Raw genomic sequence first — 72,089 nt, 5'->3', positions numbered from 1 at the left:
ATGATGATATTGATGATGATGATTAATGATAATCGTCTGGTATACTAATTAAATATAATTATTTGAATTACAGTCAATTTTATTACATTTATTATATATTACTCGTTATACGAGAAGTATTAATAAGAGCAATAGATGCAAAAATAATGATTTTTAGAAATATTGTCTGTTTATATATTTGTTCCAGTGTCTTGCGAAAACTTCAGCATCAAATTGGATGCGATTTTCAAAAATATATCTTTGAAGTCGCCGTGTGTTCCTGTAATACAATGGATCATCACTTCCTTTTCCGTAAGTGTCGTAAGAGAAATTTTATGCTCGAAGGATGGGTAGTAACGTCATCGTAAAACATTACCATAGCCCGCCTAACAAGCGTGGAAACCACTGGCAAACTCCTTCCTCTCTATGGAGGAGGGCTATGTTTAGCCTAGTATAGTATTATATTATCTGTGGTTTAGCAGTGGATAGTTAACGGCTGAAATAATGATGATTCTTGAATGTGAAACTTAAAATCTGATATGTTAATTAGAAACACTTTACTCCATTAATTTCCTACTTATGAAACCATGCGTACGAAATAACAAAAAGCTAGTGTATAATATAGCTAATTGATTATTCGCTGTGTGACTGACGCTGCGACATTCTGAAAAATGATTGCAGAAATTGCAGAAATGGTTCATAGATGGCTGCACAGTGAGGCGACGTTGTGACAAATAGTTCGCTGTCTTGTAGTGCTCGCGTTTTGTCTAGCATTTGAATACAGAGTCGCCGGGACAAAGCTAATATGAAAAGTTAAACGACTCTTGTTTTACGATTGTCAAAAAGTAAATTTTATTCTCGTCCCCTTGTTCCACGGTTTTGAGTACTTTATCGCCTCCAGAGATAAATTAATGTGAACTCCGCCAAAAAATTACGTTTTTGATACTCCCGTTATGCCAATTTTTGTTTGTTTAAAAGGTGCCTAAAACTTTTGTTATTATCCGTACTTTGAGCATGATGTTCATTGTTGTTTTAAAAGTACAGTAATAGAGACTGTATAATAAATACTGTTTAAAAGTTACTCATGAATTATTAAAAATGACAAAGTATCGTAATTGTTAGATATAACAAATAACTGAAGTAAATATTTATTAAAACTTTAAAAATAAATGATACAAATTGAGTGATACTGTAAAAAGTAAAGTCATTTATCCATTCGAGTTTAAATACATAAAATATGTATACTTCATACTTATTAGTTAATATATCTAAATATGGTAATAATACGAGATCAAAAAGTAACGCGTGATATCAATATTAAGGGACCATACGACAATTGCATTGTAAGTAATCTAATAATTGTATTAGATTACTTACAATGCAATTGTCGTATGGTCCCTGCATAGAATGGGTCACCCATTTCTTTCCCATGGATGTTGTAAGAGGCGGCTTAGGGAACTTAATTGTCGAGGAATGGGCATCAATCTCTCTCTTAAAACATCACCAAAGGCTAACTGCGGTTGCCAACTCGACTACGAAGCATGGCACCTATTGACAAAATCCCCTTTTGGAGAAGACTTATGTTCAACAGTAGATAATTAACGGCTGATACAATACGAATGCAATATTTTATACAAAAGTCGATTGCCTGGATACCTCTGTCCCATTCGTGTTTCAACCGTAAAGCACTTGTGTTTGCATGGCTGTTTCGGTTTGAAGGGTGGGAAATGGATTGAATTTACTGGATACCGATGAATAACACCTGAGTCCTCAGGAATGGCAACACACATGTGGGGTATCATGGGCGAAACAGTATACTCTGTTATGTCCATGGTACTGCTCATGTCTATAGGCGACGGTTACCACTTTCCATCAGGTGGGCCGTCAGCTTGTTTGCCATTTTAAGTTGTATAAAAAAATTGTAGTAATAAAAAATTTAGCATAGCAAAAACCCTTAATCAAAATAAAATACTAAATAATAAAAATGACTTCCTCTATGGTTTCTTTTCTTCATATCTCTTATGACATCTACGACGAGGTTATTTATGGATAGAGATTTGTTTCTGTGATGACCGCTCCATATAATAACATATTTAGGGAAAATTTATTTCCCTCCTAATATAAAGCCTCTAACATAAAAATTGTGTGTAGAAAAGGTATATAATATAACGGAAACCGCCGAAATAATTCGTTTAAAGCGGGTCACAATCAAATTTTGCGGTTAAATCGATACCTTACCTGGCTCGGCGTAGTAAAATTGTATTATTTTGCGCTGTAAATTGGATTCCCTGATCAGCGAGTACGTGACCGAAATAAGCACATATATGTTTTGTTGCGTATTTCTATCTATTCATATTTGTTCACATAACCAGGATAAGGCTTGTTAACATTATTAATTAATACGTGTATATATGTATATCTGTCTATACACATATATAAGCGTCATCTACCTGTACTGTATAATCAATGACATTACTAGCTTTTTCCTGTAACTTTCATCCAAATGACCGGGAAATGTTTACTGTTCGGGATAAAATAAAGTCTTTGTCTTTCTTTATACTATATAGTACGTGTATAGCAAATATTTATAATGATTTATTAAGCCGTTAACGCTTTAAGAGGCTTCAAACAAACTCACTTTCACATTTATAACATTATTAGTAACGATTATAAATTGTAGATTATTAGAAATTATTAGAAACGATTATAAACTTTGAGTTGCAAACGAGCTACCAATCCATACGAAAATGGTGACTGGTGCCTATAGATATGAAAAATACCATGTATATAATAGAGTATATTGTATCGCCCGTATAGACACATACATAAGTATGTACATATGTTTACGAATATAATGGTCATATGGTTCTTTATATTTAATAGTGTAATATATACTTTAAAATACAGTAAGTCCTGTAATCATAGACTACATTTAACGTTAATTCAAAGCAATAATAAATAATATTTTCTCCAATCCATACATTTCAAATGTGTTTTTGTTTGACTTGATACTGATGCAGGTCGCAGTGACTATTTTTATGTAAATTCAGATGTAATCTTAGAAATGGAATTAGGTAAGAATATTAAAAACTGATAGGTTTGTATTGGTAGTACCTAAACAGCAATAGGTATTAAATAAATATTATAAATAGATAGATAGACAGATATTTATTGCTTCTCTAAAAATAAATTTACATTAAATTGGAGCTCAACCTTAAAACATTCTATCATATGAATTTGTATTAATAAAAATGTTTTCATTTAATGAAAAACATATTTTAACATAAATTGTTTTATATTTAATATACAAATAATTTATTATTAATTTAGTATGTTATAATAGATGAAGTATAATTTAAAGTAAACTATAAAAAATAAAAAGGAATGAAAAGTTATATTTAACTACGGGTTCTTTTGTTCTAAGGAATTCACGCCTCTCCTAAATAGACATTTTGTAATAACTTTACTTTCTAACAATTTCTTAACTGTTACCATGTTACTTCGGGTGCAAAGGAGAATATTATATATAATCAATTATATATAGACATTGGAAAAGTTATACGCATACTGTTAACAATAAATGATGTAAGTTTAGAGTTTTACATTTGCTTAATGGATAAGAATCACATACTTTCGTAATAACGTTTATCATAAACAATCTAAGAAATTTAAATTTAATTTAATATTATGTTTATGTTAAAAACTCTCAGAACAATATAGGCAATTCTTCTATATTAATAAAGCAAGTTTGTTTGTTTTTCTCTTCTAATAAATTTTGGCCATTAATCTGCAATTATGTAGCCGGATTCGCAGATTTATTGCTAGGATAAAGAACACTCCTAAACAAATATTCAACAGCGTTAATTCTGTTTCAACTTATATGATTAGATCCCTCAAACTGTATGAATATGTTCAAATACTTTTGCGTATATTATGTTAATTTAGCACCTACATGTTTAAGATGGTTTCAGATTTAGACGTCTGTTTATAAGGAGAAATTTTCATTAATAACATTTTTAGTAAATTAAATGTATTAATTTTATTAATATTTTATTAAATTTATTTATTAATTAATTGAACATGTTGATACTACTATAGATACATACGAAAAAATGTTTAAAAAAATATTTACGTGTGTGTATAAATATAACTTACGAATTGTCGCGGTATACAGCACTGTAGACTTAGATACATTATATACTATGACTATAATAGTCTTATAATATGGAAATAGTTACAGTAAAATAAATTGACTTAATAATATCAAAATTCATTTACGAGCTGAATAATCTAAAAAAATTAATTTAATAAAATTTTGATTTTATAAAAGTTAAAATAGTTTCTTTGGATTCTAGAACATTTATCCAGACATAGCCGACTAACAAAGCTATTAAGAAAACGACCGTAAGAAACTCGGGTTCACTTTGGATCTAATTACAAGGACGGCGCGCAAGACGTTCTGAGTTCTACGAAAATTATTACTGTAATTTTTCATGGAAAACTTTATGAGTACAAGTTTTGAAGGATATGGAGAGTCATAGGAAACTTTACCGAAGGGGATTCACACTCAAATAAACAACATTATCAACGCCTAACCTTTCTCGTCACTGTTACTTTTCATTATAACAAACGGAATCGCTCTCGTTTTATGTACAGTAATACGGTTTACGATTCGTTTTATTGTTATTATTATGCCGCATAAAATTGAAAGACGACGTCTAATTCTTCGTTTTATTAAATAATACAGTAACGGTTCATACGGCTGTTATTGTATTTACTTGATTAATCGTTACTGACGTATTAAAAGTAAGCTTGTTTTTAACATTTTTTTTTAGATGAAAATGGCCGCCTTCGCCTTCGTTATTGATATACGCAAGATACCAATGAAAGATAACAAGTGATGATGAAGTTAGGTCAGTTAGCCCACGGTGACGAATTTATCGGAACTACCAGTGGTTTCCAGGGGACCACATGAGGTCTAGGTTGACTTTAGTAGATTAACATTGTTGTCTAGGTTGGTGGGGTATATCGCTGTCAAAAGAGCTATCAGACCCCATTATTAACAACCTTTTTCCCCCTACTCCCATCTACTGTTTGTTTCCGCTTGGTGTCTTAACAGCATAATGTATATGAAATTTAGTATGACTGTTATACTTCATACTAAAGACGACAAAGTTACGGGTACAGCCAGTTAACACGACTCATAAATAATTCACAACGTTTATCGGACAGATAAGATGAAACAACTTTTTTCTTTACTCATTTTTTTATTCCATTTGTCTGTTAACACTTTTATAAATTTTTTATTTACTAAATGGAACATTAAATTACAGCAAAAATTGCTTTTTCTACAAATAAAAATACTAGTAGATATAATGTTACCTATTATTTTTTGTAAAAATAATCATATTACCTACAGCTTTTAGGTATTTTCTGGTACAATATTAACGACGAATTCCAATTACACGACTTACTACTTTATTAATTCAATTAATTCTTTAGTTAGCTTTAATTATACAGTTAATTTTTAAGACTGTTGTATTTTGGCAGTTTGTAATCATATAAAATCGTAAAAAAAAGATTTTGTTTAAAAAAAGCGACAACTTAGTTTCCTGTGCATTTTTGTCAGCTAAAATTTTAATCTTAATTCAGATAAAAAAAATAGTAATGAAGAAATGTTATAAATAAACTTTACTTAAATAAAAATTCCTTCTATTTTACTATACTTCGGTATTAAATCTAATATTAAATAAAACACCTGGTATAAATACTTCCATTAAAATAAATAACAACATAAATATTATCATGACACCATAGGTGTCTACGAATTTTTATATCTCCGTCGGGATCAGGTTGGTAGGGGCATAGCGTGCGACGTTTTGATAAAACTCTATAACTCAGCACTGTGGTAAATTTTATTGTTATGGTCACACAATTCAAGAATTTCACTTAACTATTCACACAACAGATAGCGATGGTAGAAAGGAATGTTTATTGAGGCGCATTTTCATTTTGGGCTTCGTTAGATTTGGTAAATGGGCTTGACATTTATGTTGTGTTCATTTATTTATTTTTATGAAAAATTATTAATATAATTTGAGATTTTATTCTATAAAAAACATTAATACAAATAAGATTAAAGTATTTGTATTAATGTTTTTATAGAATAAAATCTCAAATTATATTAATAAAGTCGATCTTGACAAAATTTTTATAGACTACCATATTTATACAAATTTATTAAAATGATGGGAGCCTTTCGATTTAATAGAATTATCAAAATAAGTTCAGAATGCAGAAGGATATCATGTAATATATACAATTAATACCCATAACCTAGAAATGCATTAAATTAATTTTATTTTTAGGGTTCTGAATCAAAAAGAAACAACCCTTATATTGCCTTTCTCTCTCCGTCCGTCGGTCAATCAATGCGTTATACCTCAGCAAATACCTGTGCTATCGATTTGAAATTTGGAATAGTTTTACGTATTTCAGCTTGTATTTCAATTACAATATATAATGAAAATAATTGAAAAATATTATATTTTTATAATCTTTACTAAGGGGCCCAAAATAGTTTATATAGACTAAACATTTCAAAATTGCTAGTCCAAGTGTGATATCATATAAAAGGGCTTTATATTTTAAAAGTGACTTTTATTTATTTTTATCTTCTGTGGTTTTTTAGTTATAATCGAAAATGTAAGAAAAATATCATCCCCCGCCGCTCTTATCTCCGAAGTTTCTAAAGCGAAAAACCTAAATAATTACAGTATATAAATGTATATATTTATATTACAGTAAATAAAAAATATAGTTATTTACAAACATCATTTTTAATAGTTTATGCTATTTATAGCATTGTTATTTTGAAATTATAAAAAACCTCTAAAAAAAACTTTGTATACAAAAATCACAAATTGTAATATCAATAATAAAAACTGTTAAGTATCTTATGGCAATGCAATAAAGATCATCTTATTTTCATATATACTTATATTCTAAAGCCACGACGTGTAAGTTCAATTTGCACCTGACCAGTTTTTTAAATTGGTTAGAAATAAAATAAAATAGGTTCTCCGTTAGATGAAAATTGCATATTGCGAAAAACATGTACGTGAGTTTGTGCCATAGAGAGACGGGTAAAGCGATTTTTTATGCATACTTCAATGTAAATTACTTTTTCTAGCGTATGGCATGCTTGTGTATAGGCAAAATAGTTTGCGAAATTATTTATGTATCGTTCAAGAACAAAAATTTTCGATTATTTTTCATATAACTTGTAGTAAACTAACAACCCATTTAATGGAACGTCTAAAGACAGAAACAGTTGCATAAATATCCGATATTTTTATAAAGCAGTGAGCAAATGAGCATGCGAATCACCTATTGGTAAGTCACCTATGAGTACTGCAACACCAGAAGAATTGTAGGTGTGCTAATGGCCTTTTAAAAAAGAATATACTCTTTTCTTGAAGGCTACGCTGTATCGGTTTGAAAATATTGCTATTGGAAGTTGATTACAAAGCGTGGCATAATCTGAAGCTTATAATATATAGTACCACTCAGACCCATTTTTGGGGACTGTAGTGAAAAAAAAATATCTTAAAGTGTAAATATTAAGTATGTAAAGTAGTCTATAATAATAATAATAATAATAAAGTTTATTCTCTTCACAATACCAGTTGTACATCTAAATCATTAAAGATTATTTAGTAAATTACTTGTCTAAAAGCATGTGTAGGTACTTTAAAGTGTCCTTTATTCTACAAGATTAAAAGGAAAATATAAAACTGTATTTTAAATACAAGCAAATTAATTTCCTTTATATAAATGACTTAAGCGCGTAGATAAATGGAATACTCTATATAAATTAGGTAATGAAAATATTAAACAAATATGCTGAACACTTGGGTCCCGGCATCAGGCCGGTTCAATATTGGTAAATTAATAACACTGCCATCAAACAGCGCCGTGTAATTAATATAAAGATATTAATTAATCTCTGAGTTAATTTATGCCAAAGCAGCAGTGAAATAGCTAAGGATAAATTATATAAAATATATGCAATATTACATTGTTGTCCAAATTTTTTAATATTTCATTTATTACCTTATTTTTATGAACAAAAGAATCAGAATAATTTCCTTAAATATATTTTATTTTTTGGAGAAACACATGGATTAATAAATTAAGTCCATTATTTAAGTGGGTAAATTCTCTATTAAAATAAAATTAGTAGATACGTGTACATATTTCTATGAAAAAATTCCCAATTCCAAGTTCCAAATAATATTTCAGGTTATGTACCCAAAGGAGCAATTATTTACTGTTAGAGTAAGCTGTCACAGGCTTTAACTTCTAAACGAACGACACAGAAACTTGTTTAAACATAAGTAATTCAGGTGGGTACAAATCCTAAATGGTAATTAAATTTACTGTTTTATACATTATTTAGACGAGGAGGCCTATGTAGATAGGTTCATTATATTATATTTAACAATTTATATAAAATAAATTCATGACCAAACTATATTTTTAATATAATCTATATTATAGTTTTACTAGTTTTTACCGGCGACTTCGTCCGTGTAACTGGGTTAAATAGTAGTCTATGTCCTTCTCCATCCCATGCAGTACGTTATTATAAAATATCATAACAATTGGTTGAGCTGTTAATGTGCAGAGGTAACAAACAAACTCACTTTTACATTTATAATATTAGTGTAAGGGTTATCAGTTTTCGTGTTTCTTAAGTATTATTTTTGTTTAAGGGACCAGTGGTACATACTGATTCCGGTCAGTAGCTAGCACTTAATTTAAGGAGTAAAATTTAATACATTCTGTATTTTATTTCTTGGTCACTCTACCATATCTATCTATTATTTCTAAGCTAACATACAGTATCCTCCCATTAAGGTAGTATATATACATTAGTGACTCCAATGTGATATGAATATGCAATCTTCTGATCCGTAATCAGTAAGTAAATGATGATTTTATTTTTATATAAATGAAATAAAAATATATGCTAACGCCGTATTTTTTGAGGGCATAGTAACAGTAACGTTATAAAAAACGTAATATTCAATATCTAGTCATATTATTGGAATTTAACATTAAATGAAGTAAATCTACTAACGTCACTCGAATTAATTTAATTTGTTAACGTTATTTTTTATCAAGGGAAAATTCGTCGTAAATTTTAAATTGTTAAACAAGGCTTTTTGTATTAGATAGATATGAATTTACATCTTCTGGGATCTATAATTTGAATTAGATTACCACAATGTCTCGATGACTTTATAGGTAGGTATTAGATAGTAATAAGCTAGTTTACTGATAAAAGTTATATTTGCTATAAAATTCGTGACTTATTTGGGTAATTTTCGCAAAATCTAAAGCAAAATTTTGATAAGAAATATAAATAAGAATATAACATTATTTTTCCCCAACAAAGAAAGAATTAGAAGCGAGATAAAGAGGCAACAATGGGCGGGGCCTTATCTTTCAATCTTCTGTCCTTTATACAAATGTAATCTGAAAGAGATTACTGTGATTAACAGTGATGAACCGCATATTACATTTCCAATTATTTTTTACTAGTTGTATCCCGCGTCTTCGTCCATTTTAGTCAATAAATAATGTATTCTGTGTATTAAGATATAACCTATATTTGTACCAAACATTCAAATCCGTTTAACAATTTTTATGTAAAAGAGTAACAAACATTCATACATTCTCATACACTTTTACGTTTGTATGTAATAATAGCAAGTTTTATGATTTTTCTACTTTGATGCAGTAAATATAGTTATATATTTGATATGATTAAAAATAATCTATGTGGCTATATGATATTTTAAATATTATAATTTATAATGATTTTTAGATCGAATATCAAAAGAAATTTATGCATATGTATTCCTGACCTATTTTCTATTACGGGTTAATGAACAACCTAATTCCATTAACATCGTTCACCGCTTACCATCAAATGGGCATGTTAGCTTATTTTGTCCATCCAAGTTGTATAAAATATTTATTAATGTATAAAAGTCGATTGCTTGGGTACCTCTGTCCCATTCGTGTTTCAACCGTGAAGCAGTTGTGTTTGCATGGCTGTGTTTCGGTTTGAAGGGTGGGATATGGTGTGAATTTACAGGTTACAGAGGAATAACACCTGAGTCCTCAGGGATGGCAATGCATGGGGGGTATCATGGGCAAAACAGTATACTCTGTTATGTCCATGGTACTGCTCATGTTTATAGGCGACGATTACCACTTTCCATCAGGTGGGTCGTCAGCTTGTTTGCCATTTTAAGTTGTATAAAAAAATATTAATATTTTATATAGAGGAATATATATAGAATGTAAATAACTTATTTTACTAGTATACCCAAGCAAACGACTTTTACGGTTATGTTTTAAGGCGAATCATTTGTTTTTTACCTTGGGCGTATGGGCGTGGCTTTACCTTTTTTGCCCCGCTACCCGCTAAGAATTATCGTGATGACAAAGAGTACTTCATTCTATAAAAATAAGACGTCAAACGAAAGTGCTCAGAAATGAATTATTGAAACAAAACTTTTCATGCTATAGGGACATTCCTGCTCATCCTTCGACCATTGAACCCCCTTAGTTGTCTCTTACGACACCCACGGGAAAAGATGGGGTGATCCATTCTATGCTGGCACCACACGCCAGATATAATAGAGTGATAGCGCAATAGAAAGGACTACTGGTGATAGACTGTAAAAAGTCATCTCTTTGGATACCTCTGTGCTACAGTGTTTCTACTATGATTTGTACTACATGGATGTACTTCGGTTTTCAAAGTTTAAAATGTATAATTATGGATTATGGAGGTTAGATATCATACTCTTAAGGAATTAAAAAGAAATTAGTACAAGTGTCATACTATTATGGGTGTCACAGTACGTTTTGCTATGCTATTTGTGCTGCTTGTCGTTATAGGCGGCGATTATCATTTTTCATCAAGAAAGACATTTGATTATTTTTTATTATTATAATAATTAAAAATAGCTATAAGCTAAGCTTTTAATTTGCGAAAATAGATTTAATGTAAAATGCATTGCAGATAGCAAGAGGTATATTGGTAGTGTGTTAATAATTCACAACCATAATTTACTCTGAAGCGTTTTATTTGGTAATTAATAATTCGTAAACTTTTAATGAACAATTAAATGGATAAGTGACTTTGTTTGTTTTGCATTCCGTCTCTAAAACTTGGTATAATGAATCTAAAATGTAATTCGCCTGTGATAATTTTATTTAATTATTTTTTATTAAGAATTTTAATCTTTGTAATAGAAGTTTTAATTTTATGCAATAAATTATTAAACTGCTAAAATTGTTTAATGAATTCGAATGTATAAATAAAGTATAACTTTTGCAAAATTTAATTTATCTTAAATGTGGTGAAAATATGTAAATTGATTATGAATTTGTAAAAATTACGTCATAGAAAGTATAATATGCAAATACCCAGTTAGATGTTTATTTTTCTTACATCAGTAGAGTTTTTTTTATACTACTTAGAATGGCAAACAAGCTAACGGCCCACTTAATGGAAAGTGGTAGCCGTCGCCTATAGACATGAGCAGTGCTATGGACATAACAGAGTATACTGTTTCGCCCATGCGTTGCCATTCCTGAGGGCTCAGGTGTTATTCCTCTGTACCCTGTAAATTCCACACTTCAAACCGAAACACAGGCATGCAAACAACTGCTTTACGGTTGAAACACGAATGGGACAGAGGTACCCAAGCAATCGACTTTTGTACAAAGTCTCTCTCTGGTAAATCAATATTTCATTTATTTGCGCAAAAGTAATTTATTAACAGTATTCCAATATACATTTTACTAACTTTTAAATACTTTTAATAACTTGGTGCTAAATTTAGAATTGTATCTGCAAAACAATAAAAGACACACTGAGACTAACGAGGGCATCCAAAAAGCTCTCTGAAACCGTGAAGTGAGTGGAAACGTTATAATTTTAAATCGTCTCTCTGAAATCATATCATATTACAGAGCACTAAGGTATATTTCTCTTCATTTAACATTTGTAACACTTGTTTACGTGTACGAAGTCCAAAAAGTTGGAGCACGCTTCGTTAAACTAGACGCGCGGGATTAAATATCCCGAGACACTGCTTTGATTGTGTGGGAAACATTGTCATTTCCTATTTAAATACCTACTGGTTGGAAGAATTACAAAGATTTGTATTTTATAATAGTACTTATATGACTATATGCCTTTCCCTTCAGCTTCGTGTCCTCATTTTATATTTTATATATTTGGGGGTCACCCGAACATGCGTTTTTCAAGGCATTTTCTTCCACGCACAACCACTCTTTGGAATTAACTTCCAGCAGCAGTATTTCCGAACCGATACGACATCATAACCTTCAAGGAAAGAGCATATTCATTTTAAAAAGGCTAGCAACACACCTGCATTGCCGTTGATGTTATGGGTGATCATGGGCGGCAGTAGTGACTTAACATCAGGTGAGCCGCATGCTTGTTAGCTCCTTGTGTTTAAAAAAAAATATACCATTAGTCTCTATTTACAGTTAACGCAGTATCCTCCCATCCATTTATCATTCACATAGTTGATACACCTCTTTTTAGGTCTACACTTAATATCAACGTTATTTTCATCCTTGGATGTATTAAATATCTATATCAAAATATGTGATGCTAGTAAACTAATATTATTATTTTACAGAAAGAAATCCTCATCTGGCAGTAATATATACTGTTATATTCTTTTATTTAAGAAATTGAATAAACATAACTTGAACCTGAAGTATTCACCTGTTTCTTTGTTAATCTCGTATTTGATAATCAAACAATTATAATGCAGAAGTAATAAAGCAGTTTAAATTAAAATTTAATAAATATCCAACGATGCGTTAAATAGTATGGTGTAATCCCCCAAAGGACGGTAGCAGAGTTGCTAATCCCACCTAAATCTAAATAAAACATCTGCATAACAGAGGGACTTGGGTAAATATGAATTGATGTCGTTTTTGAGCGCTCTATGGGTATGCTCTTTGTAAATAAATAAATAGTCGTATAATTGAGTGGCAAACATTGTAACATCAAAATATTGTATGAACGCTATATAGATGTAACGCAACGCAACATGATTTTTGAATTTGAATCTATTGTTGCCAGTCACGTCTTAATTTTAGTAGTACGTTTTAGTTAGAACGTACCTACTACTAAAGTCAATACGCGACATTAGTACTACTACGTTTGATATAAAAATGTTTGCAATCAACTGCTGCCATACGTTATCAGCACATAGAGAAATAATAACTAACTTTTCCAATAACACTTCTGGTACGGTAAAATATTTGTCTCAAGGAGTAATAATTTTCGATTTATTCTGAATTATAGGTTGTTATGCATTAATTCTATGTAATAATTTAAGCATATGTCATTTCTATTTAAAAATTTCCGTTCCATCTTAGTAATATAATAAAATTGTAACTAGATAATGTCAGTACAAGTGAGATATTTAAGAAAAATTAAATGAGGAATTTTAATATGGTCAATATAAAAATATCAAATCATCAATCGTTTTTAGAAAGTTTGTCTGTTTATCTGTCCATCTGTCTGTCAGTTTGATTGTATATTTCTCACGGTATCAGGAAAAAACTTCTGCACCAAATTGAATGCTATTTTAACAGTTGTATTCCTGAAGGTCTAATTTAAAATCTGGTGTATGTTTTGTTTTGATACGCCATCTAAAAGTGGTCGTTTTAATTGGTGTTGTAATTTTGAAATCTCCGCGTACGAAGTAGCGGGCGAAAAGCTGGTAAGTAACAGTAGGTGTATTTCTATTTCTACACCGAAATACCTAGATTACCTTATTTGTAAAGCTGAAATGTCTCATCGAGTGGTTTCTGACATTTGCAAACGAGATCGTAACTTAACCAACGTTCTATAGACTGCGATTCAAATTTTGTTCCCAGAAAGTTTTCATTGTGTCCTTGCTGGATTAATACGTGAACTCCGAAAGGGTTATCTAAGTTTCTGGGACCACGTTTCTATTAATTACCTAAGTTTAGTCACGATCAATATTAATTAATTAAGAACTTTAATTTGTCTGGTGGAGCTGGCTGCTTGCGTTTCTGCTGATTCATTTTGTTAGTAGATCCTTTTTGTTTTCGAGTTCAATTTATTCGAGAGGAGAGTTTGTTACCTTAAGGTTGTTTCAGTTCTAATGATTGCATCGGTGGGAAAGATAAACTGCTTCCTTATATTATTCTCTCCGCTTTTTTCAACCGACTTAAAAAAAAGGTAGTTCTCAATTCGGTTGTATTTTTTTAATTTTTGTTTCCTCATTACTCCGTTAGTTATAAACCGATTTGAGAAATTATTTTTTTTTTCCGAAGGAATATACTTTCAAATTGGTCCCATAGAAATTTTATTAAAATCGGTTCAGTATTTTAGTTTTTAAACTCAAATAATTGATTGTGCCACAACTGAAATCAGTTTTTTTTTTGTGGAAATGTAAATTATTGTAAAGTAACGCACAAGCGACTCCTCTCGTATTACGGGTATTCATGGGCGACGATATGACATGACTGCTTTCCATCAGGTAAACTGTCTGCTCGTTTGGCTCCCTAACAATAAAAGAAAATCTGTAATCAATATATTTTGTAAAAAAAAGACATTAATTCACATTCAAGTTAATAGTTAAAGAAATTATGATAATTTTCTTTCATAACTTTTTGATTTTGTACGTTGCATTGTTTTAATTACCATCTCCTAAGTATTTATACGTCCGTGAGTAGACTAAAGTACTCACAAGTGCCCACAAAAACTACAATTGTTAATCTTAACTATATTAATAAAATAATTGTCCATCGATTTAAAAACTAATTATGAAAAATCGGTTTAGAATTTATAAAGACATCGCATAATATACTCGTACATTTAAAAATATCAGTGAAATCGGACCTTTCTAATTTTGTAAATCGCTTAGAAATAACGTTATTTTATTTGCTGTAAATAAAACTACGCCTAATAAATAAAACTGTACAGTAGAGTCAAAGTGCTTACACTATAATTATATGTTCAATTTCTTTTCTAAAAATATTTTTATACCATTTAGTGTAGTGAGTTACTTAGTATGTACATTAATAATATAGTTCACATAAATTGTAATAATGCCATTAAACCCAGCACCAATAACCATTTGCTTCGCTAATCAACTTCGGCGTAAATAATCCCACCAAAATTGCGGTCGTCGGTCATATATAAAAAAAGCAGTTTAAGCGCTCACGTCAGATCCGATAGAACAACATACAACATTGTATGGATGTGGACGCAATTAGTCATGCTTTAAAAAATCGGGGGTTATTTTCAGAGGGGCGTGAAACGCGATTGGCACGCGAGAAAACGCTCGGTTTGCGTCACTTTCCAACACGTAAATTGACTGACTCAACGAAACTTTCCAATTAAGCCATTACGCAAATGACGGGCGACGTTACTTTGAATAAATATTGCCCGTAGACTGTTTCGCGGATCGTAATGACTTGGGACTAATGTGGAGAGGCCCTTAATATATTTCGATAAAATTATTATTATTTTAAGTTTATAGCCTTTTGCCTTTTTGGGTAGCCAGAAACCTTTGGTATTTGCTTTTATTTCGATGTACCTTGGTTATCTTCATATTCATACCAGGTAAATGAAAAATATATTTTTAATAAGTACATTTTAATAGAACTTATATATTTAACAAAATGAAAAAGAGTCTTGTTGTTGTACGTATCATTATTAAGTATATTTATGTTCAGATTGTTCTGATAAAATTATATGTATAAAAAAATAACCTGTCAGACGTTGAACAAAAGTCATGTTGGGTAAATTTATCATAGTCGGGTATCAAGTAACTATACTTGCATGGTTGTGTTTCGGTTTGAATGGTGGAATATTATAGAATATGAAGACATACCATATTAGTCCTCAGGAATGGTAACGCATAGGGACCATTTGTGTCATAATGTATTTTGTAATATCCATGGCGCTGTTGATTTTTATAAGAGACCGTTGTCTGTCAGATAGGTAAAATTGTTGAAATTTTTGCTATATCAAGTTGCATATATTTAAAGAGTGTAAAAACCAGTAATCTTAATATATAAACTAAATTACCAAACTGATTTTAATTAATTTTCTAACCAGTTTCTTGGATTTGGAACAAATATCTAAGTTCAAATAAAAAAAGAATTTTCCAAATCAGTTCAGAATTGACGGAGTTATGAGGTAACAATCATAAAAAATAAAAAAATGCAACCGAATCGAGAACCTCGTTCTTTTTTAAGTTGGTCGAAAATAAGTTTCCTTATAAAGAAGAAGTCTACTATCTATTGGTTTCCGCCACAGGGGACAAGAGAGTTTATGCTTTACTCATAAAATATAAGTTCAGTTCAGCGGAATAACCCGATAAATAACATGCTGCTACAAAGTCATTGTATACGGTTTTTATATGCCAAATAATAGAAAAATAAATATTTAATATTATTATTATGATATTAATATTTAATATTAACGTTATGGTTCTAAAATTGCATAATCTAAGAATTAACGAATAGTTAAAAAATTTTAATAAATTTACCTGCACTGTTGGTCTGACTTCTCATCCGACCTTGGATTGTTGTTTCTTTTTCTGTAGCTTTTTTCGTATTGAAATTTCAATTTATAAATAATTTGAGTTCAAAGTAATTAATTGTAATATGGAACCTTTGATCTTGACTGCTGTAGGTAGAGGTGGTTTAAATTTCCATTAAGAACATATTAAATTAATTTTTCAAGAAATAAAATTACATTATTCGGAAAAAAATTGGTGATGTAAAACATTTTATTTACAAAATAAATAAGATTTGTATCACAAAAAAAAAACAACTTAAAAACTTGTAATAACCAGAATTTCACCCTGTAAAGAAAAATGGTAGCTTCAATGATAAAATAAATACGAGACCAACATATATGAATACAAATCTGGATTATAAAATCAATTGAGAATAATCACAAAACTGAAGACGAATTAAGAACTTTTTCCTTTAGAAAATCGTTTAAAAATACATACTCGAATTTATAACGGGCTCATTTTTGAAGTCGTGAAAATATCGTGTCACGACGCGTAAAGCACTCTAATGCGGTGGGTACTAAACTCTCGTGACATGCGATAGATTCGTTTAACGGCGTAACTTTAGTCATGACATCTATCTGCAGTTCCCTAATGTTGGCACAGACATCTACTATTTAAAGTTTGCCGAAGGTAGATTTCCCCTTTTGTATGGAATAATAAATAACTACAACAGATTTTGAGTTAATTTTCCTAATTCAAATGTATTAATAATGTAATAATAATAATAGGTTGTAAACATTTTGATTGTATTCTATACAAATACATTAAGTTTAAAATTAATTTTGGTTTATTATAATATACGAATAATGTAATATTCATAAGCAGTGGCAGTCTTAAGCCTATTTTTTTTTTTTTTTACAACACAGGGGGCAAACGAGCATGCGGCTCACCTGATGGTAAGTGACTACCGCCGCCCATGATCACCCACAACACCAGCAGTCTTAAACCTATATTGGATACTTGATAATTAATGATATTGGATACTTGATAATTAATTATACATTTCAGTTTATTAACGTATTAAACGTTATGATTATTAAAATACAATACTGTTAAAATCAATATTACTGTTAACTAAAAAAAATAAAGATTTTTTTTATACAACTTAGAATGGCAAACAAGCTGTCGGCCCACCTGATGGAAAGTGGTAACCGTCACCTATAGACACGGACATAACAGAGTATACTGTTTCGCCCATGATACCCCCCATGCGTTGCCTTTCCTGAGGACTCAGGTGTTATTCCTCTGTACACAGTAAATTAAAAATTTTTAAGATTTGACTGTTTGTTTGTAATAGTTAATCTCAAAAACTACTTAATCGATTTTGAAAATTAATTCACTTGTGGAAAGCTACATTATCATATACATATATGAATATATTAAGTATTAATTTTTAATTTTCCTTCTTATCAATAATGTACTGCCTACTTACATATTTCTCGGTTTACTCAATGGTTGACTAGTAGAGAACACAGTCCGGTGTAAAGTACACATACATAGTTTCAAAGTACGTTAAAGTTTAAATAAATAAAAAAAAAATATTAGTGAATAATATAGGTTACATACTTGTATTATTTTCGAAAATTCTATCTACTAGTGGGAAGCCGAGCCGAATCACTAGTAGTTTTTAATGGGTGAGAATGGAAAGGTAACCCCACCCGCGCTAACGGTATACACCGGTGGGGCACCAGTGATGGATGATAGGTGAGAATGAAGCAGGTCAGTTAGCCCATTGTGATGAATTCAACAAGAATTGTTCACGATGGTTTACAGGGGGAACCACGTGGAGGTCGACTTAATAGGGCAAATTGGGGCTGTCAAACTCCATTGCTAACAATCCCTTTCCCCCCGAATCACTAGTAGTAACCTCATCAAGTATTTAAAAAAGGAAAGAGGTTCTTAATCTTGATTTAGGTATTTTTTATTAGGTGAAAGTATGTTATCTTTACAGCAATATTCTTAAACCTAATTAAATATAATTAAAAAGGTTTACTTCTCATATCGTAATATTTTTACGTAAAACTTTTTTTTGTTCCGCAAATATATGTTTAGAGAGAAATTGTTTTTATGAACTAATCAGCAACATACGTGTACATTCACTTAACATAGACACATTCACATGTATATCCGTCAGCTAACTTATTGGACATGAAGGCAATAATACTACAACTAGTATCTATACAAATTTATAATAATCATAAGTTCATTCCAAAATAGTCTTTACAGCTTTACAATAAAATTCATATCAAATGTATGATAAAAGGTGTTGCTAACTACCTATGTCAGTAAGTTGGACAGTTTGACGGCAGAATGCTACTGTAAGTAGGCGACTGGAGTACAGTAATGATACGGGTTCACAATATTTGTTTTAGTTTATGGTGTTAAATGTCATTTTAGAATTTTATAACTTGTTGTCAGAAGTTACAACATGTAAGTTTATTTACAGTTTTATCATACATAAACATACTATCAAATTGGATTGGTATTAAAACTATAAGAAAACTTTACAATTATCTCTTGTCATGCCCTTTTCCATTTACATTTTCGTAAAATGATAAAAATGGATTTTTTGTCTGCTTTCTGATTATCTAATTGTAAAAAAATAATAAATTAATAATGCATTCTCATGAAATTTTCATAAACTATTTATTAATAAATGCCTCTATCACTTATGGTTCCTCAAATCTTAAATAGTACAGATATCTTATTACGTAGAGAGAGCCAGAAATTTTCTTTTTGATATCGTCTGTATAGTAACATCATCATCATTACCATCTAAGTCGTTAATTGTCCACTGCTGGACGTAGGCCTCCCCAAAAGGCCAATAGTTGCCACTCTTAGCAAGCGGGTTGGCAATAGCAGTTAAGCTTTGATGATGTTTTAAGAAGAACACTGCTGCCCATCCCTCGATGATTAAGTTCCTTTAGTCGCCACTTAAACTACGCGAAGCCTATTTTGTGTTGGGACCGCACAGCCAATTTAATACTTATATATTACGTGGAGTGTTATACTAGTATTAATTTCTTCTTTTACACCTTTTGAATATAAGAAATTTATTACAAATGCGGCGTTGAAATAAATACAACAATAACCTTGAAATTTCAACAGCAGAAATACAAAAAATGGAAATACATTAAAAACAGAAAACCGCTCAGTACGTCCCACCTACGTTAAAGCTTTAAAAATCGTCCTTTTGTTTACGACGCAATGAATTTCGTATTTCAGACACCTGCCTGAAAAGGCGGGTGTCGCTTTTGTTCCTGTGAATAATTTTCGCCGCGAAATTGAAGCTTTTAACTGTGTAATTCCCTCAAAATGAAACAGGTTAGGTGAAATTGATAAATGCCGACGATTCGAGCCGTCGCTATGGTGCGCTTAACAATAATACTGCAGACATACATATACTAGATATAGGCAACACTAGGGCCTTAAACTAAATGAAAACAATAAGCGTGCTGCAATTTTCTTCTTCTTACTATGATGCATAAAGTTATTTATTAATAGCAAAACCTTTTTAGCACTAGAATCTTTCGAAAATATTTTATGAATTGTCCATTTGTTACGTCTGAATTAGAGCAAAAAATTAGTATCCAAATATATTTGGATTATTTTATATATAATAATAAACAAACTCACTTCCACATTTAAAATTATAGTAAAAATTACTTTGCAGTGGGGATATCTTTTTAAATCGATGTCCGTGGATAACGTATAAATCTGCACTAAGTGAATTAAAATCTCCACTTTTAAGTGGACGGATTTAAGAAAATATAGTCACCCTCTTATAAAATCTAAAGAGGAAAGCTGTGCAGATATAGTGGAAAATTATGAGGATGTAAAACATTATATAGTAATAGATATCTAATATATATATATATATATATAGTGTATGCTGAAAAATGTTTATTAGTAAAACATTGAGGCAATATGTAAATTGAAATTTGAAATATAGATTTGTTTGCGCCGTAACTTGGTTGCGATTCCGTATTGCGGTAGTTGTCGCTACAGGACAACTCAAACTCAAATCTCGCGCGAAATGTCTGCGCGGCTTTACTGCGCATGCCCGACGATGGCGAGGCAACAGCCAATAGGAACGCTCCGTTTGTTCATCGCGACTCTGTAAAGCCTACGAGCGCGAGAGTCTCTATTAGTTCTCTCGCTGCCATGTTTTAATTAAAAATTATAAAAACCAAAATAAAAAAGGGGTCGGTACCCTCATTCAAGTTGCAACCTGAACGTTTCTGTTTTATGTTGTGACGAAAATTGTATGGATACTTGTACTATTTATTGGTGAAGTGTGTGGATTCTTGTATCTTGAGGTGGAAGACAGTTCACTTTGCTACGCATTCTCCATCTTGGAACTGTTGCTGTTCCGCCGACTGGCCTACTTGAAGGCATATCGGTACATAAGGTGAGTGAGCCAGTTTATTCGATACTGCTGTAGTAAAGGAAGAAGCAACCAAGTTCTGGGTGTACTCAGAGCCCCGCGCCTCTGACCCGGTTGTTTACTCGTATACCCAATTGTGGATATTGGCTCGCCAAGGCCATACAAATGTTTCATTTATAAATAATTTTCTTAATAAATAATCCTAATAAATTATCCTTTATATAATAAATATTCAATATAGGATTTCATTGAAAACTTTGAAATGAAAATTTAATTCGAAGCGACAAATCAAATACGCGAAACAGGTAGTTCTTTTTCGGAGCAATAAAAAGTAATGGGATTTGCGTATTCCAATACAAAGTTGGTTGGTCAATAATTACAAATATATGCTTATATTGTATTGTCCTTTTGAATTATTAATGACATCGTTATTGTGGCAAAACGTTTTCCAGTTTAGTCGTTTGTTCGGTGTTCGATAATCGAATACATAAATCACAATAAAACTCACAGCAGGGCGACGCCATTGCTTCTAATTTATGAGTCTGATGGATACAGTGCAGAGCTTCCCTGTTGAAGCAAAATTGCGAAAATATGTCCGCGTAGACTGAATTAATCAGCTAATAAAGTCTCACGAACTCGTCTCCCCTAAGTGTGTAATTCTTTTCAATTTACACTTAAGCCTCTATTTGTAAACAGTGTCACGGTTTGTTTACTTTTAAAGAATATTTGGAAAAATTATCTAACGTCGTGGTAGAATGTTAATACTTTAAAATAATATTTTTGCTTAATAACTTATGTTGCTAAAACATATATCAATCTATATATAGAACTATCGGATATTGATCATTAATAGAGAAAGCAATATAGTCAGCCAGCTCTCTATTCTCGATTTAAGAATTTTTTAACAATGTTAGTAGTTTTATGAACCATAAGTGTTGTTTTTATTATTAGACTAATGGTAGAAAAATGGTTGAAAATAATTAGATGAATTCTTTAAAACAAAATGTATCTAAAACATGTTCACAACTCTAATTAATGTTAGAAAAGTAAAATAAATAAAATAATGAAAAAAGAAATTAATATCGTAATACTTACGATAAATACTCTTATACTAAGAGTTCGGAAATTTGTTTGTGAATTTGTATTGTATAAACTGCTAATGTGGCACACCGTTGTGTGTGTGGGATTTATTCCGCCATCGGGTTCAATTCTGTTGTATGTCAGCTTTAGAGACCTGTGTGTTGCGAACTGTAGAGCGAACATATGATTTATGTGGTACATATATCCGTTAACCCGTAACTTCAATACTATTGCATGCATAGGGCTTTAGTTAATAAGAATCCCATGGATTCCCAAAGGAAATCTGCAAAAAGTTCCGCTCGTATCAAAGGGACAAGCGAAAGGAGACCCTTTTGAATAAATAATAAATAAAAATGTTTTATTTGAAAATTTGTCCACATAAAAAATCCATAAATATTTCGGTAGACCGATAAACGAGATACGCGAGTTATGAATTATATTTTGTGGATAACAAAAAGAACTAGGTAATTCGTGTATCGTATGCAGTCATTTTAATTATTCAGTAGTAGTAGGAAATGCTGTTATTATTATGGTAAATATTGATGCTGCAACGATCCAACCAATTATCATGATATTTTAATTAGTATGCAGTCAGTGTGAATGACACAACCTATTACTCAATCGTTTAAAAAAAATGCACACGAGCGGTGTCGCAGTTATTGACTTGTGTGTAAATTGTCTATTTAAATTTGTATATATTAAACTTTTTAGAATTTATTGCTAAAATAAAAAAAAAGACAATGTTTACTATTATTATTCCTCTGTCAATAAAATACAACTTTATTCATGTCAATTAGAAACAAAGTATTTGTTCATTATTTAAACAATGTACCGAACAACAAAATATCCGACATCCTCAGAATTTCTCTAATTTACATTTACTGGAAAGACCTTGTCGTTTCTTTAAAATTATTCTAGCTGATTTAATTGTTACGCTTTTATTAATTAATACTACTGAAATTTCATACTGATAACTCATGACATTCACGTAAATTGAAAAAAAAATATATATTCATTATCCATTACCTACTTTAAAACTTTGTCACTACATAAATATAATAATATCTATTTAATTTATAAAATGAACAAAACTGACTTAATTCTTAACGAAGTCTACTATTCCAACGTCAGGAAATGTGTAAGATGGTGTACTAAATAAGCCTCATTCATTTTATTGTGTAATGATATATTAATGAGATTTTGTATCATAATTTCCTTTCTGAACTTTTTTAGATTATCTGTAAGAGTATAATAAGATATAGAAGATAGAGTATGTGAAAAAGTAGAATAAAATTCTTTTGTACAATCTATCAGAATCAGAATGTCTTATATTTTGTTTTATCTTAGTTTTTATATAAAATAATAGTTAATATTTATTCATAATGTATGGCTAATATTTATTTAATTACAAATTAAAATTATGCCGAATCGTGTCAGTTTTAAAAGTATACACGTATTGACGATTATTCCAATAATCCAAGTGGTTATTGGAACAATGGTTTCAATTAAAATTTCAATCAATACTCTTAAATTTTTTGATAAGTAATATACATATTAAAAATATATAATGTATTTCTTAAATATGAAATTGCCAGTAAATTTATTTTATATTTATATTTAGTAGTTGCAAGTTAAATTTGAGTTCAGACATTGCAAATGTTTGTTTCATATGCTTGCTCCCACCGGCAAATTTTAAATTACACATCACATAGCGTATTCGTGCATCTTTAGTTAAGGAATTCATAATGAATTCAAAGTTTAAATTGCGGCCTGAAGCTACAACTCATCAGTGTTAAAAACTTTGGTGAATGTAACGTTTTGCTTTATACGCCATACGTACCGTTTTGTTTAATTAAAACGCTGAGCCTGATTCTCCGAAAGTCATTTAATTTTAATGATCTCAATCAAAAACTTGAATTAAAGCTTGTTGACTTAAGAAGCCCTGAAAAATCAGCACAACCCAAGACAGCGGGCCCTACAAAGTTTGAATGAGTCGTAACTTTCGTTCTTTTTAATCATGAGTCAAAAATTCGCGTGTTATAAGTTTGAAGCCTTTTTCTACTTATGTTTGTGTATATTTCTGTAACATTGTAAGTAAATATGTAACATCCTCTCATGATCTTAGACAAATCGATCATTTTCAACATAGTTTAATTATATTTAAACGTATCTTGTATTGAATATTTTTATACTATTGTGATTGCAAAAACGTTGCTGTATTCTCTAGAGAATCAGACGAGGGTATGGTAAAAAAGTAATCGTATTAAATACATTACGGGAATTAAAAGCAAGCTCATAATTAAATATGTTTTTATTTAAGGGTGCGTGAGTTCAGGCTTAGGGCGTTTTAAAAGGGGTGAAGATGGAGGAGTGACAGTATATGTATAGATATATACACCTTGGCGGCCTTGCGCAAATATGAAGTACAAAAATGAGATAACAATTAGCTCTCTAGAGCAGTGATTCTCAACCTTTTTTTGTTGCGGCACATATTTAACGATTTCAAAATTTGGCGGCACACAAAGAAAAAGATAAAAATTATTTACTTACTACAACACACTGCATAAATAGTTTATGACAAAAATTTTAAATATTTGAATTTAAAATTTTTGTCATAAACTAATTTGACACATTTTTATGCTCTATATATATGTTCTCTCTGAATAATGTAACAAATATCTCCAAGACTACTTAAAACAATGAATGAAAAAGACCATTTTTATATAACTTTAATAAATTGCATACATTGCATCATCATATCTAGAAGGAGACTGTATAAAAGTTGTTTGTTTAAGTACCTTTGCCCCATACCTTGAAGCAGTTGTGTTTGCATGGTTGTGTTTCGGATTAAAGATTTTTTAATGGGTAATAATTGTATCATTAGTCCATACAATGGAGTTATGGAGAAATTGGGTGATAATGGTTTGGTGGTAACCACGCCTGCGCTATCGATATACACTGGCGGGGTACCAGTGAAGAGGACAGATGAGGATGAAAGTAGGTCAGTTAGCCCATCCTGACGAATTCGACTAGAATTAACAATGGTAGTTTCCAGGGGGAACCACGTGGATGTCGACCTGATAGATACCCTATACTAATTTCTATTATTTCTATTTCGTTAAATTGGCATTTGCAATATAACTAAACTGTTCATTTATTTCTTACTCAATGAGTTCTTTGCCCTAAGGAATTATAAATAATTCATAGAGGTGTACTATTATCAAGTATTGACGTGTTTTTAGTAACTTACATAATAACTCTATTATGTTAATGATACAGCTCACTGGAAGGTGACTTTATAATGCTACATGCAATTTTTAATACTTACTCGTACTTATCGTATTAGTCATTGTACATTTATTTTATATTAAGTATAATTGTAGTATATAATCGTAGCTTTACAGATGTCGAAATAATATGAAACCAAAGTATCGCGTATACATACATATATATGCTAATTCAATAGGAATGTTTTCATTGGACACTAAAACTAAAAATAATGACGTTATAATAGCAAAGGATTTACATTTTAGTATGTATAGAAATCTGTTGTCTTTAAGTATGAGATACATCATATGGAAAGGTTTCTACAGTTAATTGCAATAATAAAATAGTAAGACTTTACTGGTGCAGCGTTTCAGCTTAATAGTTGCAGGTTTAAAATTTAAATATTTCCAGTCATGGGTACTTTTGTGTGTATGTTTACAGTATATATATTTACATAAAACAGTATTAAATTATATCTATAAGTAGTCTAATACCAATTGTTTCTCTGAATAAGCGTGCTTAGTTTTTTTTAAAGGATAACAATAGAGTGGTTACCCCGCCTGCGCTGACGGTATACGCTGGCGAGGCACCAGTGAATGATGGATAGGTGAGATGAAAAGGCAGGTCAGTTAGCCCGTCGTGATGAATACAACAGGAATTTAACACGATAGTTTCTAGGAGAACCATGTGGAGGTCGACCTGACAGGGTAATTGCTAGCAATGGGACTGGTAGACCGCATTACTAACAAACCTTTCCCACCAAGCTTGTTTAGTTTAAGAGTAGATGGCGCGGTGTGATTTATATCCAGAGCTATATTATATTGCGATATATTGTTCAAGACTGTTAAAAGTTTATCTAGACTCAGTAAATACGTTGATAATCTAAAATTGTAATATAATCAAATTCTATGATAACAACGAAGAAAATACCAAATGATGTTAAGTTTCAAATAGTAATAATTAATTCATCAGGCTGCAATGCAAACAACAGAAATACCCAGACAAATTGTCTTAGAATTCAGACTTGAAGTTTTACCGCATCTAAAACCGCAAATCCTCGGAGTTAAAGCGGACCGAAGAAACTTAGCGGATGCAAGGCTTATATAAGCAAAAGCGGCAACAAGTCTCATCGATTTTGAAAAGCTCGCCAGTAGTACTATGTTGTTGTTAATCAAAATATATTTTATTGACATAATAAAATTATAACTACACAATGTCTTTAAATGGGAGATTTTTAACCAAAAAATAATATGAGGGGTCTTAAGGAAAGGTCTTACAGTAATGTAATTAAAGACTGTGTCCTGCAATTGTGACTAAAACAAGTGATTTTTATTTAAAAACTAAATTACTGAACTAATTTTGATAAAATTTCTATGTTTATCTTTTTTACTAATTTTATCTTTATTACTAAGTTTATCTTTTCAGATGAAAAAGAATTATCATTATGAGGTAACAAATACATAAAAAAAAAATACAACCGAATTGAGAACCTCTTTCTTTTTTAGGTCGGTTGATTAAATAACAACAACAAGAAGACAGTTTTATAGTAACAAGTATATGTGACACAGAGAAAGTTTCCACCGTGCGATGAACATAAAAAATTGTAGGGTAGTAGGGCAACCTGCACGCCGTATCAGTATGCACGGCTTTTCCGCTACATCTTATGTTGGTTCGCCGTTGTCTAATCATGTATTAGTACTAACAATTAGTAAGATAAGATTGAATATAATCAATTTTATTATAGTTTATATGAAAAAGTAAAGTTCAAGATTTGAATATAAATTACTTTTATTTATTATTACAATATATAATTATATTAATATAATAGATGTATATATGTATATACGTATTGTTGTCTATATCTAGATATTTAAGTAAGGCTATATACTGTTTAATATGTACAATACACTGCTTAGATAAATTTGATATTGTATTTACGTATATTTATATAAAAGATTTTTTAGGTTAAGTAATTCAATATTTGTCATAATAGTTACACCTAATGCCATTGTTCAATAGTATACAGTTTAGGACTATATATGTACATAATATAAGTAACTAATATTACAAATATGTAAATGAATAGAAATATCAAAGTTATTTTATCGAGTACGTGCATAACCAGAGTTACATATTTTGAACGACCGTCGTCCCGTAATTTTCCTAAATGGCTACAACATTTTCTAATTAATGATTTAATCACTTCTACGGACACTCCCACAATGTTTTCTTTTAAGCTGGTCCGTGCATTACGTGATGGTGTAACGAACGTAGACCACGTGATATATCGTGGCCGCCAGCCATAGTGGTCCCACATATATTACCACAGACTGCTACGCGACAGCAGTGGCCGGTTGCTGAATTGCGCCAGTAGGCTCAACATAGTGATTTATATTCATTATATTTTCAAACTGTTTTGAATGAGATTCTTTATTTGACTTGTAGTTTCAACCAACTACAAAAAAGTTGAATTTTTAATTAGACTATTTTTTTTGTGTGCTTATTATTCGGTGTTTAATCCATAAGTTTATTTCTGTATTTTTTATGCTACTTAGAATGGCAAACAAGTTAACGGTCCACCTAATGGAAAGTGGTAACTGTCGCCTATAGACATGAGCAGCACTATGAACGTAATAGAGTACACTGTTTCGCCCATGAAAACCTCCATACGTTGCCATTCTTGAGAACTCAGGTGTTATTCCTTTGTACCCTGTAAATTCACTGTCATATCCCAACCTTCAAACTGAAACACAGCCATTCAAACACAACTGCTTCATGGTTAAAACACGAATGAGACATAGGTAAGTATAGAAACTATTAGTCCTATACTATTTTCCCGAAATTATATTTATACTTTTTATGAAACAAAGTTTTAAATAATTGGAGTATGCTTTAGTACCGATTATAATACGAATATTTCCATAATTTTGTCATAATTAAAGACTTTTGAGCAACTTCATGAAGAAAGAAGGTTTTAATTGATCTGCTTTTTTCGGTAGTAAATCCGTAACAAATTTTCGTCTATTCTGAATTTAGGGTTTTGTCTTAAATTGACATAATTTACCATTGCATTGATCTTATGTTAATTTTAATTTGAAATTAATTGTTTTGTTTGAAGTAAATCTTTTTTCGAAGAAAAAATTTAATGTATTATGGAGCAAAAGTGAACCTAGATATTTCGAAATAGTTGCAAATAAATTTGCAGCTTATTTATTTTTTTATTTAATTCTTATTGGTTCAATGTTTTTACTCCTAGTGTCGACGGATTGAACACACGATCTGAGCTAGAAATATATAAGATAAGAAAAATCTTATATTATTATTTCTGAACATAATGCTCACTTCTAGAAAACGTGGCACCAAATATATTTTTGTTGCAATACCTGCTATAGATCAGAGTACAAAGTATCTTTAGAGCATTACTCTTCGGTTGTCAGTGACACCACCGAGGATTCAGCGTGCAATCCATGTTCCGCCGCCTTGCCCACTCAATTCTAGTTCTTTGTTACTTTACTCAACTCCTTTCTCAGTCCCGTGAAATGCAATGTAAATGCTTTTAAATAAATTGCTTATTCAATTCAGGCAATGCTTTTTCTACTTGCCAATTGTGTGGAAGTTTCATTCCAAACGTACTGTACTCTCACAATGACGATGTCAAAGTGGATTGAATTGTAATTGACAAATTGTCCTCAAATAATTTGTTTATGTCTAATATTTTGATTACATAAATTTAGTAGTAAACGACTTTTTCCTTGTGTAAATTATTTTTTATACTTTCTTTTCATCTTTTCGTTTTAAGATAGCACACACGTTCTTTGTATCAGTATACACAACTGTTATATAAAGGAATTTCATTGGGATATTGACTTTCATCGCCTACTTCATCTCACACTTAGGTTGCTGTTTCTTTTTCCTCGATTTATGTGTATACGTAGATAAATAATAAAAATAATAAATAATACCTAAACTCACCCCAAATAAACTGAAGATTATTGATATTTTCAAAAACTGCCGTGCAGGTCTATGTTTTTTGTTCCGCGTCAAAGTCACACTGTTTTGTTGCACGGTATTCGCACCGGAGGGCAGGCGTCTCCATATATCCACGTCGTGAGTAATTTTTAGGGACGATATATATTTATGTGTGTTGTGGCAATGAAAAAGTGTAGTGCCGTGAAATTATTAACAATATTGCAGATAAATTAAACAACAACTTTTACGAGAAATATATTGTAAAAATATTTACATTATAAAAATAAACGATTATGGCCATATTACTTTAATGGTATAAAAAAGAAACTATTGTTACATTATCAATATAATAAATATAATCAAAACAATATGAAATAAATTATTTATTAATTTCAGTTATTTATAATAATAATGAATAAGTACAATGATTTATCATTTTATAGTATTAAGTCCGCCTTTTAAACTGTTTATGTGTAAATAAAAATAAAAAATAATTATTAATGTAAAATAAATAAATAAATAAAATATACTGATGCAAAAGAAATAAAACTTGATACAAAACTATATTATATCGAGTTATATTTAAGTAAATAATAAAGTAGGCAAAAAATAACGAACAAAATACATTTTTCCCTAAAAAAACAAATTCAATTATATCAAAATGCACTGATGAACGACAAGATGTTTTGTAAACACATTAGATTGAAAATATTTCAATTTAGAACGCGGAATTGTGTGTGGTATGTGAATATATGTTACGAGGGAAACGGCGCTCTCAATCGATACAATATCAATATGGAACCAACACGGGAGTAAATATTGTTAAAAATTCAATTAGCAATCGATGGTCGATTGTAAATTGAATAATTTAAGATAGTGTTTCACGAAAAAAAAACCGACTTCAATTGTACCAAAACTAATTTGATTTAAAAACTAAACTACTCAACCAATTTTGATAAGATCTAAAAGTAGTAAAAGTTTCCAAATTGATTTATAACTGACGAAGTTATGAAGTAATAAACACAAAAAAACCATCGAAATGAGAACTTCCACCTTTTTCTCAAGTTGGTTATCAAAATAGGTTCAAAAACTGGCGACATCATCACATCAGTAGTATCATAGTCAGAAAAATACAAACAAAACTAAGATGTTTAAAAAATAAATAATATTAAAAACTTTTAAAACAGAATATCATTATCTAAACAATAAATTCTATTTTAACACAGCATTGTGATTTTATGTTATTCATATACGAATATTTAAATGTTGTAGGTACATAAAGCTTTTAATAATACTCAGTGTGCTATTAAACTTGGTAAGAACAAAGGAAAAAGATGAGCATTGTGTCATATGTAAATAATGAATTCAAGCGACACAGTGAACAAAATTTTCACACGGCAGCCCGTTCAATCTAAAAGCCAATGATAAAATATATTAAATTTTTGTTTCTCCGGATATTATTGGGCATGAAAATAAACAAAGTAAAATGAATAATAGCGGCAAATATGCGAACCCACTTTCACCCTTGAGGATTGTATATCGCACAAAGACAAATATTTGTATACGTAAGACAAATGTTTGTTTCAACTTTGACTGTCTTGTTGTCTTATATTGTTTCGGGGATAGGGTGATGTCGCATATACGAGTATACAGTATAAGTATCATTGTATTGGTACTACTTCAACATTTGATAAAATAGATTGCAAAGAATTCTATGGATAGTATCTATATATATTGTATAATTAATGTATCATATATATTATATCATAGTATTATTTGTTTCTTAAAACACTTACAACTTTCTATAAGGGTAGTCTATCACATTAGTTTTTGCCACTACCCTTCAAATACAGATTTTACCACGAAAGAAAGAAACAAATAATATTTCTGTAATGTCAAGGTAATGAACATACGCGCGTTTGTTAATAAGTAGCTAAAACCTATTGGAATTAGGAAAAAAATTACATTTTCAATGCATCTTCCTGTATTAACTATATTTATGTAGACTTTTGTTAGTAAAAAAAGAGAAGTACCTACTGTTCAATTCAAGAATATTTTAAATGATGCATTTTATATTATTATTTTGCTTATATTATTTAAAGTTAAACTAAAATGTAGAAACTCCATCAACTTTACGCTAATTTGTTAAAGGAAAAAGAGAGCCGCTTTGATTTGCAAGTATAAGTAATTTTTTGAGGTTATACGCATTTGTGTATTCCGTTAGAATACATTTCCCTTGGATGTTTCAATTATGCAGCACCTGAGAGAGAAAACATCGTGTAATTTTAATATACCAAACACGTTCGCCAAAATCTTCAATCTCAGGTCCCTTTCAGGAAACGGTCTTTATCGCTTTCTTTCATGAAGCTGAAAGCAGTGAAAAGACTTGAAACGGGTCGCCGTGTCTTTGGCCCAAAAAATATGTGTGAAACCTTTTACAGATATGTGAAACTACCTACGCCACTATTATACACGCCCTTCTCAAATATATTACGGACATTATGTACATATTTTATTATCTATGTGTAGTTGAAAGAGCAAAAATGTGGCGCTATAATATTGAATTATACTTGCGTATTTGTTACCCACTCCAACTACGCCTTAAGAGGAGAAGAGAAACTAAACTTGAAGAGATATATGAAAATAATTTATCGTTACTTGCATATACCTATCTCTTAAGGTTTAATTAATGTAAACTTTTAAAATCAATTTTTTTTGCAACCTAATAAATTTATTATAAAGCTTTTTACTTATCTCTTTATTCAAAACTTTCATTAGGATTTACATACATATATTCCGTAAAAAAAAAAAAAAAAAACTAAATGACTGAAACCTTGTGTGACAGTAAAAAAGTAAGCAAAGAAATAAAGAAGCATGGAAAATATTTCACCCCACTGTAAGCTCCTTATTTAAGGAAGTACTTCGTAATAATGTATTGTACGCTGTATTGCATAAACACGTCAAGCTTTATAGTAATTAAAGATGTCAGACATCAAATAAGAATAATAAAGTAGAAATGCAAATTACGACAATGGTACAAGAATTCTGACAGTCCCCATAAAAATTTTCCAAGGCGTGAACTTTCGCTTTGCATATTCATAGCGAGAACTCACTTGGAAGTTTTTGGTGAGAAATTATGATAATAATTTTATACTAACTTCATCCGTCTTGCGGTACTTTCATAAATTAGGAGTTGTATAGACGTAACTGTGTGGTCTGAATCTCCGGCTCGAGCTTTAAGAATGAATTAATTTAGATAGCTCGAACCAGACAGTTTTAAGTTTAAATTCTACATAATGATGGTCAAATACAATTATCGAACCAGAAAGTTCATTACAAATTCAAATAATAATATCAATCAAATTAAATTTACATTATTTAGGTTATTAATCAATACTTTCGCTTCAATAAATTATATGTTATTATTAGAAGTATAATAAGTAGCCGCCTTATCAGTCGTAATAACATTAATACGTGCCTATCGATATAGGTAAATTTATGTATTATATTTATGTAAATATATTTTCTGTTCAATATTTCTCAAATATATTACATAGCATTTCTTTATCTAAATTTTACTCAGTATCTACATAAAATTTTCAGTTGGAAACATCCTTTTATTATTTGATAAAATTGCCATTCATGCCGCGGGTCCATGACCTCGACAGTTGCAGTGAATTCGACAGTCTGCTAACAGTAAGTTAGTCTACTTGTAGAAATTTGAGGATTATTCACAATTACGTTGAAGTTCATGTCTTTTCATATAGTAACGTTGGCAGAGTATTATTATATAATAGACAAATTAGAATGATATGAAATTTTTATTCTGTCATTCTGTGTGAAGAAATTATATTATTTAGTATTGTTCTATATTCTATTTTAGATAAAGATAATAATGTTTAAAAAACTCTATACATATTTTATCCTTACAAAATTAAGATAAATTCGCATTGGAGGAAAATGAGAAAACGACGAAAAGTGTTCAAGTAATTTTAATATAGGCCAGTATGTAATAATATATTCAATTTCTACTTTTTCAATTTACAAATGTCTGTTATTAATCAAGTTGAGTGAAATAAATGTAAATTAATCACTGAACTTCTCAAATTCAAAGAGCAACATTTCAAACATACAATTCCTTAGAAGGTTTGTGTACAGAAACTCAGCTGTAACGTCAAAGGGCCTCAGTAATGATCAGACAATTTGTATTGCGGTACGCGTCTATTAATAATATGCTCACTAATGCATATAGAACACGCGAGTTGGTGATTCCACTAAAAGCATCTCGGTATAACGTCTTACACGGTTTCTCATCGAAATCTTTATTCAGCCAACGCACGTAGTTGACTGAATAGTGTTTCGGTTACTTCAAAGAAATATTTTCGGGAAACACTCGCGGCAATGCATTAAATATTCACGCCAATATGGTGCGCTTTTTCAAATAACTTATGCAAATACTCGTACGTTACCGTGTATTAAGAGACGGCGTCGTATTGGTAAAGTCGATTCCAAAAATAGATAAGAAAAAACGTAACGGTGTCGTTCCATCAAGGCGCAGGTGGTCTTTTTTGCCGCATATAAAAGAGAACGTAATGAATGGGACCAACTTTGGCTCACTTCACCTGTTCTCGTATGAGTACGCACTTATATGACGGTATGTCGTTAATAGAATATATTCATAAGTGTCACTCATTTTACAGCCCTTAAAAACTTGATGAAAGGTTTTTTAGCTAATGACTATTAGGATCTCTGTTAAAAGCTATTTCGAGTTTTAGAAGATCACATCCAAAGAGAGTACATAACGGAGCCTTTTTAACTTACCATTCATTTGTCTAGTCACGTCCCTGCAAAACATAAATAACAGCGAAGTTTATGTACGTATAAAATTGTCAACCCGGCGTAATTAATGAAATTACCATAAATCTAGTTTACGGAGTGTTTTCTTTTTGGAAGCAATTTTTCGTGACATAAAAGGAAAGTGACTTCGTTCATTTGGCAAAATTGGAATATTGTTTAGACGTATTTTTTCAGGTAACGTTAATCAAAATATTCCTCGACCAAAAATAATAAAAGTCAACTCAACTGCGAGTTGAATTCATGCACTGTTATTTGTAATTTTATTTCTTTTTTTGTGTTTGTTATTCTTTGATATGTGAATAAAATAGGTTTATTATACGGCGATATTAAAATTTTGTGTTAATATTTTGTTTTTATTTGCGACCCAAAACTCTTTTCTTAAGGAGTTTTAGCAACCTTTGATATTTAGTGCAAAGGTTTTTTTGAAATGCAATCAAATCGACGATTTACCTAATAGAAAATCGTCACTTATAGACATGAATAATACCTTAGTTATCGAATACACTGTGATGCACATGCATGTGAATAGATATGACGAAATTATTAATTTTCTAATGTTGTTTAGAAAATATTTTAAAGCATTTCATCTTTTTTTATATTTACATAATTTTGTTTACAATAATATTTTTTCTCTTTATCTCTTTATTAAGTAATAATCAAGAACTACATAAATATAACTTAACGATAACAAACCAATTAGTTTGCTTAAAGTTAAAATTATAAAGAACTTTTAAAATTTTTTAAATAAATTTAATGAGACAATATAAATATAAGACATATAAATTTTAAATTTTTATTTATAAAATTACTAAATATTATGTAACAATTTTTTTTTTTGCCTGTAATATGTTTTTATTACTTATTTATTGTAGATCTTAATCTACAATAAAATTATAAACGTAATTCTTATTTAATAGATATATTTTTTATATGTGTTTAATTAGATCAATATTAAATAACAAACGTTAAAATTACGGCTTTCGGTACATACAAAGTTAAACGAAACCTTTGGCATATTGTTCTTCCTTAATTCTATTCTTTTACCAATAAATTTAAATTAACGAAGTAATGGAACAAATTATCTTCTACCTGTCGACAATTGATTCCTTAAATGTATCACCTTTCTATTTGTGGGGAATGTACCAAATAAAAGGTGTTGTGTGACCGCCTTAAATTATCTTGCCGTGTACCTGCCTCGAAATTCAGGGAGGGATTTGAATAGATACCCCATATCATTGCGCTGTGAATTGTTCATAAATCTCTCTATATGCCACCTTTTGTTTAGCTCGACCGGCATGTGAATGCCCTCCCAGAGCTTAGGCAAATTCGAAATCCCGCGTTTACTTCGCAGAAATTGGACGGAATGGGTCCTTCTATAATGTATGTGGTCGCTTGTGATAGCGGATAATGAATTTGCTCTCGTAGTTCATTGTTTAACGTCTTTATAGAATTTCCTCTTTGCCTATCCTATCTGGAATGCAAAATTTGAGCCATTTATGGTCTACGCAGACAAAACACGTTTCATCCGCAGACAAAATTTCCCTTTATTATCACTTCGTCTGCTCTAACTAGTAAGTTAATCTATTAAGTTAATCGAAAGACTAATGTCAGCATACCATCACTAAGTCCAACTCTAATAAGTGTTATATGAATACAGCTTACACAAGAAGGGAAATTTTATTCACAAAATGTTCATTTGTGAAAACCATAAACGACGACTTAATAATATATATATGCTTTCGAATTTATTGTATTGTAAAATCTTTATTGTACGGAATTCATATGAAGTACATCAAAAGATTAAAATATACAATGTATATTTTAATCTTTTATATACAAATTTTATATACAAATATATAAATTTAATGCGATGATTGAGGTTTGTAGATATTTACAGAAGTAAACTTTAATCTATTTCGTTTTATATATATTTTTTTTACATATAGAAGATGGGAAAAGTTTATAGATTAATCGATAATTATCTTTTTCCTACACTTATAACTTTGTTTACTTCAATCTTGACGAAGTTATAATGGGATAAATAAAGTACTGACAACCTTTTTCATTAAAAAATATGGGTACAGAACTGAACGTACCGCAAAACTTACGCTCGCACAAAAATACGTTGTGAATATCCTCTTTTTTTAGATTAGTTAAAATATATAAAAAATACACATCAATATATGCTATTTGTCCTAAAATAATAGGTTAACCGGACCTATAAATCACAATATTCGAACCGACCTACGGCTGAACCTAAATCGAAACAAGATAAACTTGAGCGTCGCGAAAATCCACATAAAACCGCAAAACATTCGAAAATGATTTATAGTATCCCCGATCTGTTTGGGAGGCTTCGCAGCAGAAAAAACAGATTATCGAAATCCCAGATATTTCCAACAATCGGTTTAGTACAAAGATTTACAAAAATAGGAGTAGGTATAGTATTGATATGGCGTATGGTAGTTCTGTACCATATTATTATTAGGGAAAGGTATGGTTTAAAACATGTACTGATACTAATAAAAAGAAAAGTTATGAATTGAATATGTTAGGAAAATGAATGGTAGTAGATAAAAGGCTATTGTAAAAAGATGTATAGAAGCTACTAGGCTCAACAGACAAGAGAGACGTCTTCGTATTTACTGTGACCATATTAGACACGTTGAAATGGCTAATTAGAAGTACTTGAAATATATAAGTATGTACGTGGAAAAAGTAAGGAAGGTGTGTTGGAATAGAAGCAACAGAAATTTGTTGTTTCTATTCGCCTAAAGGAAAAGGGGATCTTGTAATAATAATAATAATGCAGAAAGCGGTGCTCTTAGATTCTGCCCGCATTGTACGCCGGTTTCTCTCCCTGGGGCCCTGAACCCCGGCCGACTGTGCTTCTGCCGGGGGTTAGTTGCCATCTCCTCTCCTTAAGAGGGGAGATGAGAATTTAAGTGAAATTTAAAAAATAATAATAATAATTTTTATTTCAGACTTTTTGGTCCATTAAATATTTATTAGTAACAATATTCTTAAAAACTAATGTTAGTAAATTTACATACACAATACACATACACACACATACACACATACAATATATTAAGTAGTAGTATAATGATTGAAGTACTATTCTTATACTTAGTAACAGTTGGATAAAGACATCTGGCTCTCGCATATTTCTGCTATATACCAGTTGCACTTCTTTCGCTGTATTTTAATTTATAGCAGTGAAATTACAGAGTAAAGAGGCATAACATTAAGGACCAAGGGCCAAGCACAGTAGGCATGTATCCTTTTGTGTCTGTGGTGCCGTTTAAGTCTATATACGTTTACAACTTTCTATTACCATAAGTACCTAGGCTATATTTGACTGTTGCCATAAAGATGATTATAATATTGACCTTGTTTACATTTTCATGGCAAGTTTATTTCTGTATTTCAGATTAATTAGGTTTGTTAACAATGTTTATCGTCAACGTAGAGTTTGGAAATTTAAATTGACACACCGAGTTTCGGTGTCGGCTGTGTGACCCAGTTAATAAGTATTTGCTGTTCTATTGTTTCTGCCTACTCCAATTAAAGACTGACGTGAAGTAAAAGTATAATGTGTTTACCAGAGAAATGTTTCGTTTAAAAGTTGTTTGCATGGGTAGCCTTGTTTCACTTGTGTTTCTGTCGCCAAGTAACAGTATTTTGGTTTGAAGGATGTAATGATATATTAATATATGGGAAGAGAGAGAGAGGATTACCGTGTGCTCCCGATATGGATCACCCCTTCCTTTTCTGTGGGTGTCATAAAGGGTACCTAAGGGGACTTAATGGTCGAGTGATGGGTATCAGCGTCCCTCTTAAAACATTACTAAAACCTCACTACAATTGCCAACCCGCCTGCCAAGTGTAACAAATATTGGTAAAACACCTCTTATGGAGGAGGCCTGTGTTCAGTAATGTGCAATTTACGGTCAGCCGTTGATGATAAGAAAAGAGGCAAAATATCTTAGGTACCAGTTACAGTGGGCATCGCAGTACATTTTGTGTCGTCCATGGTACTTACTCGTATTGTATATACGAAGTTTAACATCATCATCATCATCATCAACATTTCAGCCTTTAACTGTCCACTACTAAACATGGGCCTCCCCCTTGGAGGGTTATGTCAGTAGTAACTACACTTGGCATCTCCAAAGCCTAGACGGTTAGGCTAGATGTTTTAAGAGGGACGCTGCTGCCCGTTCGACGCCCTCCCTTATTCGACTATTACGACACCCACGGAAAAGGAAGGGAGTGGCATTTTCTATGTAAGAATTACACGAAACACGTATTGTTATGCGAAGATTATAGCATCGTTTCTCATTAGGAAGGGCATCAGCATATTTGTCTTATCATATTTTATAAAAAATATTAATAAATACCTATTACATTCGTAAGTGTATTATTGTATTTGTGTTCATATTATATTCATATACATACGGTCAATTCCCAAAATGAGGAAAAGTCTTGTTTCAAAATATACTACTCCAAGGTAATTTTTGCGACCAATGCATTTTGTATGAACACGGTTCTCGTTAGATAAGGTACATCTAAAAAAAGAAGGGTTTTCTCAAGATGCATGACTGCTCTTGGGAACGTTATTAATGGTAATGTATTTTGCTCGTCTCCTCGTTTTTTCGTTCCCTAATTAAAGTCATTCTTGGTCCCAAGATAGCATTAACCTCACTGCGGGATCGCATGAATTTCAATATTCATTGTCAGTAATGTTTTGCATCATTAATGTAAAATTCAGAAATAATATTTTTCTGGCAATTAAATACGTTTTATTTTTAGCTGCAAACCATAGCCTTTCATCCTTAAATTAATATAAAAAGTAAGAATGGGTAACTTCGATATCATTCCAGTAAATAAAAATCGACTACGTACACGTCCTAACCTAACCTAAACGTAATATATAGATATTGAATTTCTCAAGATATTTATAGCGAAAGAAAACACCTTCGATATATTCAATAACGCACATGCCAGTTGGATATTTATATTCATTTCAATTGCATTCTTAATTTTGATGTCATATATAAAATAATAAATATTTAATATATATCCGTTATTGAGTCAATATTATCATTACTGCTGTATATTACTCATTTTTAATAAAAAGTATCCTATGTCTTAAACTAAAACGTTTTAGCACGATTGAGCACACATGTTTCTTAAAACGTCTAAAGATTTATAAACTTCATATCATGTCATACAATATCATAGCAAGGAATGATAATTATTTTTTTATTAATGCAACTTGGAATGGAAAACAAGCTGTGGGCCTCACATGATGAAAAGTGGTAACCATCGGGTATAGAAATAAACAGTATGAATAGGTACATTGTACTAAACTTTGGAAAAAGTTTATTAAAGGGTCTGTCTTGCGAGCGTCGATGCTCTACGAGTATTATGCTAGTATTTTCTCTTTTATGGTATTTAAAATGGCAAACAAACTAACGGCCTACCACAAATTTTGTCATGTGCGCCATAGGGAAGTGTAAAGGAACTGCTAATTGCAATGATTTTAAATAATTTAAAGTATCGCTCATAGAGAATAACAAATAAACATTTTCTAAAAGAAATGTTGGGTACATCTCATATTTAAATGCAAAAATGTGCACATGTTTGATTTTTATAATTTATGTTGTTTTTTAACAATGCCTGTATATATGTATAACGGGAATTTAGTGTGCTAATTATGTTGTGTAAAAGTTTTTTTTTATGATACAGTAGGTAAGGAATATGCTGTTTTTTTTAAAGTTACGATGTCGTATCGGTTTGAAAATACTGTTTCTGGAAGTTGTTTCCAAAGCGTGGTTATACGTAAAAGAAAATACCTTGAAAAACGCATGACAAGACCGCTACTCATCCAGGTCGTTGGGGTGGAACTTTAGTTTATGGCGGGTTGTACGATGTTGAAATTCTGCATCAAGTACCAACATGAATATTTCCGCAGAAAAACTCCCCATGATACATTCTATAAAATATGCATAGAAATGCAATATCTTTACGCAGTTTCAGTGGGTCGAGTCGGACAGTAAGAAGCTGATCATTAATAATTCGAGCCGGCCGACATTTAATGCGGTCCAATGGAAGAAGCTACTGTGGCGCTCTAGTCTAGAGATGAGAATATTCATATGTGACCAGACTTGAACTTTATACGATTGCAATCGATATGCCGGCGTAAAATACCGTCTCATCCTTTTGGCACTCTTAACTTTTTAGAGGCTTTTTCTTAGCTTTTTCCTCCAAATAACTATAAAACTGGACATGAATATGTCAACGCCAAGAATCCCAGACTTATCAAGGGGTGTGTCTTGAAACTGGAGAGATACGACAAATAGCGCTTTTATAATAATTTGATGGATTAGTTAAAATAAGTAAATAAAAATGTATTTTAGTAAGATGATTATACTGGTATAATCTGTTGTTCCTTCAGTTAAGAAACAACAAATGTTAAATATTTACTTCCCCGTTTCAGATATAATAAGTCTGCTCTGTTCTGTGTAAGTTATTCTGATATACTTAGACTTTATATTAATAAAAAAATATTATAACAAGTCTGATTAAAAAAATAGGCATTGAAAAGTCTGCTCTATCAAATGACCCGTGTCTTCTTACTTCCATGTTATGAACCGCATCTGAACACACTTGTGTCATAAAAGAATCGACTAGTATAAAAAGGACCCGACCAAATCTGCTGGGATCAAAAAATATAGCAATGTATTTAGCTTTGATTTTATCGTCTTATTATTGTGCTATATCGATGCCCCCTAGCAATAAAACAAAACGGGGGTTTGGAAAACTGTTCTATTAGATGTATGATCTTGATTTCCTTACTATTAACATTTAATAATTTAAAACTACCAACGTAATTTTAAATTATGTAATGGGGTGAAATAAGATTAAAAATATATGTGTAATTGTTATTTTAAATAAGGTAGCTAGAGATATGAATCAATGATTGCTTTCAATTATGGTGATCGCAGTTACTACCTATATTATAATTAGTTAGTACCTATATTATATTTGAGCATAATTTGAATTACCACGATTCGCCAAATTAAATAAACCAATTAATTTCATTAGTTAATGATGTTTACTGACACAAACAGGTTAAGCAGTATGAAATTAAAATGGATATACAATTTTTGGTTTTAGTCGGATTTAAATTTGTAATCATAAGTTTTAGGAGTTGGTACGGGGCTGACATTGATTGTTCTCTCTTTTATTTATTTATTTATTTATAGGATTACCAATATAAGATACAGCTAAACATTTTAGTACAATACATTATATTAGATTAAATCTAATTGTTCTTACATTTATAGGCAACCACAGCATTTAAATAAATTTAAATTTATAATTTTTTTTACATATATTTTTTATATCATTTCATTGTTTCATATCATTTTGTTATCTAAAAAATCGGATAACCTGGATAATACAAATAAACTATATAATTTATTAAAATAAAACATTATTACAGTATTTGGTATAAACACTATGCTTATCTAGATACCGGTGATAGATATCGATGATCACAAAATCTCATCTAAGTTTATAGGATGAAAGTTGTACAGTAATTTTCTTGACTCCGAAATCTAGTCTGAGAACATAGAGATGTTGAACTTACACGCCGAAGGTTTCGTACATAAATATAAGATAAAATGATCTTTATTGAATTTTTCATATGCAATATACGCCTGAGCCGACAATTTATATTATTATTTATAACAATATGCAAAACTATTTCAAATTTAAAATCGATGGCATTAATAGTCGCTGAGATTGTTGTGACAGATAGATTGTCGGGCGAATGGATAAGTCATACTATTAAGGTTTCTGTGTACCTTCTTGGCGCGAAACTCTAAAAATATTCATTTTTAAGAGAAAATTAATAATTATGAATGTAGTGGATACGATAGTACTCGCACAATATGAACTTAATTATGTTTTTTTTAAATGTGGATATAAATTAAAAGTAAATAATAAAATAAAAAAAATAAAACTATTTCAGGCAGAGATACGAGTAAATGCTTGTACACAGTTTATATTAGTGCAAAGGAACTTATCATGGACATTAAAGTCCAAAAGATGTAGGGTCGAAATCAAAATTGTTTCAAGACATCGATAAACGTAGGTAGGTTCAGTGTCAACTTTATGATATGAAATAATTAAAATCCTAGTTTAGTAGTAGATAATAAACATTTAATAAATATATGTTTTATGCAGATTTATTATTATTATTATTTCAGCCATTAACTACGCCACTGCTGAACATAAGCTTTCCCTATAAGGGGAGTTTTGCTAGTAGTTGCCATGCTGGCAGGCGAGTTGCTTTTAAGTTAAGTTTTTAGAGATGTTTTAAGAGGGACGCTGCAGCCCATCCCTCGCCTTAGTCGCCTGTTACGACATCCATGGGAAAGAAAGAGGTGGCCTATTCTATGCCGAGGTACACATTTATTATTAATTTTATGTATATGGCCAATAATTATTGGTGTAACGTTTGCAATATTACAATATAACAGCCTTATCAAAATATAACTAATCCTAAATAAAGGAATAAAAATAAATACCAGTTAATCTACAAAATTAAGTTTTAAACACAAAAATAATATAAAATTTTATTACGAAGTTGAATGTACGATAAAAGCTTATAATGTTAGTTGCAGTCAGCAGTCGGTAGACATTTTCAAGATATGGCATTATGTAACATGAAGTTTTCATCTTGACGTTGAACTTATTATCACTAAAGATCGCATTTTCAAGTGACATCTATTTTCTGATCTTTCAAATTCAAACTATATGGACTCTCTTCTTTTACATATAATCTCTATAGAATAGTGATAAATGTGTGTAGTAGGTATGGGTAATATGAATACCGATCCGATATCTATATATTGGGTTTTGCTGGACAATGACAGAGGAAACAAGGTCCATCACCTATATCGTTCGAAATTATATTTGAATATGTTAAACGTCTGTTATCCAATGTCATTTTTTGGATAACAGACTTAATATATTCGTAATTGAACCAGTATATAGATATTGTGACTAAAATATATAGGTTTTGCTATATATTGTCCACTCCTAGTGTGTATTTAGGGATTAATGCATTTATAAACTACGGAGTGTCAACGGCGGCTTTTAATTTAGGATTTAATCCATCTGTGTACCAATTTCATTCAAATCCATCCGTCCATTAAAAGCGTTACTGAATAACAAACATCCAACCATGTGAAACTTTACAGACTTTTACATTTATAACATTACAGTCTGCACACATGCAGTACAGTGTTACTTATTAATTCATCGATTGACCTAAAAAGTTTCTTTAAATAACAATTGAATTGTATCAGTGACCTCATCTATCCAACATTATAAGTACATCAAATTGTTATGAATGAAATATTATTTTAAAACAACTTATATAATTTTTTGTTTTATAATTTAGCAAATCATCAAATTACGAATAAAAACTCATTCATCGTCACCTTTGATCAGGTGAGATCGAGGTCAAATTATCAGAGTCAAAGGGACCATCATGAACTCAATAAAACAATTCTCATTGTAATGTCCACTGTTGAACACAAGCCTCCCTCTTAGGAGATTTTGCTAGTAATTACCACGCTTGGCAGGTGAATTGGCAACCGCAGTTAGGCTCTTAGTGATGTTTTAAGAGGGATGCTGTTGCCCATCCCTCAATCATTAAGTTCTCTTAGTTGTCTCTTACGACACCTACGGGAAAGGAAGGGATGGTCCATTCTATGCCAACTGAATAAAAATTGATTTATGGTAGAAATTGAAAGAATACAAATTCACTTTTATGTAGAATATCATCATCATCATCATCATATCAGCCTTTAATTCTCTACTGCTGAATATAAGCCCCCCTTGAGGGGTTTTTGCCAGTAGTTGCCACACTTGACAGGCGCATTGGCAACCGCAGTTAGGCTATGGAGATGTTTTAAGAGGCACGCTGCTGTTTATCCCTCTTCCTCTTTTAGTCGCCTCTTGCGACACTCACAGGAAAGGAAAGGATGGCCTATTTTAAGCCGGGAGCACACGGTAAATGCAGAATATAAAGGTGTATAAGTATATATAACTACTAGCTAATTCGGTAAACGTTTTTCTGCCGTATAAATAAATTTTCTGGATACCTTAATCACCTAGCGGTGAAATCTACTTGACGACACATTCTCATACTTACCAAATAAAAAAATATATAAATATCGGTTTAGTCGTTTCGGAATTTGACCACGGATACCGTGCTATTAGATTTTTATATATAAGATATTAAAAATATCTGTATAAAGAGAGAGTAAACGTAGAAAGCGAAGCCCAATGTACATTTGCAATTTATATTACCAGGAATATTATGTCGTTTTATCAAGAATTACCTATACACACAAACATCCCAAATGTAAGATTAAGTGTGGAAAATGGAGTTCAAATTTACATTTACAATTTACATTACCAGGAATTATCTAGATGCTCAAATAGTCCAGATGTAAGAGTAAGTGTGGAAAATGAAGTTCAATTTACATTTACAATTTATACTAGGAATTATCTCGACGCACAATTAGTCCAAATGTAAGACTTAGTACGGAAAATGGAATTCTATTTACAATTTACATTACAAGGAATTACAAGTGTTTACAAGTATAACAGCCTAAATAATAGTCTAGAGCTAAATCCAAAGAGAGAAGATCGAGGTGTCAGTCAATCAAATCTTTTTAATGTATATATGTGTATATAGCAAGTACCTACTCTACTACAATACAATACTTTTTAAATTGATGCAATATGTTAAATCATTACAACGTCAAAGTCGCCAAAAAACCCTAGAATAAAGGATATTATTAGGATAATATTTTTAATATAAAATGATAATACGGAATGATTTCAAGCAGAAATTGGTCTCACATACCTTCATAATTTGAGTGGCATAATTAGCGCGACCGAAAATGAGTCGGTCTGGTGCCGGACTTAAATAACTTTGTACCTCGTTCGGATATCTCCGCCATTTACCGAGTAAGTCCGAGTGCTTATTTGTAAAGTCGCGTCGCGATGCAGATCGACGGCGTAGCGGTAGTCGCTTCGTAGCATCTGTAGAGCGTGGGTCTACGAAAAGTCTACGAAAATTAATCGTGTTACGTTTCTTCAGTAGAAACACCGTAACTATAAAGATTATGGACTTTTAATGTATATAAGTTTAACGAACATTTTAGTGCAATAATTTCTAATAATTGTATGTGTGATTGGATACTCATTGCAACAGGTAAGTAAAGAAATTATCAGAATATGATATATTTATTGGTTTCCAGTATACATAATAATATTGCAATGTATATAAATGTACGATATTGTTTATTTCGTATTTTTTTAGTATAAATATATTTTTATTAACTTTTTTGAATTATGTTATGAATTGTATGATTTATATAATGAGTGTTTACATTGATACTACAAATTACTATTATTCCTGTTAATTATGTCTCAATATCGTAAGATTAGTAGAAATTCTATTTTATGCATTTTACTTAACGTTTTGTTTTCGAATTAATTATGATCCGAGTGCTACTCGTAATTACTCGTATTTAAGTTTTCTTTCTTATGATTATCTACATCCCTAAGTTATTTTTGGTAATAAATAATATATTTGACAATATATAACATTTTGAAGTATGAGAGATTTTGCGTGTTTTGTATCTTAAGATGTACTGTTGCTTATTATTTTGATTTTTTTAAAAGGCTGTTACTTTGAGACTAAATTATTTGACTAAAATTATATATTTAGTGAAAAGTTAGTTAATTGGCATTTCATATTATCCAAGATCATTTAAATTTTTAATGCGACATTTTTTTTAATTTCTCATACTACTCTTGATCTTGATAGTTGAATGTACTCGTATTGTGTTAGTTTAGGGAATAATTTTTTTTTTGCAGTTTTTTATTCGTATTTCATTGAGAATGTTCAGTTTCTCTAGCGGAACACTCTTTTAAGATGATTATTTAAAGATGATTATGTATTTCTCATTTTGCCGATTATATTATAAGTATCGGATAATACTAATTCTTATTTTCAATTTTACCCTGTAATATATGTACAAATCATGATACCATCATTACCATTTCAGCTCTTAATTGTACACTGTTGACTGTAAGTCTTCCATATAAATTGTCAAGAATCATCTCGAACCAATTATATTTATTCAGTCATTGCAACATATTCGAAGTCGCTCCACCTAGTGGAAAGTTGTTCTCAGGGTTGCCAGAAACAACTTATGTTGAAACCTTTAAATCTATGTACAACCATACGTTTTACAAATACCAACACTGTCAAAAAGATTACCTAAAATTCTTCACGGCTATTACCTTTTTATCTAAACATTTCTTTGGATGTTTCATTTCTCCAATATTTCACGAACAGAATTTTACCCAAAATTACGAAAAAATGCCCAACATGGTAACGCCTGATTATCACAAACTGCGTTTTCTAGTACGAATTCACCACTCGAGAATCTTTTCTTCCCATCAGTTATCAATTCTTTGAAGATGATTCACAATCAGTGTAGTTTGTTATTAATCGAACATTAACGGTATTTTTGGTCCTTCTGCAAATATACTCACTTTGGATTCCATTACTCAGCAAACCACGAGAATGGAATTCTATTATGAGTACAATTATTTTGCATTTTATATTACTACATTTATTACTACTGTGTTTGTTTATACTACTAATTTTTTTTATACATTTACATATATTATTATTTTATAATACTACATTTGAGTATAAGCTACAATTTCTTTTGTCTTCACCATTTATGTCAGATATTCAAAGTTTGACTGGAAGAAATCTTTTTTTTTAGATGAGTCTGCCATTGTGCTCATTATTTTCTTAACCTTTCTTTGCATACTGGTGGAAATTTCCATCATAACATTGAATGCCCAAAAATTACATCAAAGAGCAATTTTACTTTAAGTTGATCGTGTCTGGATACCTTTTTAATGTCCATTGCAGAAAAAAAAAACCATAGCTGTCAAATTTATTTTTTAAACCATTTTTCCTTTAATTCTGAATATGAATTATATCACCTTGATTTATTTTACCAATAAAAAAAAAAAAAACATGCAAAGAAGAGTTAAGAACACTGTATCCTATATTTAAGACTTTACTGTACAATGAAGCGTTACAAACAAACAAACAATTAATTCAATAACTAATTTTCATTTTGTAAACATTGCCTTTTTATTTCGTATTTATAATTGAAAAATAAGGATAGGTTTTTTAATACTATTATGATATTATATCAACTATCAGTGCGATATGAATTAAACATATTTCTGAATACATTAGATACAAAAAATAGTATTTTTGTTAGTAGATAATTGGTGGAATTTAAAGTTTAATGTAATTGCAAGAAATACTTGTAATCCATGAGAATGTCATAAAGTAAAACCGATCAGACGGCTTATTACAAAGTTTTAGAAACTTGACTGGTTTAGACCACGTGACCTCGAACTAGTCTGTTTTGTTTATGATTTAAGCACATATTTGCAGAACATACTAATTAATCTGTATATATTCACATATAACATTATGTTTTAAGTATTGGTAATAAGTTCCTTTGTATTTTATAATAATCACATTTGTTTAACAATGGTAAATAATTTCTCATTGTCGATTGATAGAAGTACTATAGGAGGCTGCTAGCATTGTCTTGCTGGATTGCGATAAAAATGCATAAAGATGTTTCTACCATAATTGAACGTACCTATTTGGAACATAAATAATGTTCGTAAGTATAATATTTTAAAAATATATTGTCGTAATGTGATATTTTGACAAGTTTTTACAAATATGTTCCACTTTAAAAACAATAAAAGCATTTTATTCGGTACTATAAATTCTGACCTTTTGGAATAAGCAAATATCTATTGTTGGCTTTACATACCCTCCGGGTCATATTCTCTAGTATTACGGGCACTTGTGTTAATTAATTAGGCCCTTTGATGCTGCCGCCGGCATCCAGTCCTAACGAGATCTGTACTGAACAATACCTACCTTACTTTTTGTGCTATCTTGTAATTTTAGAGTCTGATATCTGCGGTGGGAATTATTTAAATGCATACGTAGGTTGTTAGAGCTACGTTTCATTATATAAGAACATTACCTTTCTGTGGAATCCATTTCAGAAAAAGTAATTGTCATATGTACATAACATAACATACAGATATATTTTACATTGTTAATTTCAATAATAAATTTTATAACATGAATTTTGTTATGTTTAATCAGATAAACTTGGAGCTTTTTTGTTTCATTATTTTTTAAATATTTGTACAAGTGGTATGTGTATTATGTTAATTTTATATATTATTATTTAATATATTAAAAAAAAAGGTTTTAAGAATATCTAGAAATTTCAAAGTACTTGCCTTAAATTTTATCTAAAAAAATACTCTAACATCTCAATGATTAATGATTCTCGTATTCGCGCATTATCAAGTTACAAGAAATCCTTTTACTAAGACAAAAACAAAATTAATTCACCGCTTGCGATCATTTTTGCGTATCGGCGTTGACGTTAATCGATTAAGCGATGACTTTCAACAAAAAAACTCCCCTCGTTTCTTTGGAAGCCAAGAGCGGTTTGTTGGCAGCATCGATTCGCGTCTACTATTGTTTGCATAACAAAAAACTTGCTTGTAACGTTGTGAACATTAATATAAAATGTCGGCCGCATGTGTCGCTGTCTGTTAATGCGGTTCTCTTTAAATTGACCGGCGAATACCTTGAATTTGTTAACAAATTAAAATAATGTACGTGCATTTATTTATAGTTTTACAGGCTTCAATCTGAAAACCTTGTATATAAGTATGTACCATAAATATAAGTCAATAATTCTAATTAATATATATTAGTGACCGATACTTCTCTGTCAGGAGGGTGGGATTGTTAATAATGGAGACTAAGGACCCAATTGCTAGCAATATACCCAAACAGGTCGACCTCCACGTGACCCCCTTGGAAACCATCGTGCTGAATTCCAAATGTATTCAACTCGATGGGTCATTGGTGGTTCAACTGACCTGTCTTTTCATTTTCACTTATCATCACTCACTGATGCCCGATAGCGCAGACGGGAATACTATTCCATCATCACCCATTAAAAAAAAACTCCTCTGTCAAGGTTTTTCCAAGAAATTACAGAATGAAGTTCTTCAAAAAAGGGGTAGAGGTTTGTTTAGGGTTGGCAACGCGCGTAATGTCCCTAGTATTACAGGCGTTCATGGACTATAGTAACCGCTTACCATCACGTGGGTTGTATACTTGTTTGCCATCTCAGTTGTATGAAAAAACCAACATGAGACTAATTCCTTTTAATTAAAAAAGAAGAAATAATATTGATATTATATAGACGCAATAAAAAGGTACAGTTGGATTTCACATTGATATTTATTACTTCCAATATAAATACTAAAGTAGCATTATTAATAAGTATTATTCTATAATAAGTGGGTATATTGATTGTCACATTCAATTTGATATCGATATTTTAACATTGACGGATTAACATTATCTTGGTGAGCACAATGATAGCAGGCTCACTCGTCATACTCGTCCACGGGCGCTACTTATAGATTACTGGTCTGAGTAACAATACTGTAATTGATCGTAATTTTTATTAATATAAAATTTGTGATAGTGATATGGATACAGAAAAAAGATTAATGTTTTTTCAACAAGTAAGCTCAATTCTTGTTTGAAAAATGCAACAATGTGTTTCTTGTCCATTCTTATCACTTAAAATAGCATTCTGAACTGAGTAGTAGCTTCATAAAAAAATACTTTTCAGTTGATTTTTTTTTTATTTATTTATAGTCATATTTTAAGTGGTATATGTAAATTAATAACATAATTTATAACTATTCCAAGCTAATTATCAGTTATGTTCATATAAAAATCCTTTTTGTCTACACACTTGCATTAATAACCCTAAATAAACAACTACAATTTCAAGAATCCTTTCCAGCTGTTGTTTATGTTAAGTACAATGCAACACCTGCTGTAAAGCTCTGGATCTAAGTAATTTTACACATGGAACTTAAAGGAGCTCATTATCCGGGTACTAAGTGGTACATTGCATTTAGTTGTGGATGAAGTTCAATTTCCTCAGTTTAAATAGCTAAGGGTATTTTATTGTTAAAAATGTCGTATGCATGCATTATAATTAAAAATGAAATGATTTCTAAAATCATCGAAGTGATTTATATGGTCTTTTTTTTGTTGATAATGGTGATCACATTCTGAAGTATCTAGAATCCTCTATAGGAGTAGCTTTGATGAGAAGACAAGATCCAAAAGTAATGGATTATTTTTACAAATAAAGAAACTAAGAGTATAGGTAGACTACTAGAGTATATAAATGTTCCATATATATTATAATAATAAAATGGAATATATTATAATATATATACGAATATTTAGGCTGCAACTGAAAGTCAATGTTTTGCTTTTAGGCAGAACTATCACTGAGCTGTGACCTATTTTAGTCACTGCGATACACATGGCGAAAACATATTTTTTTAGTATTTTCTTTTATCTTTTATGTTATTTCCTTTTATGTAACTCATTTATTAAATGGCAAAAGTTTTGTTAATTTATATGTATTATATATAACTCAAATATAGTGTTTATCTATCTATGTAATACACAAATACATGGTACTGGTCGAAGTGCTTTCAATAATGTCTATGTTGTTGTTTATATTCCATTACAATAATTTTATTTATTTTGGTTAGTTTAAGAATGGCCCATTGTCCAATGTTAGATTCCTGAAATACCTCTATGGCAACGGTCATGTTAGGTTATAGTTCTCGCATAATTCAGTTGACATGATTGGAGTGAACTTTAACTCAAAAAGCAAGGTTTTTACTAAAGATGTAGCCACTTACTGATTAATTTATATTTATTAGTCCGATTTATGGATAGGTTTTTTTTCTGCTTATAAAAAAGTTACGATTAATTTACTTACGTATGTATTTGCTGTACAATCGCGGCTTAAATATGGGCCAAGCCTTCTTTTACTGTGGATGTCGTAAGAGACGGCTAAGGGATCTTAATGGTAGGGGGATGGATAGCAGCCTCATTTTTAAAACATCACCAATAAGCTGAATTGTAGTTGCCAACCCGATTGTCAAACATGGCGACTATTGGCAAAACCCTCATTACGGAAGAGGCCTATATTCCGGAGTAGACAGTAAACGGCTGCATTGATGATATGATAATGTATTTATCTAACAACGTAAATAACGGAATCCAAACAAACCGATCTAAATATGGAAAGTATTAAAATGGGAGACTTTTATGCTTTTATTATTGAAAGAAGTTAAAATAGTTTCTTTCAATAATAAAAGTCTCCCTTCGTAATATGAAACTAATATAGAAGTAGTTAGTTGGCGATGTTGAGAAAGTTTAATAATAAAGTTAACGTTATATAAGGGTTGCTTTTTCTTAACAGAAATCGCGCCTTGTGCATTATGTATTATAATTTTGAAAAATATATTTCTTTTATGAAGAAAAGGAAACTATATTAATTGTATCAGTATTAAATATGTTTTTTTTTGCGTGGTTTAAATTATTAAACCTATACTTATTTCTGGGGAAAGTAGTTTATTTTCATAAACATACTTTGAGTATTCAATATGTAACAATTGTACCCGCTCATGTTATTCCTTATTATTATGAAAGCTACGTAGTGACACTTTGTTACAAATGCCAGCTACATATGCCACCGCTTGTCTGCGAGACGCATAATGCATGCTGCCTTCCTGACAATTTGTCTCCTGCAATTATAGAATACAACAGCTATACAAATTTTTATATTAAGGTATACAATATCAAAATTTTAATAAAGTAATATTACTTATACAACAATACCCGATGCAAAGCATTTTTATCAGACCATCGCAACGAGCCTCATCGAGGTACTGTTGATCCAACAGTTGGTAGCTACTTTCCTCAAAAGATAAGTAGCAATCCAAAGAGGTAATGCTAGCGGTGCTCTGCCTCGTTGTGGTGCGTTGGAAGACTGTTTAAAATTAGTTGTTAGTAATATTATTTTAAAAATGTATAAATTTTAATTATTATATGAGGGTTAATTTATAGAATTAATAATGGTAATAAGCTCCTACCAACATTTCTTGATTTTAAAAATGTCTATTTTATTCATAATAAAAAGTAATAAAACGTAATTTGAGTTAGACTAATAAAAATAATTATTTATTGTAAATAGGTAAACTAAAATGAGAAAAAAAGTAGATAATTGAAACAGCAACATATTTATTACGACTCAAAAATACTTTAAAAGTAACTAACGAAATTTATTACAATACGATATTTACTGTTGTTTTATAAGTATAATTTATATTTTTATACTATTGAAGATCTCTAACAATATCACGCCTTACATGGAAAGAGACAATTATTGTTTATAATAAAACCGTTCAGGTGCGAGCTAAACTCACACGGCGAGGGTTCCATGTATACTAATATAAGTATACATGCAAAATTATCTTTATTGCATTACTCATACGAATTAGACACCTTATTGTTATTATTATTGATATTACAATTAACTAAGTTTGTTTTTGGAAGTTTTTGGACAATTATTCAAAAACGGTGCTACTTAGAAACTTTGTTTTATTTTTTTCTGTAATATGCCTTAATAAACTGTAATTATTTTAGATATTTTACTTCACAAATTTCGGAACTGTCCCTCATTTCCGAAATTGGATAGTGTTTTTGTTTTATTTATTTATTTTATTCATACTTTACTATACCCACTAATAATAAATAAAGAAATATGACAGTATAAAGCAAAGTTCTGTTTGAACGAACCCTTTTTCTCATATTTTCGATCACATGTAAAAAACCACGCAGCAAAAAATAAATAAAAATTTGGTTAAATAAAGAAAAATCAATTTACTTCCATAGAGGATATTTTTGGTATCAAATTAGATGATGGACAATTCTAAATATGATTAACTACTTACACTTGGTTATTGAACTTTGTATATTTCTGGTGTCCCAGATTAATGTGTATCAGTAGCTTATATTGCCTTTTATTTTGTTATCAATATTTTCATAAATGTTAAAGTTAATTCTGATAAAAGAGAAAGTAAACGGTTTCTAGAATTGGCTCAAGTGAGAATTACGAGAAATAATTTCAATATCTGCCCGATTATTGTGAAATAATGAAGCTGGTAAATGGGTTGTCGTTAGGTTTGTCTTAATATTTAATTCTAAATAATGACAGTACAATATAAATACGAGTAAATGGTAGCTAGAAACTGTCATCTTTTTCGAATTTTAACAGTAGATTTTCTACAGATTTCTATTTTTGTTCTTTTTCCTATCATTTCTATTTTAGACTATAAAAAAATACTATAAAACTTCTCCTCTAAGTTTATTGTATTGGTGCCATGCAATACTTTAAAACCTAGAAGTGCAGTAAAGTTGTGTTGGGTACTACACGTAATACAAAGTGTGATAAAATGCTTGTACTTTTTATTACACTCTAAAACAATATTATAGTTATTTGTAAACATACATTGTATTTATACTGCTCGTAAAAAAGACTTTACACGTAATATTAATACCTACTTGTTGATTTAGTGGTAATTCACGATGAGTATACCTATAAACCACTTTGAACACTTCCACAAAATTAATTTTAATTGTAACATGACCGTTTTAACCCTGAGGCATTATTAAGAGTTCATTTACACATTTCAGAGTGTGCTTCTCGACTTCTAATCGTATACATGTAAAGTTATTATTAAAAAATGTTATGTATCAGAATACTATACTAATTGCTTAGTCCTGAAATAGATTGTACTGCCACTAAGTACAATACAACGTGGAATCAGTACTTGTTTTCATACATACAATTTATAGTGATCCTAATTATTTAGTATCAACATAGATTTCAATTCGCCTGTATATTTTATATATGTTACATCTAAAAATTTTTTTTTGATCAAATCTAGACCAATTTACTAATCTTTATTTATTATTTTCGAGAGAAAATTGGAAGGCAAAATTTCAAAATATCAGTGGCAAGTTGCAGACTCAATTCATAACAAAGCTTATTTGTTCACAGATCCCAGGAAAATGAAAGGAAATGAATCTAAAAGTGAGGGACCTGTATAGCAACTTACCGACGATATTAAGGCTGAACACGATGAAATTGATGAACGTGAAATAGATTGTGCTAGTGGCAGATGTAAATTGATTAACGATGGTACGAAAATTAGTGTGCGTGCTGACCGCAGTGCTAGCGCTGAAAATAATTGGCGCTTCGCTGCTGATGTGTCCAAGTGACCCTAACTGCGTTTGCGGCGGCACGCTCGCTATCGAACTCAATTGCAATATCGACGGTGAGTGCACCTAAATATTCACACCCTGTGACTACCTTTTACAGTTCCCCAAAATTGTTATAAATACAAAATCGCAGTATCTGCATTTTTATTTCCATTAATTGGAAAAGTTTCGTTTATACGCTAACATGTTAAAAAATCTCATTTTGATCTCAAATCTTATTAGGAATCAGCTAAGTAGTATGTGTGATATATTAACGTTATTTTTTAATTTCAGATCGAATCGTAAAAATCAACTTACTACCAAATACCTACATTAATATAAAATGTGAGAATACTACTAGTCTTGACTACAAGAAATTACCTAAATGTGCCAATAATATGAATTCATTCAAGTCAGTGAGTTTTAAAGACTGCCCATTACCTGCATCTTCATTTAAAGATGTTTTAACAAATATGGGAATATCCAAGACAATGGCGTTAATTTTCCAGAACGCGAAAAATCTTTCCGGTTACTTTGTTAGGAAACATTTTGAAGGATTACAAGACCTAACAAAATTATTATTGTCCTTCAATGGAATAACTCAATTACCAGATAACTTGTTTATGGATATAAATAAACTTACATGGTTAAATATAAGATCGAACAGTATTAATCTTTCTGAAGAGTTATTTAAACCTCTCGAAAGATTAGAGACTTTAGAGATTAGTCATAATCACATGACCAATATAACTTCAAATTTATTTTCACATTTAACTTTCTTGAGGAAGCTTTCATTATGGCAAAGCAACGTCACATGGTTCTCTAAAGATTTATTTACTGGAGTTGATGTGTTAGAAGAATTAGATTTAAGTTCAAACGGACTCAATGAACTTCCATGGTCAATATTCAAGCCCTTGAAGAAATTGAAGAAACTGACATTATTCTCAAATAAATTTTCAGCGTTGCCACAGAATTTGTTCAAATACAATAACGAGTTGGAAACAGTCGTTATTCTGAACAATGACGTAAAGCTAAAAGAGCTTCCGAAGTATTTATTTGGAAACTTACAGAATTTAAAGCAAATATATATACAGAGGTGTGGGTTGGAAAGTCTACCTTACGATGTTTTTGCGAATTCACCACAAATTACAAACATATCACTAGCATATAATGACATCACAAGATTGCCTGAATCTATTTTCAATGATCAAATAAATTTACTAGATTTAGATCTGAGTCATAATAAACTTGACTCTCTAGAAACGAAAATTTTTTCATCACTTGTAAGATTGGAGAGTCTTAATTTATGTCATAATCAATTAGTAGAAATTCATGGGTAAGAAATTATTTATATTTGTCAAGAAAATATATAATTATGTCTACTAAAATTTTTTAATGTTCAATCAATTTTTCACAGGCCTACATTTTCATCTCTACTGAGCTTAATATATTTAAATATGGAGAACAATAAGTTAAATACAATTTCATCTTATTTATTCAGCAACAATAAACAGAGAATGTCAATATCATTGGCATATAATCAACTAGATTTTGAACATAAAGAATTGAAACATAATAAATGGATAATAAAAAAAGAATCGCCTTTTGCTCATACTTATAATTTAAGATTATTGAATTTAAGTCACAACGAATTCAAAACTGTTTTTGTTGACTGGTGGATAAATGGACATGAAATTTTGGATATTAGTCATAATTACATAAAAACATTGTGGGTAAGTAAATATTATATACCTTATATTAAACATAAATAAATTAAAGAGTTTCAAATGTGTTTAAAATATAGATATTGTACTATGTGAAATTGATTCTCTACGAAAATCGTCTAAAGCCACTTTAAACAAATATAAGTATGCGATTTATTAAATAGGTTTCTCATAGTTAGTATTTTGATGACAAATAACGATGTGAAAATAGGATCCCTAAAAATATTTACTTAATTATAAATCTTCATTTAGATGTTATCCTCTGAATTATCCACTTTTATAAATTTATTGAAAATAATTAGCCTTTAGTCAATGTTCAATGAAGTGATCTACGGATTTAATTAATTTTTATGCCGTCCACTTTAATTAAACGCTGACAAAATTGTTGTTTTAATAAATATAAAAGATCGAAATGTATTAAAAATAATGGATGTTTTTTTTTATTTCAGAATGAAGAAAAGTCATCACCAGTATCAAACTCTAAAAACGAATATAAAGACTTTCTAAAGAAACCTTTAAAAGAAGTATGGATCGCTCACAATTCTTTGGACTGTGAATGTAGAAATTTCCATTTTATTGACTTTATCAAGGAGAATTCTAAAACAAAGGTACATATTTATATGACTCCGATTAGATCACTAATAACTCCTTTATATACTCCTATATATAATCACTGATCATTATATTTTTTACAGATACCGGATTTGGAAAACTTTAAATGTCCCTTATGGTCAAAAGAATCTTGTTATATGAGATTTGTAGTATTCATTTCTCTTATAATTTCCTTAGTATCAGTCTACATGGTTATGATAATTTTATTCGTGGTCTATAGAAAACAAATTAATATGATGGTAAAAAAGAAACTATGCGAAAGGAAAAATAATAAAACACATATGCCATCAAATGAAAATTTATCTGCGGAGAAGAGTAAAAATATTATTGTGAAGTATTGTGATGACGATGAAGAATTCATTTTAAAGGAAATGGTTCCAGGGTTGAGATGTCACAACTTAAAGTTGCATATGAACCCAATAAAGTTCCCAAACAATACACAGAATTTTATGAAGAACCTGACACTGTGTATTAAGGATACACATAAATATACAACTCTTGTAGTATTTTCTCCGAACTACTTAACGTCAACTTACAGTCACGTCAATATAAAGAAAATTCACGGAGAAATGTTGAAAGCGGAAAACACATTTTATGTTTTCGTTGATATTGGCCCAGAAAACTCTATATACGCATTCTTGAAAGAACAACGGAACGAGCGCACGTCAGTCGTGTGGAGTGAAGTTGATTTTTGGAATAAAATTCTAAGCATGCTTAGTGGGAATCAGAAGAAAAAGGTCGGTGTGGTCACCAAGAAGGCAGTTGATTCGAGAACAAAGTCGAAAATGTTCAAGTCTACCAAGACTAAGTTGCCATCAAATATTTCCTTCTCTAAATTGCCCGACTGGTCTCCTTTGTACAATATTAATCCTTTTTCGCACAGTCATGTTTAGTTATACTCTATATTTTTAATTTAGTGAGGCAAAGACTGACTTCTCACCCACGGTACGTAGTATATCTCACTTAATTTAAACTAATATGAAGTGTACAATTGTCATTATTTTAAAATGTACATTTAAATAGCTCAAACAATACTTTAAAAATTTGCACGCCTTCACAGAAGCAGAATGTATAAGGGCAATGTATATCATTATCACCTAAAAATTACCTACATTCTGACAAAATAAAAAAAATGTTTATTTCGAACCTTAATTATACGTAATAATTACGCTTTCTTTAACAGTTGTTTATCTTTTTGTATTTAGATAGATATAAAATAATGTTTAAATGTAAGTTTTGAGAAACAACTTGTAAAATTTTTACTCATATATTTTAACATGTAAAAAATAGGTTAAGTATATTTCATTGTTTGTAAAAATGGTAGTTAACACATTTTATGTAATTCGTTGTTCTGTGGGTAAACCTACTTATAATTTTGATCATTTGAACTTCAAAGAAGTCAATGTAATGTCATTTATGTGCATAATATAACCAATTGTATAATCCCTTTTGTTGATTTAATGTACATGTACATATTATTCTTAAAATATTAATACAAACCAATTAAGTTTCATGGAAACTGCATGTTGTTAAGAGTTGTAAACCGCAGCTTATAATAAAACGTATACTTTAACAAAGATTTTTTTTATTTGATCCTAATTATTTATTTTATTGAAGATAAAATGAAATAGTCACAATAATAGTAACCTTATGATATAATACAGATTTTAAATAGTACTGTTTATTTACACTCTCTAATATAATTTATGGAGTTTTACAGATCATGCTCACTTTTCTGATTCATAAAAAAAGTTATTACGTTTTAATCATTTTAAGTTATTATAAAGAACATTTAATGTGATGGCTTATGGTCTGACATGGATTTACGTTGACAAATATACAGTGCTGAAAACAGGTTAAGTACATAGTGATCGTTATCTCTCCCTTACATAAATCGATTGATGAAAGGTATCTATCTATTTTAAACATATGGCAATGTATAGTTTCTCCCCACACTAATGAAGACAATCGTAAAGTAAAATTTTAAACCTTATTATTACATTGCATCGCACAAAATTTAATAGAAAACAACTGCAAAAATATATAAAAAAAAAAAAAATTATCTTTTGTGGCCATAAAAATATTATTGCGATTTTGTCTCGTGCCATATAAATATAAAATTAAAAATAAAAAACATATAAAATATGTAAAGACAAGTAACTGTATATTCTTTCAAAAAACAACGTATCTAAATATATTTTTATTATTATGTTTTAGGATTTTAAACTAAATAATTATGAGTGTATAGCATTTTAATAAGTGTCAGAGTACGAATATAAATTAATATTAACAAAAGAAAAAAATCATAAAATCTCACGTATTTGACAGCTATTTAACACTTTTCACTTGTCATTTCTGTAATTAATGTCAATCAAAATGACATTGATATTTCTCCATGATTTTGTATTTCAAATATTTAATTTGAATATATTTTGTTCCTGTAAGTAAAGAAAAAACTCCAGGAAAAGATATTGGATTAAATTCGAATATATCCAGAAAGAACTTTTTTTGTACTTGTTGCATATTGTAGAATACATATACCTATATACTTTAAATACACTATCGAAACTTAACGCGATAATAAATTTGTAGGTAGGCGCATACCTGCTTCTTTATTGCTGACTTTTCGTCGTGGATTGCACCACGTCGTGGTCACGACATGATATTTGTAGTAGTGTCGTAGGTACTATTTACCTGCAATTTTTTTATTGCATTAAGTCTCGATCAACATCATCATCATCTCATCTATTATTTGTCCATTGCCAAATATAGGCCTCCTCATACACAAACTGCTATAAGGAACGGTCCTAAGCCACCTGTATTCACTGACTCCCTGCAATGTATTTGAGGCCGTCACTCCATCTAGTGAGGGGTCGTCTTATATTGCGTTTGCTCATACAGAGTCGCCACTTAAGAAACTTTCTTGCTCATCGATTGTCGATTCTTCGGACTATGTAACCAGCTCACTGCCACTTCAGTTTGCTTATTCTTCGGGCTATGTCGATTACTTCGATTCCTTTGCGGATATTCTCGTTTCGGATTATAATACGCAAAGAAACTTTGAACATATCCTTTTCCATAACCCGCTGAGTAATTTGAAGCTTTTTGCATACGGGAAACCGTTTAGGACCATATTTCGGTTTCATAGGTCATCACTGGCAGCATACACTGATTAAAACTCTTCGTCTTCCAACTTTGAGGTATTTTGGATGAAAAGACGTGGCGTAGTTTTCCGAACACTGCCCAGTCTAACTACTACTAATTTTAAATACATTAGTGTAGAGGGTCACAGTGAAAAATAATATTCTTTAGGACAACAATATATATAATACGTGTAGATACAAGACAAGATAACCATTTGAATAGAAACAAAAACCGTGTAGAAAAATAACATTAACATATATATGTGGCCAGACTTAAATTTACATCATGGCCACAAAGAAGTTTCAATAATTAGTAGTACTTAAAATATCTGTAAACAATGCGAAAGTTTATAATTAACTAATACATAAATATATAAATAACAAAATCTCTTAATAATAATAAAATATTTTGTCTGTTACATACGTACACACGTATACATATGTGATGTTGTTTTTCTATTTCGATATTGTTTTATATCGTGCATGAATGAAACTGTGAGCACTTTGACTGCATGTCAATCAAAAACAGAAAATAAAAATGTCTGTTGTCAGATTGTCTATTGTGAGTTTGTTAGAGAGAACATCCCTTTTCAGTTTATCAACCGGTGGCCATATTTTTTTGTAAGCATTTAGTACTGAAACATTGCTGATATATTTCTATGTAACTGTCATGAATTTTATTATTTATTCCAAGTACTTATATTTATGTTTCAGATCTACAATAAATATAACCTGGTGATTACAGTTTTTATTTCAGTTGTTTAACCACCGTTGCTGTTATGCTGTTTCTGTTGTAGTATAATACCGTTAATTGTCTTATTTTTTTTTATATTACACAGCACCATTTAGTCTATACGAATTTTAGACAACTGATAGTAAAACAGCGTTTTTAAAATTCCCGTAACGTGTCCTTTCATCTTATAATCTGCGATCCTCCAAACGTAGCGTGAAAATACATTTAGTGCGCCGGCATAGTGCGTTCAACCGTTGAGAGTAGAATGGTTCTTTTCGGCTGATCGCATTCATGGACCATGTATAGTTCCTGTGTTCGTAGACGATGGTGTATTTCGATTCAATGGTATTATATAATAATAATAATTATTATTATTTACTAAATAGTTTATCACTAAAAACGAGTACTTAATTTTGCATATAAATTTTCCAAATTATTTTTTACCATCAAAATTTAAAATTTCAGTTAAATATAAATTAAATAATAAAAATCTTATTGTATAATTAGAGTTAAAGTACTTTTCAACTAATTAAGCAATATTAAAAAATATTTGATAGATAATAGAAACTTCGTTTTTACTTATATATATATTTTGTGTTACAGACGATTGTGAAAACATTAATAAAAACGTGAATTTCTTTTGATTGATTTGAATTATGTTTTCTTCTTTTCGTGGATGTAAAAGCCGCATATATAAATATCGTTACAATCTTAATGTACCACAAATGAGAGATAAATGTATTTTAAATACAAAGTACCACATTAGATAAAAAGTCCCCTATAACTAATGTAAATCGCTTGCAAATGGAGAGTGAGTCATTTTCCTTGTGGATTTTCCGATACTTAACCACCCTAATGTAGATATATGTACGTACCTGTATAGATTAAAATAATTACTGTACGTAGAACATAAATGAGACTTGTCAGAAAATTTATCTACAGTTTCATATTACCGCCAGTTTTAGAGAATAATTAAGATTGTATGTTCACAAAAGAAACAGACTTTAATTATATTTAAACCAGAGTTATTTTGATTTAAAAAGTAAACTACTGCATCTATTTTGATAAAAAATTATGAGACTAATCTGTATATGATATTACATTACACATTAGTTTCATAAAATTTTTAAATCAAAAAAGAAATGTATATGGAAATTTCTTTTTTGATTTAAAAATTTACTTGATTTAAAGGTTTTGAATTGGCGGCGTTTAGGAGGTAACAAATAAAAAAAAAATACAACCGAATTGAGATGACGAACGTACACCAAATATAAAGATTATATTAATATATTTTGAAAGAAAAATTAATTACATAGGAATTACATACAATTATTACAATACTTTGTAATTAATTATTCCATAAAATTTATTGTATATTTAGATATTAGAATTATAATATAGAAAAAAAAATTCTCTTACCCATGGAACAATTTATATTACATAAAGTTTTACTATTCAGTCGCGCACCCTCTCGGTACGTGCAAAATTGTATCGAGCTACAAGGGACGAAAGACAACGGGGTGAAAAACCCAATACTACGCAATTACTTATACATCACATCTGCAATAAAACCAGTTCATGGCAAAAAGTCGTATATATATTTTACTAGCTGTTACCCGCAGTTTTACCTACGTACATCAATATACATAATATAGTACTCTATGTATTATGTTAGGATCTTTAATAGCATAAATTTAGGAAATATGAGTTGATTAATATGATATATTAGTATATATGTACGTTATTTTTAAATTACTGTTTTAATTTAATATTGTTTTTGTTTTTCTATTTCTTTGCTCGTCACGTTGCACCGTCAATTATAATTTCTGTTATTTCGGTCTACAGTCGACTGACAGATAATGCCATATGCCATCATTTACACTGAGTGTATTAAAGTTTAATAAATAAATAAATAGAATGTGTCCATACAAATGTTTCACCAAAAACAGGTCGACTTTAATCCATGTTTGAGTGATTAAAGTTACCATAATATACATTTACTAATTCAATATATGAGAGAAATTATATTGTAAGGTTAAGTTGAAAAATAAAAAAGAAACACAATTATTACGAATACATTCAAAATAACAAAATAAACAGAGTATAATGAATCGTACTTATGCTTATCTTTACTGACTACTTTAATTTTAATATATATGAAGTTTCAAAATAATTGAAAATGCCCGCCATTTTATTATTATATATGTATATATAGATTTATTCAGAAGATTAAATATGATCGAATAATTAACACCCTATCACATTTATAATATTAGTACTATAAATAATCAATAATAATAAAAATATAAGGAACTATCAACTATTGTCAAAAAGGTGGATTTCATATAAAAATATACTGTAACGCTCATGTTTTGCTACTTGTAAGGATTAGGTATTATGTTAATATTCTGTAATTTTACTACCATATTTCACTCTTCATATCAAAACACTAATTGAAGCACAGATACTCGGCGAAAATTCGAGTGGGATATTGATAACCACGCAGACGATCTCTGTACAAACTATCCAGCTGGTAAATAAATAAATGTACAATTTACTACTATTATAAACACGAAAGAGTGTCAGTGTGTGTGCAAAAACTACTGAATGCATTTAAAATGTAGCACGCTTCAGATTATATAGTATCTTGTCATATAGGATACCGTACCTATATATTGATACGGACGAAACTGCGAGATACAGCTAGTAATTAAAACGGGGACATATACGAAAATTAATGCATCCGTTATTATACCTGCGAGATAAAGCTCATTAAGTATTTGATTTATCGAACGTAATTTAATTATGCCAAACCAATCCTATAATGAGTACCATTAATATAATTTTTGTCATTTTATTTCAATGATTTTATTATTTTGCATAAAGATAAGTACTTTAAATAATATCAGATACAATATTATTTTGCAGTTCACTAATTAAATTGAACATACAATGAAACCAGGCCATTCCTTTGTATAATTAATTGGATAGTTAATTAAATATTAGGTATTACTTTTCGATATAAATATAACTATAGTAAATTACATGTTACAAATTTCAAGTTTAAATAATATAAATAGGTACTTGGACTTCACTCTATAAGTATTCTGTACCTTCATAATTAAGTATTAACATCCCATCAACCTTGATTAAGCAACATTTGTTCGTTTTAGCTCCAGTTTGATAATTATAAAACGACATATTCAGTATTTTGTTCTGTTAATATAGTACAATGGTAGGTATTTAATATACGGACATTTCCAAAGTCAAAATTCAGACTTCTATTTGATGGTATGTTAAGATAATAATTATGTTGAATATGTTACAGTATGGGTTATGTTGCAATAATAATGTTCACAAATATTTTTTCTCAATTCGTATATCGATTTGGGGTTCACTATCTGAAAAGGCGCTCGCGTTACAAGCCAATGAAGCATTACGAATTGGGGTGAATAACAAATAATAGGGAAAAAGAGTAGTGCATATATAAATAGTTATATAAATATCTAAATGTCAAGGAATCTCTAAAATATTTACTTACTAACGACCCGTCTCGGCTTTGCACGGGTAGATAGAAAGATAAATTACTATTTTATATAATTTTTGATAGACAAATTTGTGATACTTTACATTATTCTTATTTCGTAGGGATCTTTATTTTTTTTTAAATAATATATAGTCTATGTTACTTGCAGATAATATAATTGATAATGTAAATCGGTCGAGTAGCTTTTTGAGTTCATCCATTACAAACAAACAAAATCTAACTTTTCTTCTTTATATATAATATAAGTATAGATATAGATGTAGTAAAGATAGCCACGGACTACCTGTGTCATTTTTTAAGAGTCTGGAATGTTCTTTATACTATTGCGGTGGCTGATAGTAAACGGTTATCGCAGTCTATGAACGTCTGACATAGCAAGGTTGTTAACTGCGTAAACTTTTATTACGCTCTTTTTGGTCTCTAGAAAATACCTTGGCGGCAAGTTTATTTCAAGTGATGTAGATTTCTAAGTGATCGCAGGAAGAAACTCGTCTGAAATCTCATCAGAAAGCATATCGTACGTAACCTTTTTTGATACGATTTTTGGTCTTAGGATAGAGTTAGATTTAAGAACATACATTCTTCGGACTGAAAATACCTATAACATACTGTAATATCATGTCAAAAATAGGTAAAATGTAAAATAATAGTAGGTATCTATTCCGAAGGCACAGACTAAGCTCTACCGCCTATACTTACAAATACTGTTTTCGTACGATAATAAAAAAGCACTTATTGTTGAAAGTATATTGTTTCAGTACAAGACTTGTCCAAAATTGTTTAACCAACTCGAAAACAGACTCGTATCGCAAATACAAGTATGTTTACATGCACTGAGTTCGGTGTATTAGTGTGTGAAATGGTCATATTTGAGTTAAAGAGAGGTCAAACGTTAGCACGACAGTGGGACAAGCAATGAATGAATAAATCAGTACAAGCATAAGTATAGTCAGTGCATATCTCTAATATATAAATCGTATCAGAGTCTCAGCACATAACAAATTAGCAGTTTGAGGAGCAATATTTGGGCTAGGCTTTCGACTGCTCCAGGCAAAAATATCTGCCGCCCATTATATTATTATTGACCATGCTTGAACCTAAATGGTCACGTGCGGTGCGGTTAACCCTTAGGTTGCGAAATGAATACCAGAATATATATATATATATATATATATATATATATATAATATATAATAATGCCGAGGTTTTCCCTAAAGACTACAGCATGAGGTTCTTCAAAAAGGGGGTAATAAGGTATCTTCAGGGTCGGCAACGCACACGTGTTACCCCTAGTGTTGCAGGCGTTGCAGGCTAGTGACTGTTCACCATCAGACGAGCTGTATGTTTATTTGCCACCTTTTTGATATAAAAAAGAATCATGTTAAATTGTAGTGAATTTATTCTGTGATTGGCGTCCCCCTAGATCGGACCCTGCTCAGGGGTATCATGGGCGTCACCATACAATTTATGATGTCCATAGTGCTATTCATATTTATTGGCGCCGATTACCAGTCATTCGCAGTAGTATAAAAAGATTAATTTTATATATTATCCTCGTAAAATTCCGCCGGCCATTTATATTTATACTGAAATAGATATAAGGGAGATATGAAGATGTTTCTTTAAATTTAAGTCTAACTTTGGATGAACTATCGTATTATTTAAGCGCGTCAAATTATATTGATTGAAAATTTTTTATACTATTAGGTATACTTTTTTTTTTTTTATAAGTACATATATGTGTACAAGGCGGTCTTAATGCTACTAAAATCATTCTCTCCCAGTTAAGCTTAGGGAAGTATCAGAATACTCTAATGCGTTACTAATAACTATTGATATACCTACATGCTAAAATTTACATATATAAACAAATAAATATAAATAAATAACAAATATACTTATATAAATATGTTTAATGTACTATCTACATACACAAATAAAATAAGTTTAGCTTGTATATTTATTCCTAAGCTAATATTAAACCTCATAACCAATTTAGTTTGTCAATGTAAAAGTTTATCAATTCTGTAACTTTAATATAGAACATCGAATTGAGTATTCCAATAATAGCTGTAAGCCTATTGTTTACCTTTTATACGCCTCGTTGAAATTAAATTTATTTTCGCATTAATATTTCCAAACAAAACACAAATATTTGTTGAAAATTTATTGCTTTTAAATTCATCTACTTAACTATTAAGACCCGCCAGAGCGTTCTCGTTGACCGAAGTTTATTTACATAGCATTTTATATTTCATCAATCTTCACTTGGATACGAAATAATAACGTTTTTTTTTTTCAGAACAAGATTTTTCTTTCCATGACGTCAATATGACCGTTTCTAGCAAATTATGTCATCAAAACAAAAAAATTTCCACATATACATACATGTCTTGATTTTAGGCATCCACCTAGATCCTGTAACTCACTGAAGGTATTTAAACATAAAGTGTGATTATTAATACTATACTACATTTATCTGTCTATACAGACTCTATGGTCATTATCTAAAATTTCTATTGCATGAATTGTAGATTTTCGAGTTAAGTTGAGGATCCATTGTCACTTTAATTTATTTATCCTTCAGTAATAGGGTATAAATAGGTGCCAAGAATAATAGTCGTATTGCATATTTTTCTGACAGTTTAGGTTTGGCTTCATTAATTCTCTGCCCAGTACGGTAATTTTTCCAGATGTCTATTAACGTAACCGTGATTGGATTTCAATGATGAATTGAATGCCGCCCTACAGATGGGTGTTGGACAGCTGAGCTATTAATTTATTTTCAGGTTTAGACGGTCAATTTGGAAAACAAATTGTATTAGGAGAAATTGTATTATTTATAGAACAATTCATCAGGAAATAAGGTCAACCAGTTCAGATAGAAGGCGGGATTATCAGTGCGATAAGAGTTCAGATAGGAGAATACTTTTGAAGGTTTAAAATAATAAATACTAGGAATGTTTGTGATATCATACACGTGATTGGGATATACGTACTGTTTAATTGGAATAAAAATTTTAGGACGATCGAGTGAGTTGTTCAGGTAACATTAATAAAAGAGAAATTCACCATTACATTTAAATATTACTCACAAAAGACCTAGAAAGTAAAAAAAAAAATATGTAAATATAATTATTTCATTGTCCTAATCTAGTTCTAAAATATTTTTACTAAATCTAAAAGTAGCTAAAATAATAAAATCCTGTATATTGTCGTGTTGCCCTTTTTTCTTGGAATAAGCTGACTGCCCATCTGGTAGACAGTGATGAACATCACCTATAGACGTGAGCAGTACAACAGGCATTACCGAAAACACCCCACCTGCGCTATTGGTATACATCGGCTGGGCACCAGTGAAGGATGATAGGTGAGGATGAAGAAGGTTAGTTAGCCCATCGTGACGAATTTAACAATAATTGTTCACGATGGTTTCCAGGAAGAACCATGTGGAGGTCGACTTAATAGGGCATACTGTTGTTATTGGAGTTTGACAACCCCATTGCTAATAATCCCTTTCTCCCCGTTCCATATGAGTTGTCATTCTTAACGCCTCGATACCCAGGGAATATAGATATGAAATTATGTATATACCAAATATATCTCCACAAATAAAATGGGCACGCCTTTCTCATATATCATATGAATGGATGCTATTGATGGTACTTCAGGGCAGGCCACTGGGGGCCCTGTGTGTTCGGGTCGCGAATCTCATTCCAGAGTGCCTCGCGGGATGGACGACAACGAGTCGGCATCGTGCCGCGAATATCATATCGTTTCATTTCAAATGTACCCATCCGCTGCAACGTATATATGTTTAATTACTTTGTGCTTTAATGACAATAGTGTTTTTCCAACTACTAAAGAATATCATTCTGTGTTACATGAAATTGAAATAACTAGCTAGTTTTAAGGGAGTAGTTATTTTATTATTGTTGAAATCAAAACAATTAGAACCTGTCATAATAAGTCTACGCTAGACAGACAGTGTTAGTTTAGGAGGTTCAAAATTTCTCGTCACTTTTCAACCCATATTTTTTTGGAATAATTTGATTTATAATAATCGAATTTGAAATATAATTAAATATTATAAATGATTATTAGGGCAATTTAAATTCGTTGTGAATTTAAATTGTCTTAAATAGAGAGCACTTGAAATAATACTTACTGCCTATAAAAGATTAAATTAACTTTGTAAATTTGTTTATATTCAATGAATACAATTATAAATTAAACATAACTTTTCAGAATATAATCAATCTCAATAATCTGTTACTGAGCGAGTAATTTTTAGAAAATATAATAAGTTTTCGGATTCTAAGTAGTCGAGAAGGAAATTTAATATTAATTAATGCTATTTAATAACATTGAAAGTTTAATTTATAACCGCCCACTAATTTCTAGAGAAATGTCGTATTTATATATTGAAAAAAAAAAGTTGAGTTAAAAAAAATAAGTAGTAACAAATACCTTTCTTTCTGTCGCGAGGACTAAACACTTAATTACGGAAAGAAAGTCGTAACGATAGAAAAACGATTGCAGCTGAAAAATAAAATTAATACTAATCTTCATTTTTGTAGAGCTTACCGTCCTTTTTTGAATAGGGTTGTGCAATTACCGTGAATGCGAGACGTCAATCCCCTTATTCATACAATTGACGTCTTTACCGTTTAATAAAGCTACTTAAGCTATAATGTTATAGAAGTGTGTTATTTTTTCTCTACTAAACTATAATCATAATGCAAAATAAATTGACAAAACACTGATAGTTGAAATTCATTTGTAAGAAGTTTTAGTTTTGATGAGAAGGGGAGCTAGACTTAGTACTGTTATCTTCAGGTAAGTAATGTGACAGCCCTATTATGAGCTTAGCGCAGGTGGCACTTTTCACATATCATAGTTCTAATATAAATACATACTTTTAATCTATTATCACTCAAATAGATTGAGCTTCGTTTCTCACTAAGATGACGATCCTATCGTACTTGTATCATTACAAATTGTTATTGTCTCACAATACTCTATTTTTGTTTTCATTTTATTTTTGGTAGCAGTAACGGAACTCAAATATCATTATCTCTATTTATCCCCTGAGTATCGTTAGTAGTAACTATGAAAATACATTGGCAGATATAAGTAAAAATTATGTGACATAAGAAATGGAATGGAAATTGAAATATATTCTTTGTATGTCAATTTAAATTTCCGACTCCCTGATATTGGATACCGATAACAAATCAAATGAATATGAGAGACAACGATAACGGTTTCCTTTTTTTCTTACTATATATACTCGGCGAAAGGTAATAATCGGTAAGTGTATCTGACTACCACGATAGGGATTTTAGTCGTGAGCATATAGTTTTATTTTTATCTTTTATTCCATATACATCATCGTCATCATCATAGCATTTTATCAATTGTCCATTGTTAAATTATTTTCATATTTCACTACAAAGTACGAACTTGCACTACTAACATTCAGTTACTCTGCAACACATTGAGATTGTCACTACATCTCACAAGATGACGCGGTTGGTCATTGTTACTACATATAGGTACATAACATACAAAAAATATTTACAAATTATTTTAAACACGGAATTCTCGATGTGTAATACTAACTTGAACTTAACCGGTAGGTGTCATTGTCTGTCTACAATATTATATAAAATCATCACTAAAATTACTTTAGTATAAAATTATAAAATAAAAGAAGTCTTTCATTACGAAAGTCCCTTATACGGAATTTTCAAATATTAATTACATTAATCACATACTATTATGACAGGGCGTGTCGCCTTCGCCTTTAATTTTCCTATGTGAACCTTGCAGCTGACAGTCCGTAATATTATCTTTTTAGGGATCTGTAGTCAATAAAAAGGGAACGTTAACTCACCGTTTTCAACAAATATCTACATATAACAAAATGTTATTGTGGCAAATTTTGCGAGTAGTGTTTTTTTTTTTACTCATTTATTATATTAGTTAAGGATTAAGAGACACACAACATTCATGTTATTTCCTACATATTTATTTAATCTTTATTTGCTCAATAAAACTTTGTGCAAATGGCGGGCCATATGCTATGTAGCATTCTCTAAGGGCTAAGGAATGACTTGTTACAATAATTAAATGTACAACTTGTTATAATAGTAATTTAGGCGACTTATTGATTTCTATTATCTATTGATAATTGTTTAAAATCTTAGTACATAGTTATTTATTAGAACCCTTCTGAGGGAGTCTGATATGCATTTGTCCAGTTTTTGCATTTTATATTATAGGACAGCAGTATTCTTGATAAATATTTTAGCTGTTCAGAAAATAAATAATGTTTAAATATCATTTTGCATACAATGTATTTTTTTGCAATTTCGAGGTAGATAATAGTAGGTAGGCACCTATTTTGGTTGACTGCAAGTATATAGGTGTTTTCTATTATTAGTATTATTGCAATGTATGCACAATGTTATTACTTTTACTTTAATAAGTTACCTCCATTAAAATAAATTTACAAAATAATTTATATAAACGTTATTATAGTTGCTTAAATAGTTGAACTCATACATATATAATAAAGATACTGAACTTAAATTGCATTTGGGAGCAATGAACTCTAAATGGAAAAGTTATGTATATCGCTAGTGCAAATATAACTTCTGTTTTTATTTCATTTCATAACAGGTGACACTATAATTCTACCCGTTCTCGATATTACTTTATCATTATTTGAGCTGTTTGTTTATTGCTGATCATAATAATCTAGATTTCTCGATAGTCCAACAAAAAGAACAGTCAATATTGTAATATAATTACGAGTACATAATAAAAAATTATTAAATTATTTTTTTTCCGTGACACGATTTTTGTTCACGCTAATCTCTAAAATCGTTTGACCGATTTTAATGAAATTTTGTAAATATATGTATCATGTACTCCAACATGAGAAAGATTAGATTTTATCCCGAAAGTGATGTTATTACACATCATTTTTCGGACCTGGTAGCCGGCAGGCAAAATAATGTTTACCGGGTTAGTTAATGTACATATATAAAGTTATACATATTATATGAATAGTAAAATAAAGAGGTACACAATTAGTAAAGGCTGTTCGGGTATGCGGTGATCAGGGCGTTCTGCTCATGTAATATTCATTGTCACGGATGCGCCATACCCCAATGTTTACCGCTGACCGAGTCAGCCAGCGGTGACACGTAATAATAACTAGGTTTATACGGACCACTCGTGCAATTCAACCGCAGAGTTCATTTTGCAAGTCCATATTTACATTAGGAAGTGGTTTTCAACTCTTCAAATTTTGCCGAAATTTAGAATAAATTTCTAGAATTGTACGTTCAATTTTCTACTTTCATAACCAATAAAATAGAAAATACAAGCTGATATTTTTTGTTTATTTGAAAAGGAAACGGATCGGGCCAAATAACCTATAAAGGGGTACAATTTTGTGTTAAAAATATATGCAGTGACATAACGTAAGTCACAAAAGTTGCATTGACGACTAAAATAAATTCAGAAAATAGCAAACTTTTTTATTAAATCAACTTGTAAATTATTCAGTACTCATTGTTTAATAAATATAATTTAATAGAAAATGTAAAATATGATTGCCTATATAACTACCTTATGAATCGATTTTAATGAAAATTGTTCGATTACATCTTAGGAGGTCTTTTTA

The 72,089-nt window shown here is 30.4% G+C and overlaps 1 protein-coding gene across 1 annotated transcript; it reads left to right on the top strand.

Annotated features, from left to right (window-relative positions):
• Positions 1–45,333: 45,333 nt before the first annotated feature.
• Positions 45,334–58,536, top strand: LOC113519008 (protein toll-like). Its single transcript, XM_031907370.2, has 6 exons — positions 45,334–45,541; positions 54,432–54,708; positions 54,926–55,967; positions 56,049–56,364; positions 56,805–56,963; positions 57,051–58,536. Exons 2-6 carry the CDS (start codon positions 54,570–54,572, stop codon positions 57,858–57,860), a joined length of 2,466 nt encoding a protein of 821 aa, XP_031763230.1. The 5' UTR covers positions 45,334–45,541; positions 54,432–54,569; the 3' UTR covers positions 57,861–58,536.
• The last annotated feature ends 13,553 nt before the right edge of the window (positions 58,537–72,089 follow it).

Source organism: Galleria mellonella, unplaced genomic scaffold (genome assembly GCF_026898425.1).
Source record: "Galleria mellonella isolate WM207_F2 unplaced genomic scaffold, CSIRO_AGI_GalMel_v1 utg1914, whole genome shotgun sequence".
In the NCBI taxonomy this organism is placed as follows: domain Eukaryota; kingdom Metazoa; phylum Arthropoda; class Insecta; order Lepidoptera; family Pyralidae; genus Galleria; species Galleria mellonella.
The sequence above is the reverse complement of the archived record's forward strand: the minus strand, read 5'-3'. Positions and strand labels throughout refer to the sequence as shown.

Excerpts from the sequence above, each read along its gene's own strand:
- LOC113519008 (XM_031907370.2), top strand. The coding sequence starts at position 54,570 with ATGGTACGAAAATTAGTGTGCGTGCTGACCGCAGTGCTAGCGCTGAAA. Across the intron at positions 56,365-56,804 it reads ATTACATAAAAACATTGTGG|AATGAAGAAAAGTCATCACC; the intron begins GTAAGTAAATAT and ends TTTTTATTTCAG. Across the intron at positions 56,964-57,050 it reads AGGAGAATTCTAAAACAAAG|ATACCGGATTTGGAAAACTT; the intron begins GTACATATTTAT and ends TATTTTTTACAG.